General features: G+C 44.1%; 1 protein-coding gene across 1 annotated transcript; it reads left to right on the top strand.

The window, feature by feature from the left end:
• The first annotated feature begins 44,680 nt into the window (after positions 1-44,680).
• Positions 44,681-71,829, top strand: OSTM1 (osteoclastogenesis associated transmembrane protein 1). The gene is made up of 7 exons (XM_090031536.1): positions 44,681-44,750; positions 47,737-48,239; positions 56,475-56,589; positions 58,779-58,876; positions 64,399-64,560; positions 65,526-65,691; positions 65,986-71,829. The coding sequence occupies exons 1-7, from the start codon at positions 44,681-44,683 to the stop codon at positions 66,039-66,041; spliced, it is 1,170 nt and encodes a 389-aa protein (XP_089887662.1). The 3' UTR covers positions 66,042-71,829.
• The last annotated feature ends 260 nt before the right edge of the window (positions 71,830-72,089 follow it).

Genomic DNA, 72,089 nt, shown 5'->3' with positions numbered 1-72,089 from the left:
GTCCAATGTTGCCATCTGCTCTATGACTTCTGTTGACAGAGTAAATTGAGGCTGTTCCTCTGGAGAAAGACCTTAGAGGGCAGCAATTCACTATGAGCTCCATGGTTTAGATGTCTTCTGAATACTCATACTGGGCTGTCCTTCATTTTCTATTGATTACAATGTCTCTGTGAACTCTAATGCTGTTGGCTGTGATTCATAGCTTATGTGGCAGAGTGAAGTCAGGGGGTTGATCTGAAGGGTGGGCAATCAGGCCTTAATTCTTGACCCCTCCTATTTTCTTACAGCTTTGGTCATGTGTCTTGTGGTAACTGCTGAAGGCTTTGAGAGCTATGGCCACTTATCAGAAGGGATTCCTGGATGACAGGCAGCACCTGGCTTAGAGGATTTCTGTAAATCCTTACAGGTGGCGAGTCTAGGTTCATTGCTGCAATAATATTCTCTTATTATTGATGCTCACTTTGGAGGGATAGAGGCAAAATATGCATGAGGACAGAGTCAGACTGTCAGTGCTGACTTTGGCATCCCTTTGATAATTCTCATTGCAGTATCCAATGACAATTTTTATATAAACTGCAGATGGATAGCACAGTGCCAATGTAGCACTGTGCAGTTGCTCTCTGGAGGCTTCCTTGCGAGCTCCATTGTAGAAGATGTGTGAGAGGGAAGCCAAAGTGTCAAGGGAAAGAAGCCAAGCTGTGGGTGATTAGCTGGCAGTTAAAAGCCCAAGAGGAGAGAAAGCAAGCAGCTGGCTGAGGGGTTCCCAAGGAAGCAAAGCCAGTTGGTTAGACCAGTGGTCTCTAAACTTTTTTGACTGTGCACCCGTCAGTAAAAAATTTTTGAGCACGCATCCCCAATATATGTATATTTATATAAATATACATATAAATAGAAGTTCTAATATTTTCTTCCCGCACCCCACTTTGGACACCACTGTGTTAGACCACAGGATCTCAGACCCACTTATGGGTTTTTTTTGGACTGGCTGAGGGGGTCCTACGAGGACAAAGTCTGTGTGTGGGGGAGCAGGCACACTGGCCTGCTTTCAAGGGGTTTCTAGCTGTTGTAGACTGCAGAGCACTTCACTAGCAGTGTAGAAGGTGAAGTGGGTGCAGTTATTTAGGAAAACCCCTAGTTCTTCTAACTTATACCATGGGCTAGTCTGGCTCTAGGAGGATTCCCAAATAGGGAGGGCAAACAAATGGGCCACAGCTAGGCCTTCCTGTGATGTTCCTCGAGTTGCAGCCTAGAATCCCACACTTGGATGTGGAAAAGGCACATCCCCATGTCTACTTCTTGAAAACCATCCCCTCTTCCTTTTTTTTTTCCTTTCTTCTTCATTTCCCCCTGGTTTTGGTTTATTATGCCTCCAGAAGCCTTCCTCTTCCAGGAGCAAATTCGTTTTGTTTTATTAACCGTGATGTTGAAAAGTAGGTGGGGGGTTTGAGTGGGCCAGTGTGGGAAATTATACTGCTATTATATATTAGTCATATTTATCACAGCAGGGTCTAAAGACCAGCCCTCATTTTGCCAGGCCCTGGCCACACACTGAGGAACAGATGGTTACAACTCTGAGGAGTTTACGGGTTAAATAGGCAAGGCAGACCCAGGGTGGGAATGAGGCATAAGACGAATGAACAATAAGATGGCAGCAAATGCCATACCAGTCCCAGGATGTCTGGGAGGTTGGGTTTTGATAAGCTGAATGAATTTTAAAAAAAGGGAAGGGAAGGGAGAAATAGGGCATGGAGAAGAGGTAAGAATGCCTGGGTAGACTGAAACTAAGATGAAGAGACTGTGAGCAATTGGAGCAGGCAATCAGTCAACACAGGGCAGAGAAAGTTCAGTCAAAACTACAGAAAAGTCTCTGAGTGTCTAAAGGTTCTTGTTTTCATGGCCCCAGCTGGGCCCCATTTTACTTTCCCTCCTCCCAGTGAGTTAATATTTTCATGAATTGATACAGTGTAACAGGGGCCAAGGCCACTGGGGGAGAGCAGCTGGCTGCCACAGCAGGGGAGGGCAGACTGGCAGTCCCACCCAAGTAGAAATCCCTGTCTGTGGCTGGGGAGCCACATGGCAGGAAAGGGTGCAGGAAGCTTTGGTGTGCATGAGCCCAGTGCCTGAAGCCAAGTGGGCAGTGTGCCCCTGCTAACTGTTGGGAGAGGAGCTCCCAGGGGGGAAAGGCTACTGGAGACCAGCAGGCAGGCACTCAAGGGATCTGGGGCAAGAGGGCTGCAAGGAAGGTATGGCTTGCAGACAACATTAACCTTGAGGAGGAAGACTTTTGTTTTCGAAGCAGCTTGCTTGTGTTTATGTTACATTCTGAGTTTCATACAGGAGGACCAGCTTGTGACTATGGGGGCAGGTGTGGAGGCTGCAGAAGGATGCCTGGTGGGCACTCTGCAATAAGCAGCCCAACTTAGGATTATGGACCCAGGGGGCTAAGGACTGATGTAGGAGGCAGCCTGAAGGTCAAAAGCTGCATTGGGGTCAGGGGGGCCCAACAAATGAACATTAAGTAACATCTGTGAGGTATGGGCATGGCTTTGTGGGGGAAGGGGATGGGAAGGAGACCACGAATATAGCCCATAAGGCAACTGATGCCCTGAGGTGCTGATAGGGCCAGAGGGCTGTAACTTAGTGCCTCAGGGGCAAGATTGGGGACAGTCAGATGCAAGAGGTACCAGCTGGCCAAAGTACAAGGACTTACTCTGGGACAGCTTCTCCTACAATCATAATAGTACCATGAAGTCATAGCAGGTGGAAAAAAAGAGGGAGAGTCCCCTGAGGAGCTAGAGTGGGGAGGCAGGAGCCATGTGGACACCAGGGGGCATTGTGGCTGCCCCTGGCAAGTGGTCCTTCTACACCTGGAACAAAAAAGGGAGGGTGTGACAATATTTGCTCATGACACAAAAATTGGAGGCACCATCATGGGATCAAAAGAAAGCTGGGCAGGAAGGGACCTCATGAGATCCTGTAGTCCATCACCCTTCTCAAGGCAAGATTATCCCTGGCAACTGTAAATCATCCCAAGTGTCTAATGTTCTCTTGAAAATTTCCAGGGAAGGAGTTTCCACAGATTTTTTAGGTAGCTTGTTCAAATGCTACCCTGTTAAATGCCACCCTTATAGTCAGAAAATTCTTCCTAATCTCCAGCTAAATTTTCTCTGCTGCAAGTTGAGCAACACAGCAAAAGATCAAAATATCCAACGGGAAGAAAAATGGATGACATCAAAGACTGCAGTAATATAAATGAGATGAAATGTAACAGTGTAGGGTATGAAGTCATTCACTTGGACTATGGAATTTCTGCTGTAAGTTCAGATGTTGGAAATGACAGAAGAGGAAAGAGACTTGGGGCAACTATAAGATGTATCAGACAAGGTATTTTAGGAGAGATAAGGAAAATATTACACAAGACAATATTACACAAGACAATATAGCAGTCACCTTTGCTTAAGAAAGATGGATTCAAACTAGAACAGGTGCAGATAAGGTCTTTTGAGGGGAGCTGGGGGTCGATAGCTTATTTTACAAAAGGAGCTTGGTTTTAGCCAAGTGAATGAAAGGTATAATGGCCCTATATGGAAAGAAAGGAAGGTATGATTGAGGACTATAAATTCACCACAGAGTAAATATCAGCAGAAAAAAGATTTAAGCTTAGGGACAATTTTAGCAGAAAAGTAAACAAGTATAAACAGTCCATAAATAAATTTAGAAACAAGTTTCTATACATCAGACAAGTTAGGCTCTAGAACAGATTCCAGTAAATGGGGGGAAAAGCTCCTTGATCTGTTTTTAAAATAGAGCTTGATCATTTTATGGAAAGGATTATATAATGCAGCTGTCTGTGATAGCAGGGCCTGGGTTCAATGACTCAAACCAGTCCTGTTTCTTACCTCCCTGTGGAACACTGAGGACATCCCAGAGAAGCAGGGACAAAAAGTCAAGCACCCAGTTAGAACAAGAGCTGGGAACTTCACACTGCAGAAAAGTAAGGGAGCAAGTACTTGGACTAGCTGCAGACCGGAAAATGAACTGAAAGTGGGTGCAAAACTCTCCAATTTGGTGTTTGATTCTTGTTTGTTCACACAAATAGGGCTTCGTAAACAGATTTGCATCTATGGGGCACCTGATACTATCTTCCATCCACATCAGTTTCTTTCCTTAGTAAAAATAACTTGCACTCCTCAGGATTTGGGTCAAAAAGAAGGAAATGATTTTGTCAAGGATGGGATTCATTTTTCAAAGGGAGAAATTATGACCTGGCCTATCTATCAAATAGAGACTGAATAAAGGATTTTGCAGTGCACACAGAAATAAAAAAATGAGCAAAAAGAATTTTAAAAAGACACAAAAAGGAAGACAACACAAAAGATGTTGACTTTGTAAAAGCAAAAGTATCTGGAAACTTCCTACAAAAGAGGGAAAGGTGAACAGTCAGACATAGAGTATTGTTAAAACAACAGCTACAAAGTATCTGGGCAGATTTGGAAGCCCAGGTAAAAACTTCTGGTCTGGACTGGCAAGACAAATTATTGGGACAATTAGCAACCTCTCTACTGTGAACTAGACGCTCCTCTAGGAAATGGTAAAGATATAGCAGAAATGGGCTCTACTAAAAATCTTGGCTGCAGCAACCAAAGAAACTAAAGGATTTCAGTCTACAATGGAAGTCAGCTGCCTAGACATAAATTGTTCCAGTTGGAGGCCAGACAGTAACAATTACATATTCTGCTTGTAACCTACAGAGGCCCAAAAAAGGAGATGCTGAATAGTCCCAGCTCAAATAATGCAACCCCTCATCCTTGTTGGGAAAATAAGATTGGGAGACTAATTTGACAAAAATCAGCATCACAGACCAAATGAATGGCTGAGAAAATGGACAGGGCAGGAAGAAGCTACTTCTGATTTCACTGAAGACTTGAGAACCCTTGTGTTCCTGGAATAGTCAAATACAAATGGGAACTTCCCAGGTAAAGTGCTAGTGAGCCAATTTATAGATCAAGATCAGTGAGAGAAGGCAAAATATTTTTCAAAAGCCCAGGGAATTTACTACTGGACTTGAAACTGTTCTTGAGGTAGTGCACCAGAGAAGGAAGCAGCCATTAGCGAGGAAGATGAAAGTTGATCACTAGGAGCCCTTGTAAGTACAGCTCTGTGTCTAATTTGCATGAAGGAAAAGGATCCTAATCTCATGGAAATGGTTAAAAAAAATTATACTTTTGGTTTGTAAAACGAGGAAAATTGGCAATAAAGAAAAAATTGAGGGAAGCAGTTTAATTAAATGCTAGTATTATGGGGCGGGGAGTGCCACAAACAGGGAAGGTTATACATTTGACAAGAACAAAAGGAAGTAAATGCCTAGTGAAAGCCCTTCTCCATATTTGGCAAATAGGAAAATTACCCAACCTGGGGAGTCCAAGCTTGGAGGTGAAAGAATCATCCACTGAGTCTTGGTTTAGATCTCTCATGACTCAGGTTTAACTGGCCAGCTTGGATATGTGGGATGTGGAAACAGAGTGGGGCTCAAACCTACCAGTTATTAGATAAAACTTGCTGGAAAGGCAAAGTTGTTAGGAACCAGACACTGAACCTCATAACTGGTCTGAATTATGAGACATTGGCAAGGGAATGTGCATCCTTTCAAAAACTGGAGAAGCTGGGCTGGACAAATGGGTACCTGGAATCTGAGCAAAAGGTATGATACAGTATGAGGGTTCCTAATCTGTTTGGATTTCATTATGGCCAATGGGCACACGCACATGTACATTAATGTGCCGTTGTTCTGCGCATTGAATTTAGTACCTGCAATAACAGGTACTAAATGTGCAGTAGCATGGTCTTTCAGTGACACTAAGGTACAGTAGATTATTAATTCTACTGTGCCTTAGCATGGCTTTTGCCATGACATTAGAATTAGCCTACTGCTCATTATCGTTTTGTGTAGATGCACCCAATAACTGTGTAATAAATACCAACAGAAATATCTTACATATTTAATCTGTGAAAACTAAAATTAAAGATTTTTACAAATGAAGGATATGGTTCAGATGAAGCAGGTAATCAGTAGCTGATTTGTTTGCAGTGAACAAGTTGTCTTGCTTTTGTAGGGCAGAAACTATCCTAGCAGCTATGTGTTGTAATTCTTCTCCAGCAAAGGAAAGTTGGGGTATGGGAGGATGTTTTGAAAGCTAGGATCCTGGTGGAGTCTTAGGGTGCATCCCTACAAGCACACACATGTATTTGCAGCACTGCGGACCCATCTTGTGGGACTGCAAATGGCATATGCCACACATGCAGACATTTGCCGCTCTGCTAATTTGCATCCTGATGGGTTTTTTTGACACTGGGGGAGCCTGGTGTCAATAAAAACCTACACCAGAAAAAAGTGGGATTGCACACGTGGCAGCGGTGTGCACTGCCTAAAACTGGAGCCTGGCCAGCCAGAGCCATGCCTGTCGGCCAGGCCCCACACACCTGGGTTGTTGCTGCTGGAGTCCTGGGAGGCCCCCAGAACCCCAGGTGAGATGGCTGGGGCCAGCCCAGGTGCTGGCCCCTCCCCTACCCCACCCACAGCAACTTGCCATGCGCCAGAGCAAGTGTGCAGGGGTTTTCCCTGGAGACAACTAGCAGCAGCACACATTTGTACTGCTGCTAGTTGTCCCTAGGGAATGCATGTTCCCACTTGTGGGGACATGCCCTTAGAGTATAACTAGATGTTGTCAAATGAAGCAGGTCAGTTGTACTGGGATGTGTCTTAGCACAGCTGATCCACTTCACTGGGTGAAACACATTGTTCATTGTCCTGCTGGTTGCTCTTGTGTGAATATGAGTGATATGTTGCTGCCCCTTACAGAGACATGCCCTGGGGAATCTCTAGGGCTTGTCTCTACATGTGGGATAGCAGACTCCAGTGTGGTCCTAGGGCTGAGACCAGCAATCAGTTGTTTGGCAATCTTAGCTTCAGGATCACACCAGATTGAATTTGATATCCTTTGATTGGCGGCTCCAGCCCTGAGACCACACCAGAGTGTTGACAGGCAGCTGGGGAATCACAGATCGAGGGACACAGTCAACTGCTTCTGGAGGTGCAGGACTTGAGTGCTGAAGGTCCAGGACCAGCTGCTTAGGGCAGCTGGAGACTGCAGAAAGCTCTGAGCTGACCATTTGTTTCTGCCATAAATCTAATAGATGTCCACTGCACTAAAGCAGCACAAATTGATACCACCACCTATGGCATGGCCACAAATTTTGCATATTTGGGGTGCAACAAGGCATATGGATGACTGTTTGCTTGGCCTGTGTGTGACCATAAACATTTTTATGGTGGCACAAAGGGAATGTCTGTTTTCCCTCTTACTTGCTAAGAATCTAAATTTCTTACAGATCTGATCTCTTTTTATTTGCTGATTCTTTTTTTTTTAATTTCCCCCCAATAGGTTGTGAATAGTTAAAAAAAAAAAAAAAAGGTACTATGGTTGTTTGTATAGGGGAAAAAGGTGAAGAGGAGTCCTAGTGTTTTATCTGGAATTGTTGTGGCCCAATGCCGCACATCAGAAGTGTTGAACATACAGCCCATGGGGGTCCTCTAACTGGCCTGCCAGGCTACTGGAATTGTGGGGCATGGCATGAAGTAGGTGTGTCCTGCCATGGAGTACTGGGGCCCTGTGGCCCCACCAGACATGACTCTCAGCAGCAGGTGGGTGAGAGCTGTGCAACACAGCCACAACAAGCAGCTGCCTGGTCCACAGCTGCTTGCCCCACTACTACTGCTGTAGCTACTGCCTCATGCTTCAAGTCAGGATTCTGGGTGAGTTTGACACCCCTGCCCTACATGAATGAGTCTTCCTGGTTAGGAAGCAGGTGTTGTTATCCTGATGCATCAGAGAGAGAGAGAGATTGATACTGGGGCATTCTAACAACTTTAAATCATTGGCTCAGCTTTTAGAAGGAAGAGGCATGAAAGACCACTAAAGAAATGAAGCAGGAAGGCATAAGGGAGGCTTTAGCTAGCCCTGAGCCTCACTTATAACTCTGGCTAAGGACAAAGATAGCAGCACAAGATTCTGTTTGGAATAGGAAGCTAAACAAATGACTTTGCAAGATATCTATCCATATCCACAGATAGATAATAACCCGCTACACTGGACACTCCAGTAGGTTCAACCCAATTTTCCATGTTGCCTTTTAAAAATAGGTGTTGACTAGTGGAAACTGTTTCAAGGGATGGGGTAGAAACTGGCTTTCACAGCAGACCATGGCCTTTAGCAATCTGAAATATGGCTTTTGGCTCATGCATTGCACCTGCTATATCCGAACAGCTTTTGAAGAAGGTATTGCACAGCATGCTACTCTCACTTGTTTGTTATACCCAACTGATATCCTTGTTCATACTGGAACTTTTGAATAAGAACTGATACATTTCCAAATGGTTTGTGGCCCGTTTAAGTCTGCCAATCTGAAATTGAACCCAAAGAAATGTAAGGCATTCCAAAAAAGAGGTAATTTACCTTGGGCAGGCAATCAGCGAGGGGGGAATTTCTACTGACAAAAAGAAAATTGAAGCTGTGCAGAACTGGCCAACTTCCCAGACATTCACAGATGTGTAGAGTTGTGTAGGGTAGTGCTTCTTCTATAGAAAGACTTATTTGTGGGTTTGCCAATATTGCAAAACCACTACAAAAAGTCGGGTGAGAAAAGGAAACAATTTTGGTGGTCAGTGGAGTGTGAGTTAGCATTTACAGAGCTGAAAAAGACTCTTGTTCCTGTCTCAACCTACCCATGTTTCAAAAACCTTTGGACACAGATGGTTATTGTTTGGGGACAGCACTGACAAAAGAACACAAATGACTTAATAGTATGGTAACTTACTACAGCAAAAGTTTAATTGTCTAGGGGGAAGTTACTGTGCCACCTGAAGGAATCCCCATCAGGGATCACCTCTGTAAACACTTTGACCAATGTTTATCTACAAGGAAGCTTGTGATCAGGCTCTGTCATGCATCTATGCAGTTGCTTTTTTGATTTAAGAATAAAGATATGCAACTTGCCAGGTGGTTGGAAAAATTTCAGTGGTAAGAGTTCAGGTACACACAGACATAGGCAGAGAGGTGCAGATGGTGTGGTGTATCATCATATAGAACCCAAAACACATTTTTCTCCAGGTAAAAAACCTAGAAGCTTTACTAATATGCTGGGGACCTAGCACTGTATTATTCAGTTCAAGACTAAAGCAAAAACAAATATAACTTCATTGAAATGTGAATTAATTTGCTGTTATCATATATTATGTATATAACACAACAAACTAGGCAAAAAACACTCAAAAGATATGGTATTAGTCCTGTAGTCATTAGAATTAAATGTACGTTTCTTTCAGATTCATAAAACAATCTAGCCTCCTTGAGCATCTTGACAGTGTATCCAATGATTCACTGAAATTTATTTCCATGCCTAAGTTAATGCTCACCTGAGTTAACGTTTTCATACCTGAGATGATGTTTTTAGCTAGAGTTCAGAACAGTCTGCAGGGATGTGAAATAGAAACTACATTAAGAGGAATAGCTAATACACAGTAAAATGCAGATGAAAGGGTAGCTTGATTAATGGAACAGTGAGACCATTAAAAAGGAAAGAGGGTCCTTAACACCTGTGAAATGAAGAATTTAGAAGGTATTGTGGCAGGACAACCTAGGGGTGCCGTGAACTCCCCTAGCGCCCTGCTACCGTGCCAAATCAGTCTCAAATGCACCCTCTTTATCTCTCCCACCACATCTTTGATGTTGATATAGTAAAAGGGAGGCTGCCTTTCTACCCTCTTTGGCATGGTGCCTTGATGTATCTGGGCTCTGTCTAGTTGCCCACGTGTGCCCTCATGGGCGCCTCCTGGTTTCACCCACGGCTCCTGCCTGCACTGGGGCCTGTCTCCTGCGCTCACGCAGCCCGCACCGGGGCCTGTCTCCCCGCGGCTCTCATAGCCCGCGCCGGCACCTTGCCTCGCGATTCCCCCCGCCCGCACTGGGGCCTTGCCTCGTGATCCCTGCAATCGAGGCTCAGGTGGCCATAGCCGTGCCTGGCCTCCAGACCCCCTTTCTGGGTCTTGTGCCCACTGGGCTCTTCACAATCGAGGCTCAAGTGGCTGCAGCCAAGCCTGGCCTCCAGACCCCCTTTCCGGGTCTCACGCCCCACTAGGGCTTCTCACCTGCGCCCACACTGGGTTCCTCCCAATACTGCCCACACTGGGGCCGGGGTCAGGACACCCCAAAATGCAGCGCCCTCTCCGGCGCCAGGAACCCCCACACTACTGGGGAGCTCCTATGAGGCCTCCTCCAACCCCTACAGGCTCACCCGGTCCTCCGGTGCAACAGCAAACAAAACAGCAAACTCCCACTCCTGGGTTACAACATAAATTCCAAGCCAAACTGGCTAACCTTCATTCATATCCCTACTAGGGTTTCCTCCACCCAGTATCATCACCCCGCAACTGCTCAGGCCATCCGGCTTCCCTGCTCTGCTTACTCCGGCAGAGCTCTCACTTCCTCAGCTGCCAGAAAGGAACTGACTCTGGCCTCAGCCTCACTGTTTATATAGGCCAGGCCCTGCCCCCTTCTGGTCAGCTGAACAAACTGGTTATCTCGGCAACCCATACCTGTGCTGCCCTGGTGACTGGCAGCTAAGCCCATATTCCTGTTTGTCAGTAGCAGGCACCTTAGTGCCCTGCTACAGGTATCTAGTAGATTAGAATGAGCCATGAAGTCAATTGACTCTCTTAGCACTGCCTGAATAGAAATGCTGCTGCCACTGCCAGGCAGCTGGTTTTAAACTTTGGGTGGGACAGGAATAAAAGTGGATATGGCTGCATGAGTGCACACCCCCTGGTTCACCCCAGGCATAAGCATGTTGATATTGATATCTGTGTCCAGGAGGCCATGCTGGAGTTGAAGAGCAGAAGCTTATGTCACTAAGTGGCCAAATGGAACTGGATGCTTATCTTGCTGGGATCCCAGCTGCCTTCCTGCCCTTTGGGAGGGGGGCTGGACTCGATGATCTTCCGAGGTCCCTTCCAGCCCTAATGTCTATGAAATCTATGATTGGTGGATGGGCTCCACCAATCAAAACAGCAGGGTTTCAAGCCTGGGACTCAACCCAAGCTCTGAAAGGTAAGCCTGCTATATAAGATTACACAGAACAACATCCCTTTCTGATCCCGTTTGGTGGGAAGTTTTAGTTGGACTTTCAGGGTTCATTTGGCCACCTTTGTGGAACAGCACTAAAGGGACTGGGATCAGTATGTCCCATTCATTTTGTTGGCTCAGAGAACAGCAGTATTCTAGCACTCCTAGGGTTCATCTCCACGTGAAATTAATGTGAAGCAATAAACCAGGGTTTATTGTCCCCAGGTGCCACATCTTCACGTGCCAAGGACCACAGCATACTGGCAGGGGGTCCAGGTGTTCCCATGTGAGGCTAGACAGCAGGCAGCCCACACACTGAATCACCCTTGTGCCCCAGCCAGCCCCATCAGCATCTGCACATGTGGTGCTGTACACTAAAAGAATACTTATTCAGGGTAGTACTTGTATTTACAAGCACTAACCTGCAGTGGAGTTAATTAGTTTCCTGTGGCCTAATATGGCCCCATGTGTAGACGCTGAGACTTACTGAGGAGCTAATTAGGCAGTGTGTAGACGTGCTCCTAATGTCTAAGCATGTATCAAGATGCAGGCAAACTTCTTGAACAGAGGAACAAATGAATTTGGACTATGGAAGAACTGTGCGTAATCCAACCCTGAAAAGCTTACTCCTTTGTCAGGGAGACTTGAGGATAACAGGAGATAAAACTAAAAGAGTCAGTGAAGCAAAATGAGGTTACATTGAGGGAATCTTTTAAAATGGGGACCTGATCTTGTTCCCTGATCCTCAGCAAAACAAGGGTGAGACCTCTTAGCTGGACAAACCCTGTGGGGGTACCCTATACAGTAATTAGCCCAATAAAGGAAGTGGTGTACCAGATAAATTTGCAGTCCCAAATTTAACTCCAATATTGTCCATAAGGACCAGGAGAGGAGGTGGCAAAGGGATGGGATTTCTGTGTGGCTGCCTCTAAAACAGAATACAGATGTGGAAGCTGAGGCTGGCCAAACTGGAACAGAGCCCATCACAATCAAATGGGCAGGATCCATCTCAGCTAGTGGGTTCCACAGAAAGCAGAGGCATTCCTCAGAAACTCAGTGGTGGTTGCAAGGAAACTGGGCTGAGAAAGGGCAACTCCTAGCTGGTTTGTATGGGAGTGAAACTGTTCTTTGTTGGTGATTGACAGGAAAATGCTGTAAATATGTACATAGTTTACCTGGTATCAGTTGCAGTGGGTCAAATTAATTTCTTTTCTCTTTGTCAGATGGGCTATATGGAGTGTCACTTTGTTGAATTTCATTTATCTAATGGGCAAAGCTCAGAAGTAGGGAGTGTTTTGTAGACTGGCCTAAACTGTACAGAAACTGACTCCCTTCACTTATGACAGTTGTAAGCAACAGTTATTTTATGAAACCAGACAAACTCCATCTAAAATAAAGGGACATGCAAGATATATGTAGGTGAAAGCAGGGGTCACAAGGTATTGTTTTGAAGGAGTGTAGGTCTGTGACAAAAAGATGAGGGGAAGATATGGGGGAAAAGGAGAAAACACCAGAGAAGCAAGGGCAAAAAGAGCCAAGGAAAAAACTGGGACATGCACTGGGAATGTGGCCATGAAAAGAAAGCTAAAAGAAAGAGTTTTGGGGGGCAAAGTACTGACTTGAAATAAGTTTGGAAGTATGAATAAAGCTGCAGTGTCTTGGTTTTTGATTCCTGCCATGTTCAGGGAAACAGAACCTAAGTACAGTCTTTGTAAACAAACAGGATTGCATCAGGGAAACACTTGACTTCATCAGCAATTTCTCCTTCTCCTGGAAACATCCACAATGTTGCACACTTGGCCCGGAAAGGAGCAGGAAGCTTCTAAGCCCAGGCAACAAGGAAAATAAACCATCTTGCTATGCACAGCCAGATCACCAGCTGGCATAACTCAGCACAGCTCCATTTACTTCAATGGAATTCTGCCAGTTTACCCCAGTTGCATATTTGACCCTACTTGTACCTTTGCTCTGATGAAACAAGACATCCTTTCCTTGTGATTTTTTTTCCATTTTGTTTGTTTTTCGGTCCATTCTCAAAAATATCTCTGTCCTGATTCTGCTGCATATTGTGGAGAAGTGCACAAAGCAGAGGTAAAGATGCTTTGTAGAGAGGGTGGATGAGCACGATGTTTTGTTGGATATAGCCCATGTTGGCATTTCTGACAGGGGATGACTGGAGCGTATTCAGGTGGCGGGGGGAGTTCTCTCTTGAGGGGAGAAGAGTTGTCTTCTGCAGGGGGCCCAGCTGTTTGCAACACTTAATTGTAGCATATGATTTACATCAGTTTATGTTTTCAAGCCCAGATTCAAAGAAAAGGATTAGAAATGTAATGTACAGTACCTTCTTTTTAAATGAAACTCAAGATTCTCCTTCTTGAGGTGTAACGGAGCATATATCGGCCCCCATCCTCCTCACGAGTGACACAGCACAATGCATACAATTTTCTAAAAGATGTTTTTAATGCTATGTTGACCCACTGCTTTCTGACTCCCAACTGCTGCTCTCAGAGGGGCACCAGCTCTCCTGCCTGCCCTCCCTGCCTGTCGCCTGAGTGGGGAACGCTGTCTGTCAGGGGGTGCACCAGTGCTCTCAGGGAGTGCACTTGCACCTCCATGCACCCCCTACGTGTCACCACTGAGTCATGTCCCCCAGCCCCCTCATCATTTTTGTTGCCCTCTGCTGGACTCTCTCCAATTTGTCCATATCCTTTTGAGGGGGGTGGGGGGAGGGGGCAAAACTGAACATAGTACTCCAGATGTAACCTCACCAGGGCTGAATAGAGGGGAATAATTACTTCCCTTGATCTACTGTCAACACACCTACCAATGCAGCCCAGTATGCTGTTAGCCTTCTGGGCAACGAGGGCACACTGCTGGCTCATATTCAGCTTATTGTCTACTGTAACTCCCAGGTCCTTTTCTGCAGAGCTGCTGCCCAGTCAATCAGCACCCAGCTTGTACTGGTGCTTGGGACTGTTCTGTCCTAAGTGCAGGACTTTGCACTTGTCCTTGTTGAAACTCATGAGATTTCTTTTGGTCCAGTCCTCCAATTTGTCTAGGTCAGTAACATACGGCCCATGGAACCACTGGATCTGGCCTACAGAGCTGCAGGTTTTTGCCCATGCCTATGCCTGTGCTGGGGCTGAGCAGCAAGGAGCTGCCCTGTGGCTAAGGAGCTGAAAGATGTACCTGTGTCACTGGCATCTACCGCTTTCCCTACTTCCTCCCTTCCCCAGGGCTGTGGTGTGAGCATACCTTCTAGCAAGTGGGGAACTGCGCTGGGGATGGGATGCAGGTGGAGGCCAGGAGAAATGGGAGCAGTGTGGAAGCACTTTCCAGCTGCCAAACCAAGGTGCGGCTCCCCTCTGGCTGGAAGATGATCTTACACCACGGCAGGGGAGTGGGAGACAGGGAGAAGCAGTGGTGGTGTGTGCGTGCAGCTACCAGTGATGGCAGGGGCACAGGAAAAGCCCCCTGACAAATGCACACACGTTAGATGCACTGCCTATGCACCTGGCCTGCATCAAACTTAGACCCAGGTTGTTCTGGCCCATGGCTTGGAAAAAGGTTGCTGGCCCAGCTCAAGGACTATGGGAACTGTCCAAAGCCCACTGAAGTTTATGAGAATCCTTCCATTGACTCCAGGAGGCTTTGGATAGGGCCCTGTATTGCTTTTGAAATCTTTGTCACAGGTACAACAAGTTTACACTGGGTGGTATAATCAGAAAACAAAATTAAATTAAGAGGTCACATGCCAGCAGCATAAACAAAACAAGGGAAGTATTTCCTAATCAGAAACAGCTATGAAATAAGAGTTTTTACATAATAGCAAAATTAGGGTTTGGATGACTGGTATTCTTCAACCAACTTTTCAGAAATATTTCCTGGAACAAGCCCAAAGGAGAGAATCCTCATTTAGCCTATTCTTTCCCAGATGTAATTGAATTCACTTGTTTAGGTTTCTGCCTCCCCCACCTTTTCATTCAGTGGCAATGTGAATTCTGCTAATCTCTCTAACACAACAGTCAGTCTCCTCTATTCTTACAGGCGATCATTCACAGCCTTGGTAATGTAAAACTGCTTTGATCCCCCTCTCCTTGCCCTCCTTTCAATCCACAGCCTTGTGTCAAAAAATAAAAATAAAAATAAAGTAAAATTAGAAAGTGTCCTTTATAAGTCAATCACTGAAAGTGATTGGTGAGCCTAACCTTGTAGAATTTTCCTCTGCAGCAAGTTGTTTATAACATTCTGATAGTTAAGAAAACTGCACAGAGATCTCTCTTCGAGCTACGGGAGCAGATATATAATGTCACTAATATACAGTCCAAATTATTTATGCAATGTTTATGCAAACGATGGAAATCATGCAAAACATGGAAACCATGGAAAATTATAGAGATGAAGAAAGGGAAATATTGAACGTTCAGGGAGCAGATTACTTGGGCAACATTTATGGATCCTTTCTTTACAAATAAATCTATCACAGCCCCTTCACCGAAGTACAGAAAAAGTACTATTACATGGAGTAACACAGTGAAACATTCACACAGTGTTCATCCTGATATGCAAGGCCAGTGTATTTCACATCAGTTTGGTGAAGAGATGTGAAAACCATCTCCACAGGAGATTACATTACTTGCCAATCAAGTATACACTAGCCAAGTCAGGTCACTCCCACAATATTTGCTCAGGACTGCTTCTTGGCAGCTGAATGTCCTTATTGGCTACATTTCACTCTCCGCCTCCCCCAAGTTTATCTGCAATTTTTTAGTTTAGACTGCTCAGGAAAATTAAAATATGTCCTAAGAAAACATATGCACACAGAGGTCTCACTCAGATAAAACACAGAATTGAAGGAATTGTTAGAAACATTATTTTTTGTCAGAGAGCACATACATAAAAATAAATCCTTTCTTTTCCTTATGCATTTGTAATCTAAATAAATTTATTTTCTCTGCTAATTTCTCAGTACTTTCTTACTAAAAAAGATTGCATTTGCCCATTTCTCTACGTTTCATGTAATAACACACTGGTTTTATATGATACCAAGCTCCTATATTTTTGTGATTAACTCTTGCACTCAAAAAAAATGATATTTTCAGAATAATTTTACTGTACAAATTATTTTGATAATTGGATCTTGGTATCCAGTTGTACTCCAATGAAAAAAATATTTTCTAATGCCTGGAGGAAATGTTATAGTGTTTTGAACATATGTACTACTCTTCAACCAAGCATCTGAAAGCATACACCAAGTATTCACTAATAATGCCTTGCGAAACCATTGTGACATGATATTACATACAGATATGTGTAGGTGGGTGAAGATAAAGTGGGGAAAAACAGTAGTGATATTATGGTGGGAAGAGGTTACTGTAAAGCACCAAATCAGGAAGAAGATGTGAATGAGGCATTCTCCAAGCAGGTAACAAGAAGTCTAAAACATATGTGTTAGTATTAATGAAGGATTTTAACTTTCTTGATATCTGTGGGAAGAATAATACAGCAAAATATGAAATGCCCAACACATTCTTATGAGCAGAGGACAACTTTCTGTTCCAGGCAGTTAGTTGAGGATATGACTCTGTCATCTGTCTTGAATTTTATTCTGACCAATAAAGATACTTGGTGAACATGAAAGTGATAAGAACCTTGGGAGGAAATGGTTATGATATGATAGAATTCATGATTCTAAGAAAGAAAAGTCACGATAATATCAAAACAAGCACCCTAATAAAAAAAGGCAAATTGCAAATCATTCAGAGAAATAGGAGGTAAAGTCCCATGGACAAACAAATTAAAGAATAAAGAAGTCCAAGGGGATTGGCAGTTCCTAAAGGACATATGGATAATATTGAAGGATCGACACAAATCTATCCCAACATGATGGAAATATACCAGGAACTGCAGGAGTCCAACATGGCTACACAAGTTGCTTCTTAGCTGCCTCAAGGTCAAAGGAGAAAAGGCAATGGAAGGAAAGATGAATCTCTAAGGAAGTTTATCAAGCAATAGCAAAAATTTGCAGGGACAAAATCAGGAGAGCAAAGGAGAAAACTTAGATACAGCTAGAAAGAGATGATAATACAACAAGAAGAGATTTTATAAACGTATCAGACAAAAAAGAAACACCAGGGAAACTGTCAATCCACTGCTTATGATGATGGTGAGCTTTTAATGGAAGATGCAAAGAAGGCAAAACTGTTAAATGACTATTTTTCTCGGTCTTAATAAAAACAAATAATCTGTGACCAGGCAACAAACAAAATTAATATAAGTAAACAAAGAGGACTGCAGATTGTGATAAATACAGTGTGCCAGACTGCCCAGAAGACTGGAAAAAGGCTAACAGAGCGCCAACCTTTAACCAGATGGAAAAAGGAGGATTTATAGACTGGTTAGACCTGGAAGGTTATGAGAGCAAATGATTAAAAAGTTCCATTGGCAAAAGCCTGGAGGAGGAGGGCATGATCACTAGTAGCCAACATGCATAGATTAAGGATAAGTCATGCTAACCAACCTTTGATAGGGCAACTTGTTTCTTGGGTGAAGAGAATGCAGTAGGACATCATATACCTGGACTTTGTAAGGCTTTTGACACAGACCAATATGACATTCTTGCAAGTAGACTAGAGAAATATGGTCTAAATAGAATCACATTAGCTGGATACACAATTGGTTGAATAACTGCAAATAAAGAAAAACTATAAATGGATGTCAGAATGGCAGGAGTTTTCAAATGAGGTTCTGCAGGAGTCTGTTCTAGGTCCAGTGCTGTTTAATGTTTTTTTATTAACAACTTGGATGCAGATCATGCCAAGAAGGATTTGAGGGTTTTGGTGCATCACAAACTCAAAATTTGTCAGCAATAAGATGTAGCTGCAAAAAAAAAAAGAAAGAAAAAAGAGCAAATGCAGTTCTGGGCTGTATTTATGCAAGACATGGGAAGTAACTGTAGCATTCTACTCAGAACTGTTTAAGCTTCAGCTGAACCATTCTGTGCAGTTCTGGACTCTGCATTTTAGGAAGGATGTAGAGAAAATGGAAAAAAAATATAGAGGTAAGAGATAAAGATGATAAAGAGATTGAAATGCAAAGCAAACAAAGAAAGACTGGGACAACTAGGTATGCTTTGTTTAAAGAAAAGGACATTAAAGGGAGAGGGTATGATACTGATTTTCAGAGCCTGGAAAGGCTACCATAAAGAGGAAGGAGGACAACTGTCCTCCTTTGGGACCTCCTTTGGGACAGAGGAAAGGGCAGCTAGCAATGAGTTTAAACTGCAACAAAGCAGAGATAGATTAAACAGCAGGAAAAAAAAACCCTGCTTAACTGTAAGAACAGTAGGAAAATGGGACAATTGGTATAAGGAACCTGTGGAATCTCCTCTATTGGAGAGGTTGGTAGAAATCTGTCTAGGATGGTTTAGACATATCACACCATGCATTTGTGCAGGGGGTTGAATTTGCTTCCAATCTCATGATTCTATGGTAAGGTATATCTTGTAGGCAAATCATTTTACCTAGAATATACTTATATATTACTAGATACATTTAAATGTGTGTATATGTGACCTTTTGTTTTTCACAGTGATTTTTGCTATTTACCTATTATTCTTCTAGATAATTACCTGTTGCACTTTCATAAAATTTTATTGGGACTTTTTCCTGTATTCCTTCACCTATAGAAGGAATTGCCATAGTTCAGGGATCCACCTTACTTTAGCCAGGTGCAGTGCAGTGTATGTGAAGCCCCCTGATAGCTGAACACCACCAAAGCCCCTGTTTCATAGTTTGCAGACCCCTGCCTGAGTGATCACAGACTGAACCTTCCTCTTACATGGAAAAAACTGAGTTTGAGGACTGAAAGAAAGAAACTCTCCAGTGAGCTTCTGGCAAAAAGAGACCACCTTAGACTAGTAGTGGAAGCTGGGATTTATTTTCCTGAGCATGTGATGGGGCAGAAATCTAAGGCCGAGGATGCGCAGCATATAGTTTTTTACCCATAGCAGATGTAAGGTCTGCTACATTGAGGCCTGCCAGACTGAAATTACCCTTTTGTTTACAAGTTAGCACAGTGTCTTTTCATTTGCTGATATCTTTCTGCACAATGAAGTCAATGAGAGTTGAACTGTTCAGCTGCAATTCACATATTAATCTGCTACAAAAACAAGTACAGATTGTGAAGTGCATACAGTCTGGTTATTACCTGTGTAGACAACATTCTGCACCCAAAAAAGTATTGCAAGAATCAGGTTCTATTGTACTGAGCTGAAGGGGAGGGAGAAGGATTTCCTTTGCATTGCAGAGCACACCCACAAAGCTACAGTATCATTAGTACACTGTAATAATCTTGGATATTCTTTGTGGAGGTAGCCAGAAGACTTCCACAGGTGCCAAAGAGGTTCACAGTTGCACAGGCTGAATTACCAGATATCTGAAGAACTCTTTGAAATTGAAATAAAATTTCTATGGAAATAGATATGGCAGTAATTCAAAGTAACAGATACATCGATTCCCTTGGAAGTTGAAGCCCAGTGAGGAGAGAATGGGTCAGACCCTTTACTGTCATGGAGATCTCTCATTGTCCAGCTGGTGGAGTTTGTGTATTGGTAGAAGAGGCCATGGGCACAGGCCCCACACAGGGTAGCCTGTACATGGCTATTTGCCCTCTCTGCCTGGCTGTGGCTCCCTCCCTCAGTGTTGAAGACATTGTTCTCTCCCAACCCATCTCTCATGGGGCCCACTCCTGCACCTGGAAGCCCCTGCACAGGCATTCCTGTGTATGATCAGAGGGGGTTCCCAACCCAGTTTCTGCCAGGGAGAGATGGCACAGTGAAGGTGACTGAATAGTCCTCAGTCCCTCTAATGGATGAAGGAAACCCTACTTGGCATGTGAAAGTAAGTGGCTGAGAAGTGATGATGACAGAATCATTCAAGATTGTGCCACCAGGCTTCAAAACACTTCTTTACCCTTAATTTTCTGCCAGGGCCAAAATTGTCTTTCAGGGAGCAAAAGTAGCTTGGTGCTGCAAGTTGCAGCAACTTTCCCTGGGCTGCCTCAGGGCAGCTCTGCAACACAGAGGTGCCAAGGCTAGCTGTAGCAGCACTTGCTGTAGCCTCGCCCCTGGTGCCTCCTCTGTGACCTGAAGTGTTTGAATGGAGGCTACATAGATCAACCTAAGGCTGTCTGAGATGTTGCCTGCCCAGAGGCAGCTATGCCTCCACCAGTAAGGGGAGAGAGCAGGCCTGGACAGCATCAATAATACATATGTGCCAGTACTTTGTCATAGAACAGTGGTTCTCAACTTTTTTAGACTCAAGGCACCCCTTGGAAATGCTGGGTCTTGGCTATCATATGTTTTTTGACTACAGAAAAATAATTAGAGAAATTATTCTGTTGCAAAGAATTCAGAAAGATCACAACAGGTCAGAATATTTTAACACTATGGATTCCTGTGTGAATTCTCTGGGTTTATCTTGTGAATCATGTTTGCACACCTAACAGTGCTAACGTTGTGTGGCACCCTGCAGCACCCTTGAAAGGGTCTCAGCACCCTGGTTGAGATGGAACAATTATCCTAGCACAGTTCCCTCATGTAATCTCTGCACTCTGCTCTTTAGAAAACAATAGTCTTTCTACTTGCAACCTGATAGTATCCATATCAGAACCTAAATTTATTCAAAATTAATGGCAAAACTAATTTTGGGTGACATTAGTGGGAACTGTTAAGGGAACTCACTCATTTTTACAGAGAAACACAACTGTCCCTCATCTTCATGTTTTCATGTTCTGAAGTTGCCAATCTGTATCTGCTTCACAGCAGTTGACCCTGGTTAGCAAAAGTGTCTTTCTTCAGTAATAAAATTAAATTACTTTAAAATAAAAACCAAAACATGGATAAATTTCATGGATGCCTTCATCAGTCTAGGGAAGGGCATTTTCCAGCAATACAAAAGACACCCCCACTGCAATTCCTGCTCTGAAGAGGGTCTGTTTGCACAGTCAAATACTATTCCATACCAGGAGCTCAGAATCTGGACCCCAGAATTTCAAAATAGTTTTGGCTTTGCTTCTGTTGAGCTCCTTGTGAGTTTTTGCCAATAGAAGCAGGATCAGACCCAGAGGAAGGCAAATGACAACACAGCCTTTAAGGATATTTTGAGTATTTTCTGCTCCTAGCAATGCATCCAGCTTGGACCCTTGTTTGTCTCATATGAAATGAAGTTAAAAGTACCTAGACTGTTGCTGTCAGATGACTAGCCCTGAGTCTGTCCCGTGAAAAAAAAATTATCAGGGGGTATAGGCCCTGCTAGTCTTAGATGGCTATTCAATAAAGCCCTATAAACCAGTTACAGGTAAAGATGTAGAGAGGGTGACATATCTGTAAATGCACCTGGCCTTTTAGCATCATAGGGTGGCTCTGCTGTTACCTTTTTTTCCCCCTTAATGACAAGACAGGGCCATCAATGTTCCTCTGCTTCTTCTCCTCTTCCTTTCACTCTCCCAGCCAACCCCTTCTCCAGAGATGCTGGGTGTTTCTTCTTTTTAGAAAAAAAGGAGGGGGGAGGAGAGAGAGAGAAGGAGAGAGACATTTTCTTTCACACGAGCCCTCAGAATTACAGTTCATGAACTATTCAGTAAACTGACCGGCATGAACCTCCCCTTCAACGGCCTAATCTAAGGGGTGGATCTATGTGTTTTGTTGCTTGTCAAAAACAATCACTCCTCGGCCCATTACATTTACAGCACGTCGTCCTTTAATTGGTGTAACACACTGAGGGCTGAAAGGAAGAAAGTCCTACAAAAGAGCCCGAGTGAATGAACCCTGACTCACACAAAAATACTCTTCAGAAGTTCAGAGCTGGGCACTAACAAGGAGGTAGAGAGTTAGTTTGAAAAGGGGTTAAGTTCAGAAATGTGCCACCTTGAAGACCCTCCCATCAAAGCCATGATAGCATTGACAAGATGCGAGGGGGAATAAAGTTAATATTCCCGACGTTGGGGTTTTAAGAAAGAAAACATCCTTCCTTCCCGGTCCATTGTATACTTCGACTGGGTTGGTTTTTTTTTGTTTTTTTGTTTTTTTTTAAGAACTGAAAATATTAGCGACGAAGCAAAGCAACCCCAAACCCCAATAATGTGAGACTAAAGCATTAAAAAAAAATGGCCCGGATGAACAAAGCCGCCTCAGGTCGCTGGTATGTTTCGTTCCTCTGGGAATATAATCTCCCTTGCTCTTTCTCTCGTGCCCCCGGAGCCGCTTTCGCGAGTCCCTAATGATTGGACTAATGAACAAAATCGAGCTGTACACAGCCCAAGCCACGCTTCCTTCGGGGTGGGGGGAAAAGTCTGCCGCAGCCAGAATACCAGGGGCCAGAGAGGAGGACTTTCGGCTGGGACTTTCAGGAGAGAAAAGCTAAAGTTGACGTGAGCCGAGGAAGGAGGATACATAGCAGGGGTTGGGGGCGGCGAAGGAAGAGAAAAAAACAACAACAAAAAAAGTCGAGTCCTTTCTCTGACAAGTTTGATTAGTGTGATCCGCGCGGAATAATTACAAAACATCGTCTGTGTCACCAAGTGCCCGGGAAGGGCTCCTGCGTGCGAGCCCCCGCGCGGGGACCTGCCCGCCCGCTTGCGCCTCCGAGCCCCCGCGCGGGAAGAGCCGCCCGCCTGCCTCTCCAGCGGGGGCGTCCTGCAGCTTCTGGGGGGTTCAGGGACTCGCCCCCCGCCGCTGGTGGCACTTGGCTCTCAGGGCTGTGGAGCCAGAAGATCCTTAAAAAAAAATGTGTGTGTGTGTGCGTGTGTGTGTGGGGGGACTTTGGGTCCATCTCAAAGAAGGGTGCCGGCAAACATGGGGCGGATCCTCAGGCGGGCACCTCTCCCCGCAGGCCGTGGCCGAGCAGGAGCGCGGTGGGACGCAGGGGAGGGAGGGGGAGTCACTGTCTCCTTGTGAAGCTCCGTCCTTATCCGGGACAAAGTCAACTCGCCTCCCTCTCCCCCCTAATGCTCAGCTTTTAATGAACCTTCCCAGCAACTACCACGGCTTCACTCGCAGCCTCCAAATCCCTGCCCAGATGGCTAGCTTTCTTCCCCCTTAGTTTTGTTTCTTCCTTTCTTGCTCGATATCTCTACTAAGCCGTCTCTTTTCTTTCTTCTTTTCTTCCTCCCTTCCTTTCTGCCTTCCTTCTTTCCTTTCTTTCTCGCCTGCTGTCTTCCAGCTTTTTTTTACATGGAATTTTGCTGCTGCAGGATTTTTTTCTGTCTAGAGCTACAATAACTATTTTGATGTAAATGGCAAGCTTTGGGTGGGTGCCTGGGGTAGGGAGTTAATGATTCTTCTTACACTGGCCTGTTCTTTCACTTTTCCTGTGTGCACCGTGTTAATAAATTAATGCACCTTTCATTACTCGTACATGCATCAAACCTCAGCTTTGTATTTGCCGGACTGACCCTCGTTCCTCCACTTTTGTGAGGAAGGTGCCCCCATGCTAAGGCTGGGGCACTTTTAAATTCAGCTCCATGGTTCTATCAAGGTTTGTAATCCGTCAAAAAGCCGTTGATTGCTGCAAGCGTTACTTTTCATTAAGAAAACTTAGAAGCAATTTGGGAGAACCCTTCTCAATGAATACATTTACCCCCGAATGCTTTTTATTCTTCGCCTATACTTGATGAGTTTCTCTGGCACAAATCAGTTCTTACAGGCACAGAATGGGCAATCCCTTGATCCCCATCAATTGTCATCCAGAGTTTGGGCCACTTTGACCGCCAATAGTGGGGAAGTCAGAGCTAATCCTCAGAAGGAATCACGGGAAAAGAAAAGCAACAATAACCAAGTCAAGCGTAAAAAATGAAAGAGAAATCTCTATTATCACTCACTACATTTCCCAGCGATGTACTGAAAAAATCAGCTCGTTTGTCATTCGAGTCAGACACCCGGAGAAGAATATGGGGTCGTGGTGGGTTGGTAGACTCACACGACGTAAGGAGCAATATTTTAGAGCAAAAGGCCTCTTCATTTGCCAAATCCTCCTCACATCCGCCATAACCATTAAATACAGACTGACTTTATTCTGTATGGGAAGAACAAGGGGGAAAGGAGCCCTCAGCCACATATCTAGACAAAAAGTCCTAAGAGCCGGGGATGGGGAGACGAGGCAGAAGCAATGTGCAACTTTGTAGCTTCCTTATTCATTCCTCCGCATGCATGGAGCCGTGTGTGTGTGTGTGTGTGTGTGTGTGCGCGCGCGCGCGCGCACTGATGTATATTGAGGGACATGTGTGTTCTGGGGGGTGTTGTGCGTATGTGTGGTGTGTGTGTATTGGTGGATTTGGGAACAGATGTGTTCTGGGGGCGGTGTGTTATGGATTGGGGTATGTTAGAGGCATATGTGTTCTGGGATGGGTGTTGTGTATGTGTGTTGTGTATGTCGGGGTCACGTGTGCTCTGGAATACGTGGGATGTGTGTTTGTGTGTATTGGCGTATGTTGGGGCGTATGTGTTCTGGGGGGGTGTTGTGTGTGTGTATGCTGGGGCACGTGTGTTCTGGGGGTGTTACACGCGTGTATGAGTGTATGTTAGGGGCATATGTGTTTCGCGGGGGGTGTGGGCATATGTCGGAAACGTGCTTTCTGAGGAGGTTGGTGTGCACTGGCGTTTGGGCGTATCGGTTCGTGTGTGTCGGTATGTTTGTGTGTATCGGCGTGGGATGCGTTATGTGTACTGGAGAAGGTGCAGGGGATGTGTGGGTACGTGTGGTTGCTTGTGTGTTATTATTACGGTGTGTTGGGGCACGAGGGAGAGGGCGATGTTTGTTCTCTAGGAAGCACGCTTGCGTGTGAGCAGGCGTGTGCGCCGTGTGCAGGGCTGTGTGGAAGAGGGGGTGTGTGTGCGCGGAGCCCTGGGAGGACTGCGGGTCTACACCTGCTTCAGGCGCGAGAGCGGGGGTGTGCGTGTGTGTGTGTGTAAGGGAAATGTGCGCGTGTGACCAAGGGTCCGAGGAGGCGCGTGTAAAGCATGTCTGGAGAGAGACACACGGGCGTGAGGCGCTGTGTGCCGCGTGCTAAGGAGGTGTGTGTGTGCGTGGGGACACACACGTGTGTGCAAGGGAGCACGCGGGAGATGGGAGCTGCCCTGCCCTCCCAACCTGCTCCGAGCTCTCTCAGGAGAAACCTGCCCAGTGCATCTGGGAGACGAGGGGCAGGGGACAGAGAGGAGCTATGCAGGGGCAGCGAGGCAGGGGATCGTCCCTGCAGGCACTGCCGCTTCCCACGCTGACACCTAGAATGAACCCAAGTAAGGCCGGGAGCCGAGCCCAGCCCGCGGGAGCCCGCGGGAATCACTGCGGCTTTTAGACGAGCCCCCCCCTTCCTAGCCCTGAACATCAGGGCTGTGAGCCGCCTGCGGGGCTCCCCCCTAAAATGATCTCCCTGCCCGGGCTCCGGTCCGGGCTTGCACATGACCCGGGTTATTGATTTCCTTTGAACCCCCGGAATAGAGTCATAGTTTTCAGGCAAACTCCAGCAGGAAAATAATAATAACAAGAATAGTAGTGGCACTAGCAGCAATAGCAATAATAGTAGTAGTGATAGCCATGGTAATAGTAGTAGAAGTAATAGTAGTGGTAGTAATAGTACTACCAATAATGACAATAATAATAATAATACTTTTAATGATGACGATGATGAATCATTAATAGTATCATCATTGACGATGATGGGCACATTTATTTCCAGCAGTTTGTTTATTTTTTAAAATAGATGCTGGCAAGAGTTCGTTTGGTGTTAACGAAGGCCAATTAAATGGACCTAAATAATAAAAAGAAAAAAATTGCAAGTGTGTATGTTGGGGGGCACAACCGTATGGGAGCCGCAGAAGTTTTATTTTGTGAGGACTGCTGCTTTTGGATGCTTTTCCTTCTCTCTTTCACAGGATCGGCGGGGATGTCAGGAGAAGCCCTTCAGCTCGCGGTGGAAGGAAATCTTTCCGCCCCCTCCCTCCCTGCGGTCTCGGGGCCGGGGCGCGGGGCGCTGCCTGCAGCCGCATCCCTCCCGCGGGCAGAGCCGGCAGCCCCGGCGAGGCAGGCGGATCCCGCTCGCTTCCCGAGCACAATGATCGCGGGAGGGTGAATGCGAAACCTGCTCGCCTGCTTTCCCTCATCAAACCGGAACATTTCAAGCAAAAGCAACGCACCTCCCCTTCTCCCACCGCTCCCCCCCCCCGAACAAAACACACTTCAGATCCCCAAGTGAAGCACCCTTCACTGCCAATTTTTTTTTGTAGGTTTCCTGATACTGATAGTCAATATTTGTGCGTGCTGGAAGGGCTTGCAGGGCGCACAGAGGGGCAAGCGCCTCTCTGCAAAACCAGAGGGGAAACGTGGCAAGTTGTTAGCCCCGGACTTCTCCCTCCGGAGACTCCGAGTCCGCCGGACCCGCTCGCTACCGACTTCACGGGACTTTCTAGTAGCAAAATCTCCAACATATCCTACCAGCGGGCGGTGTGCTTTGCACCGGGGCCGGTCTGTTCAGGATCTAGTCGAACTATTCTGGCTAGACTCCCTGGGGGCTGATTTGCAGGAGCTGGCTGTTGGCAGCATACCAGGGGACTGGGTTAGTTGAATTTTATTTTTATTTTTCCTGGAGGTGTCTTTTTAAAACATAAAATAAAATAAAATGCCCTTGTTTTATTGCTGCTGTTCTGCTTTCATTAATTTATTTCAGCCCCTCTTTTAAAACTCAGAGACACTTTAAAAATATATGTTTTAAATGGGTCCGACTGAACTTCTTCCCCGCTGGCCTGGGATCAGGCCGGCCGGAGCAGAACTTGGCCTCAGGGCAGGGAAGGAAAGCCCCAGGGTTTAGGTCCAGGGGCTCTCGGAGCGCCTTCAGCCCGCGGGAGCTGCGGCCGCGCTCTCCGCAGCATCACGGCCGCTTGGCCCGCCTGGGACTTGACACAACCCTGGGGCGGGGGCGCGGGCGGCTCCCGCCCGGGCAGCGCAGAGCTCGATCCCTGCCCACGTGGAGCCCGAGACAAGCTCTCTCGAGCCTTTGGGCGACACGGCCCCTGCCCAGGGCTCTGCCCCTGCCCCGCAGCTGCCCCTGGGGGGGCTGTCAGTCTTCTTCAAATCATCGCTGCTCAGAAGCGACCTTTCCAGCGTGGTGTCCTGCCCCGGATTTACATAAAAGTGCGATCTTTGCATCATCCCTCATCTCCAAAGGGTGCTTGAAGAACTGGAGACACTTTGCAAGCCTAATTAGTGATTTTTGTCCTCTTGTTACCGGGCTCAGCATCTCATGCAAATGAACTCTTCAGCGCAGGCCCCATTACCCCTGCTCCAGAATTAACTGACTCTTATCTTTAATGATATGCCGCTGAACTTCTCGGAGCCCGGCTAGCTTTTTATCTTGATTACTCTAATCAATAAGAAATGATAGAGTAGAATTATAAACTCTATTGGCTTTTAAATGTTGCTGACAAGCCCTCTAGATGCGCTCCTCTTTCATTGTTATTTATTAAAATGATCTTCAGCTCAGCGCGGGTGCAAATAGGGAAATGAACCTGGGGGGAGCTGGAGGAAGGGGGAGGGGGGAGGCGGCTTACATGCAGCGCTTTTCTCGCCCTGTACAGACCCCCGCGGGTGTCTGCGCTGGGTCGGGGCTGGTGGGAGACGGCACCAAACTGCTCTTTTCCAAGGCGCCAGAAACACAAGAGCACATGAGGACGCCGGCCCTTCCCCCCTGCTCGCCCCCACCCCCCCGGGCCGCCCGCTGCGGGGAGTGTGTGATCCGGGGCGGGGAGGAGGCTGGAGGCCACCCCCGGAAAAAGGCATCGGGGTCTCCCTGTGCTGCGGGGATCTGTCCCCCAGCAACGCCTGTCTGCGGCATCCCGGTCCGGGGCCCGATCCTGGGTTGCTTTCTCAGGAGAAACTCCTGGGAGGGAGGGATGGGAGAGCCGCGGTCGAGTGCAAGTTCCTCCCCCCCATACACACACACACAAAGCCTTTGATCAACCAGTTGGTCCGGAGGTAAAGTCTCCCGAGGGCAGTGGCCTTGGAGGCTCCACGTGGTGGGGAGCCAGGGTCGCAAAGGCACGGGTCCTCCAGGCCCTATTCACCCCCTTGACTTTGGCCGCGGGGCTGGGCTGGCCGTGAAGGCAGCCTTCCCTCCGCCGCTCCCGGCCAGGTCCTGCAGAATCGGCTTTTCTTATCTGTCACCAGCAATTAGCTCTCCCTCCCGTGACAGCGCCGGGCACTCTGCTCCGGGGCAGCCGGGCCACGCACCGACTCACCCCGTCCCTCCCGCGCAGCCAGCCGCGCGCAGCAAGTCTCCCCCGCAGGTGCGGGCAGGACTGCTTCCCCTGCCACGCACCCGCTGCCCAGGGCACCTGCCATCTCTTGGGCGAACTTGGGGCCAGAGTATCATAGAAACACCGTGTCCCGGCTGTAAGGATAATTCCCCCAGATTATTTCCGCGCCCCCCCACCCTCCTTGTATCTGAGCGTTTGCATTAGGGAATGCTTGGAAATGCATCAGCAGAGTTAAGTGGTTGCTAGTAGATCTCCCACCTCAGGCAAATTCTGCCAGTCGACAAATAGAAAATGATACATGTAATTATCCGCGCACAAATGAAGCTGCTCTGAAAAGAGTGGCTGGCCCAGCAGCGCGGCTGCAGAGCGCCGTCCCGCGCCCCCGGGGCCCCGGGCGAGCCGCGGCCGCGGGCTGCCCAGGCCTGAAGTCACGGCCCCGGGGGCGCGCTCGGCCACTCCGCGCCCTGCTACCGCCAGTCGCCGTCGCCAGAGCGGGGAACCTCTTCCAATGTAGCTGATTTCGCCTAGAGACGCCTGCAGCAAGCGCTCCTTCGTGCCACTTCCATAGCATTTCATGCAGTTCTCGCCCAGCGATTTGAAATATCTTGCACGGGCAAATGACGATGATGCTAGTAACTATTATTGTTAGTGTTATTATTATTGTTGGAACAATAAGAATTATCACAGTAATAGCTGTTATTTGTTACAACAATAGTAACACTCACTAGTTGTAATAATAGTGTGATTAATAATAGTAATATGAGGAAGAAGAGGAAGAAGAGGAGGAGGAAGAAGAGAAGGAAGAGGAGAAGGAAGAAGGGGAGGAAGAAGAAGAGGAGGAGGAGGAGGAAGAAGAGGAAGTCCTAGAAAGAGACACAAGGCTGGCAATGAGTTGGATCGACAAATACCATCAGAAATCCAAGCCTCATTGCAGCGTTTGTCCACTATTGTGTCAGATGTTCGCCTATAATGCACACAACTATAATGCACACACCCTATATATACACCTAGAGAACATACAGCAGGCCACCTGCCCGGGCTCTGTACGTCCCCCAGGCACACATTGCAACCGGCAGCCTAATGAACAAAGTAGCCCTGCGCGTGCAAAAGAGAAGTTGTGTAGCACAAGAGCAGGCTCTTTTATGGGGGAAGGGCTGAGTGCAGCAAAAATCATGTAAAACCTCCGTCGCTCGCGCCACGCTCGTTATTAGGAGTGATGACTAAACCTCCAGGATTATTCTGGACTGTAAGTTATCAAGAGCCCACTAATTTCACATTAAAACCCATTGACTGCAACAGCGTGATTGAAGGGTTTTTAACAATTAACATAATCAGAAAATGAGCGGAGATAATTTTTATTCAACTCATTACTTTTTAATCATGTATTTCTTTTAATTAATATCTGCTCGGCGAACATAACACAAAGCCGAGTCCCCGCGCTGGTCCGGGCTCGGCAGACTGACATGTAAACAGCGCGCGGCTCCGGGGCTCGGCGGGGGGGCGACACTCACACTTGTCCCCAAGTCGCAGCCTGGCTTCCCGGCGGCACCAGCCGCAGACAGCGGCGGTGTGAGCCCCAGCGCCCCGCGCTGCAGAGGAGAGCAGGGAGGGGCTTGGCTGGGGGCCCCGGCCGCCGCTCCTGCACGTCTGTCACCTCCGCCCGGGCCCTCCCGCCTTCCCCCTGCTCCTGGCCGGGCCGTGCGTGGCTGGGGGGCACAGCCGTGCCGCCGCAGCCTTGGCACGGAGGGTTCAGGGGCAGCCCCACCCTGCCTCGGTGTCCTCGCAGCAGAGCCAGGGGTGGCCTTGCGGGAAGGCACCGGGGGCCACTGGGGTGGGAGGCCGGTGGGCAGCGCATGCAGAGCCCCTGCCCCTGCCCCTGCCCCTGTCCCTGTCCCAGCCGCACGTGCAGCCGCCGCGGCCCTGGGCTCAGACACTCCGGGACGGGCCGAGAGACACCGGGCCCCTCCTCTGCTGTGCCGGCACCTGCTGCTGCCTCCGCCTACACGGACACATCGCCTTTCCCCCGCGCTACCCCGCTCCCTAGGATGCACTCCCGCTCCCCCGGCCCGGCCCGGCCCGGCCCCTCGCTCCAGGCTGGGAGCGAGGCAGGGCTCCGGCGGGCGAATGGCAGGCAGCTCCCGACTTGCAGCTCACAATGGTGGAAGGGCTTGTTGTTCTTCCAGGAGAAGCTGGCTGCAGCTGCTTCTTCCATCTGTTTGAGGAAATAAACCATAAACCTGGGTATCTTTTTTTAAAATTTTATTTTCAGGCAAGCGTTCCAGCCAAGATGCCTAAGGACAGCAAACCCCTTCAGCAAAGACAGTCTGGGTTTTGTGGCAGGGCAAGATCAAATGCACAGCATGGGCAAAAGGACTGGACATTTTATGAACTCCACAAATTTGGCTGGGAATCAGATAAATGGGCGATAGGGAGGAGGGGGGGTTGGTATTGATAATGGGCCTGACTGCCAGTCAAAACACTTCTTTGAACTCAATAGAAGTATTAGGGCAGCACTCCCAATCCGTGGTACGGATACCACCAGTGGTATTTAGCAGATTTATTATAATTACTTTATATGACAAAAATTTGCTGGTGGTACTTAGGGTTGGACTGAAAAAAGTTGCTGGTGGTACTCAAGGCAGTATCATTTTAAATTGGTGGTGCGCAATCTTGCAAGAGTTTGAGAACTGCTGTATTAGGGAATCTGGGGTTGGGACAGGTAGCAGCTGGGATTGGTAGAAATTCAATCTGGAAATGAAGCAGGGCAGTTAGGAAGATCCTAACCAGACATTTGCACATGTCAAACTTCTGTGCACCAAGGAGAAGTGTTGCAAAACACAGGAAACAGTCATTTAATCAAATGTAAATCATTTGGTTAAATGGAAGCCTGATCCTGTGTGTTAAGTGCTTTCCACTTCCATGGACTTTAATGAGTGGTGAATGAGCTCAAAACACAATGTGAAATTCTCAGCATCTCCAAGGATTACTGGATCCCTCAGTTCTATTATTTTTAGGGAGGTTTATACAGCACATTCACAGTCTCAGGCATGTAACTCTAATATGATATGAAAACAAGAATAGAACCCAATAATTTCAAATCAAATATATTTTATTTTGTGGCTTGCTATGATAAAAAACTTCATAACTAGTTTTAATGAACACTCTTTAACAGTTAAATACTGTATGAATCAGTGAACATCTTGTAAATCAGAAGATACGACCTTTTAAGTAGAGTAATGTCCTCACAATCGATGTGATTTTCCATTAGAATGGCACAACTGACTCCCATTTGGTTAGATCCTGAATCACCCTACTGGCTAGCAAGAATAGGCACATGGAACTAGTCAATGGGATTTTTAATGTAAGTAAGGATTATTTCAATGGAGTAAAAGTTTTCAGGACTGGGCCCGTTAACTTTAATGGAACTTAAAGTAATTTGGGTCATCTGAATCATTTGATCATCTTTTTATAATTCATCCCTGCACAGAAAAGGTTAAACAAAGATTTGCAATTAAGGATTTACTGGTGGGTATGATTTGCTTTTTCAGGATGTGGCATAACACTTTCTTGTTGAAAAAAGAATCTCTAAGGTAAAGGAAATGAGAATTACCAACCCCCACTGAAACCCCCCCCAAACCCCCACAAAACAAAAAAACCCAAAGTGCTCACAGTTCTGTCCCTGTAGGAAACACAACTTTGCTTTATTAGTTGTGTTGCCTAATGACTTTTTTGTGAACTTTACCGGGATATGGCGAGCTTAAGATTTTGACAAACAGCAGATCAGGGGCTTAGTCAAACATGCTGGTACAACAATTGTTTTTAACTTTTCACCAGGAACTGTAACCATTTATCATTTGTAGGAAACAACCTAGGGCTCAGACAGACATAAAGTCATCTGATAGACAATATCATATTTATGTCCCACTGGTCCGTTCACTTTTAACTCCTGAAAGCAATCCCACTGGACTCAACAGAATGACTTACATGAACAAAATAAACAGATTTGGATCGTTGGGGTGAACAACAGAACAATGTTAGTAAAGTATGTCCTAATGTCTGTAGTACTACTTTCCGCTAAGTATCTAAATGCATAGAATAAACATTACTCAACCAAGCTGCAATACTCTGATGAATTAGAAGAATTAATGACTCAAGTTTATAGGTAATGATATAAATGGTCTACAGTGAGGTGAAATGACTCATTCAAGTTTACACCATGAAAATGTGGAAATACAATGCTACCACAAAATCCTCTCTTCCCACTCCCTCATGTAATCCCCGCTTGGTTCCGTAATTCTTTTGATAGTTCTTAGATCCTTTTGGAAGCAGCTATTTTAATAGTTTGAGACTGTATTGGAGGCCTGAAGTTTTATTCTGTGAGGAAGAGTGGAGTTCTTTCCTACAGCGTCAACCTCCAAAACCAATTGATCCTTAGGCTTTGAGTAGGTCATTATTAAATGACCAACCTTGCTTTAGGGATGCTGTCTTCTGTCAGTGTTTACCTTGTTAGGGAAGTACTTCTGTTAGCCACAGAGAGGTAGGAAACTTTTTCAGTAGGGAGCCATGTTAGCAAACAAACCACTTTGTGTTCTTGAAATAGCATTAATAAATCCTCAGAGAGAATGAAAGCAAAGAGGTTGAAGCTTCTATGTTAGAGGACTGAGAAGAAGAGGCACCTCTAAAGAAATAATTAGCAAACTGGAAACATAGGCCAAATTCTTCTCTTTTATTCATGGACAGACCATTTGACTCTGTTGTGTAGAGGGTCAGATTAAGGGATAGGCAAACTAGGCACATGGCTAAGGCCCTAAGTGAAGAAGGGGTCCAGTGGTGCTTATTTTACACATCATAACTATTGAGGAAAAAGTAATATAAATATACAGTATTAAGTAGGGGCCCATGAGTTTGTTTGCCTGGGGCCCACTAAAGGGTTAATCTGGCCCTGGCTGTATATGTAAGCTATTCTAATTACAGCAGTGTAAATGGAATTGGGAGAGAGATAAGAGCCCAATTTGCTTCAGTGCAACAACTTATATGAAGATTGTGATCTGGATTTGTACAAGTCAGTAGCTTAAAGATAGGAAGAAATTATTTATTTTTTTGTCCTCCAGTGGTCTCATCCTTTAATATCCATCCTATGTCATCAATGGGATGATAGTAAAGGGAAAGTCTTCTGTGTTTCTGAAGACTATCCAGTCCTTGAGTATTAAAGAAAAAAGAAAAGAAAAAGAAAAAGAAAAAAATAAATGAGGATTGTATATTCTGTAAAATGCCAGTAGCATAACTACTGATAAGTGTGTCTGACCAGGGCACTAACCCCAGGCACAGATTTTGAGGGGGCATGCCACAGCTGCTGTTGGTCCTACTGGCACTGCTTGCTCTACTGCCTTGGGAGTGGAATCTACTTGTTACATCTCTGAAAGATGCAATACATTCATTTTTATTCAAGTTACATGGGGAAAAATATCAAATAGGGAATGAAATTCTCCACTCACTGGAAACCTGTTTCAAAGTCTATTGACATCAACGGGAGTCCTTCCATTTACTTAAATGGCCTTTTTGATCAGGCCTGTATAGCTAAACAACCCCAGTGAAGTTCAATGGGTTTCTATGGATATGAGAAAAGAATCTTAATTGAATTAATTATGAAAGAAGAAAAAGATAACCATTTATTTTGGTTGGCTAAATATGTATGGTAGTTATATATGGACAAAAATGAAGTTAGCCTGCATTGACACCTGTATAATGTGAGAGCAGAATTTGGCCTATTATAGATTTCTGAGTATGGATAACCATCCATGCCAAGTCTATAGTTTTCTATTTATAATAACTATGTATCTTTAAAATCACATACATTGATCAAGAAGTTACTCCTGGTAATTTTACTATTATGCAATTTTTAATGTTTGTGCTGTATTTTAATCCTGCTTACTTTTAAGAGTCTTTTTGCATACAGTTCTTCTTTTTCTATACATTAGTCATTTCACAGGGATCACCTTGCATTCCTGCCATAAAAGGTATCAAGTCTAACAGCTTTTCTTTCATTTCAGAAGGAATGGCACAATTAAGAATATAATTAGAAGCATATGAGTAAAGAAATTGAGAGCTACCCAGGACCCTTAACCAAAATGTTGCACCATTAAATTGCTCATACATAGCATTCCCTTCCCCCTTTAAAATGTAAAGTTATTTCAAGATGGATCTTTTCAAACTAACATGATTGCTTATTAACAATGAATTGTTTCCTAGTCATGCTTCAAAAAAGAAAAAAAAAAGAAAAAAAGAAAATCCATAAACAAACCCTTTTTTCCCCTAAAGAAAAATGCTGACAGGTGCATTAAAATGCCATTTTCTCTGCATTTGATTCGCAAAGAATATTATGTACTAACATTTAAGGGCTGAGAGAAGATCATATGGTTCTATCCATGTCTTTTCAGCTACAGCAATTCTTTATAGTCTGGCAAAAAAGAAAAGAAAAAAAAAAGGAAAGTTCCTTAACATTTTTTTTTTTTGCAATTGTGGGTGTGAAAAATAGGGAGAGAATTTTGCTGGTAAATCTTCTGGCTTTTCGTATGTTCCTTGTAATATGGTCCTGGGTGCAAAGCCTTGTTGTGGAACTGAATGTTACCTTTCCTGACTACCTGTATTGTATGTCACACCACATTTTAGCATCGGTGAGTCTGAGATAGGAATGCACTGGGGAATAGAGAATCCCTCTGTTTTCCTTGTAGAAGGGTGACTTACATATGGGCAAGGACCTGAGTTTTGGAACATAAGGTGGCAGACTGGGAAGGTTTAGTACCTTGCAGGGGTATCAAATGAGTAGTGTTTAGAAGAGTTTTGGGATGTTATGATTAAAAGCTTCAGCTGTGAATATGTTGCTTCCAATGTCTTTGTAGCCAGCTCGGAAATCCTTGTCCAACGCTCAGATGCTACATTTTTGGCTCTTTGATGGCCCATTTGAGAGAAAAAAGTGCATTAGGGACTTAGTGACTTGGCAGTAATATGATCACTGGTGAAGGTTTGGATTTTTCATTTTTCATTCGTTTGGGCAGCAGGGGAAAAAATGTGAGTGGCAAGAATCTCTTGAGACTCCTGAGCTGTTCCTCAGCTCTGGACATCTTTCCCCCTTGAAGCCCATCAGAGCACAAGCCTGTACATCTTCTGGAAATGCTGCAAGACATTCCTATTTTGGCAGAAATTTAGCAAGCAAGGTTAAGTTTGTATATTGTTTAGAGGGTTTTTAAAATCTAATACTCTACTTGCTTTTCTAAGTTATTTTGTTCTCTTATTTATTCTCCTCTTTTATAAGTTATTTTGTTCTCTTATTGTAAGCCACCTGAGAATCTATGTTGGGAAAGGCATAATAGAAATCTAATAAATTAGATTTATAAATAAATTAACTAATTAACTAACTAAACAAATAAATAAACTGGAATAGAGACATTTACTCTTGGTGTGAAAAAAGCTGGCAATATTTGTTAGCAGATATTGATTACCCTGGAAAAGGGCATACTAGTTTCTGATGACACAGAGGCAGTTGACTTGTAAATTACATGGATGTAAAGGAGTTGCCACTATGTTTCTGAGGAGGAAGGATACAAGGTACAGGCTAAGGATGCCTCAGAGAAGAGACCCAGGATCAGAGCAGCCAACCCGAATAATAAGGCTTATGCAAGATGCTACATTAACCTATAAAAATAAAGCCAAACTACAGAGTGGGGCAAGTTATGATTCACCATAGAAGGTGTTTTAGACTAAGTAGGAAAACCACCCACCCTCCAACTGAAACTGATCAAGCCAAATTAGATTTAGATCAGGATAAGTTGGCCACAGAGGCATGATCCCTGGAAGGCCAAATGTTTACTCATTGTACTTTGTTTAATATGGTAATATAAATGACTAACCCTTTTTTTCAACCTGGCTGATTTTATTCTTCATTGCATTGCTGTGTACAGCTGTTTCACTTCAAGGTGTAATTTATCAGATCTCCTAAATTAAACAGGGTCAGGCTACCTCAGAATTTGGACAGGAAATCATTAACCCTTCCAGAAATCAAACAAACAACAAAACCCAAGGTGCTGAAGAAAGTGATTCTGGTGATAGTAGGGGGCACTTTCCTCTAAGCGGTACTAAAGTACTACACCAATATGGAACAAAGGTTGGACCTCCCAGAGGAGGTAATCTTAGGATAAGGCAAAAATCTTAAGCCCCAAACAGTTGTGGATGTTAAAGTGCCCATGGCATCTTTCTCAAAACCAGGAATTTTACATATAGTATCCTAGATAAATTTCAATTTGGGCACTTTTCTACCAACCTGAAATTACTCTGCATTTTTCAGGTGAGGATGGTATTTTACGTTTTGGGCTCTACACTGATGAATAGTTTGGTGTGTTGGTAGACAATTGCTGTGTTTCACTGGTCAGGTTTTTGTACTTCTGTGAAAACCAAATCCTTCTCTGTCACTCCAGATCAACAACGGTGTATCCAAGAACAGGTCTGGCTTATGGCTAGCAAATACAAGCAAAGTTTGCCTGGGATATGTTTAGATGAATTTTAAGCTCATTAACCTTTATGCCATGGACCTGATTTTCTAACCTGGAGTTTTTGTTTATATTTTGGATTAGATATACCTTCATTTTCAAGTATGTAGTATCTCTCAATTTAGAGGTCAGAATAAAATTTTCCATCTCACATATACAGAAAAAAACAACACCACATGACTCTGGGAGGATTTATATCAACAGACTTCATGAATGAGGTTGGGCAGAAATGTTAGCTTAATGACAGTGGTTTTGGTTGAAAATTGCTAGGTTTTGTATAGGTACACATAGCCACAAGAGGGAGCCAACATTGGCCCTATGAAATGCAATAGAGACATCTAGGATTACAGTAATTAGAAAAAGGAAAGACACACTAGTTTAAATCAGTGTTTTACAGCTGCAGAATATAAACCTCCAAAACAGGATGTATAGCACGTTGAAGTGATAGGATTCTGGACCTTCACTTTCATACTAGCCTTTTAAATTTTCCCTTCCCATTTTCTCCATTACAGTAGGCAATTCCACGGTCCTTCCCACTATCTGTGCCCTTAACACCAGTATCACCCATGATGTGCTCTTGTTTCCTTTTTCTCTTTTATACCTTACTCCAGGCAACTGCTAGATCTTTTTGCATCATCTTGTGCAAAATATCTAAAAAAAAATTCTTCTCTTTCAGTCCTACTGGTAAATCCTTTTGCCCAAGCCTTGATAAGCCTCTTTTGAGTTATAGGAAATCATAACAAAAAGGAAGCCATAAAATTATAGGGCCTGATTCTTAACTAGTTTACATTGGTGTAAATCAGGAGAGGGAAGACTACTAATGTCAATAAGGTTGCATGGTCCAAGAAGCGTGAAGTGGGAATCAGATTTCCAGGGTTCAAACAAATTCTCATACTTAGTCCAGACTGCATGGATTCTGCTAATCTCATGAGAAATCAGAATTAATTTTCTGTATTTTGTCTCTTGGATGTAAAATGTAGAAGGAAAAAAAGACTCTTATTCCTGTTTGGTTGTAGGTTTTTTCTGTAATCAGGGCAGGTATTCAACTGATTTTTTTATGTGTTGTCAGAATAATTAAGTCTGGATAAAAGAAAGAGGGTTCCAATGTTTGGTATTCTCAGCACAATACCCCAGATTCTCTAATATGGGTAAAATCCTTCTTGCATGACTCATATGAGCTGTCACATTGGTGAAACTATAATAGGTAGTCAATAAAAACACTCTTATTAGTAGGATACAAGGTTCAAAAGTTTAGTCCCTGATAAATGGGATCAGTGTCCCTGATAAGTAAGTCAGGATCAGAGTTGTTTAAATACTGATTTTGTGCCAGCTGTGAATTTGGCCATCATCCTCTTTCAAACTTGTCTTCTAGTCATTGCTTTGAATCAGCTAGAAAAGCAAAATCATTTCTAATATTGCTCTATAATTTAGTTCATGTTTATTACTAAGAGAAATAAGAAAAGAGTGGTTTAGCTTCTGGATATATTTCTTACTGCTCTGTAGCAAATACACTGTCAACCCCAGAAACCTGGAATACAGACCTGGGAAAAGGAGTGCACAGTGAAATTGTAAAATTTGCAGAAAAGACTAAATTATTTTGGATAAGCAAATCCCAAGCTGATGGTTAAGAGTTGCAGAAATATCTCAGAAAGCTAGGTGAGTAAGCAAAAGAGTGGCAGAAGAACTTCAAGTACAAACTAATGCATGTGAAGAAAAACAATCTCAGCTCAACTGTATGTATACAATACAAGGCTCTGAACTAGTCACTACAAGTCAGGAAAGAGATCTTGTAGTCACTGTAGATAGTTCTCTAAAAACATCAGCTCACTGTGCTGTGGCAACCAAAATACTGAATACTACATGCAGTTCTGGTCTCCACACACCAGAAAGAATGTGGTGCAATTAGAAAAGGTACAGGGAAGACTAACAAAGATGATTGGGTGTATAGAGAAGCTGCTGTACCAGGAGAGATTGGAAAGGTTAGGACTCCAGTTGAGAAAGAAGAAGGCTGAGTGGGACACGGTAGCAGTCTATAAAAGCATGAAAGTTGTGGTTAAAGTGAATAGGGAACTCTTATTCACCAGTCCCCAGAATACAAGAGCTAAGAAGCACCTATTGAAATTAGCAGGAGGCAGGTTTAAAGCAAAGAAGAGGAGGTACCTTTATTTTACACAGTGGGTACATCTATCTGAGACATTTACTGTGCATTTAACTAATTAGGGGCACGGTAAATGTTGTGCATCTGCACATGTGCCTTTATTAGGCTGGATTCAACTAATTTGCTCCACAGCAGGATAGTACTTGTAAATAGTAAACACAACAAGATAGTAACTACAAGTACTACCCTGCTGCAGAGTAAAATACTCCACAGCAGCACACATGTAGATGCTGCCCTGTCTGGCTGGGGCATAAGGGTGTTTCAGAGCAAGGGCTGCCTGCTGGCTAGCCCTGTGCTGAAGCACCCTCATGCCGCAGCTAGCCCCTCTGCAGCATATTGTGCTTAGGGGAGCAATCCTGGGCTGTCAGGCTGACTCCCTGGCCCCCTGCCAGCAGGGGCTGCTCCGACCTGGCTTAACAAGCTGTGTATGAATAAACTCCAGGGCTTATTGCTACGGAGTTTATTCATGTACATTAATTGCACATGTAGACACACCCAGTGTGTTGTTAACTTGTCGAATTTGTTGTCGTAGAAGGTTGTAGAGGCAGATAGTATAGACAGGTTTAAAAAGAATTTAAGCAAATACATGGAAGACAGGTCCAATGGGAGCTATTAAATAAAATAGCTAGAGATGCATCTTTGAATTCCTAAACCAATGATGGTTGATTCCAGGGGAAGTATGATGGGAGGTGGACTAATCTAGGCATGCCCTGTTCACATACTCTCCCTCTAAAGCAGTGTTTCCCAAGCTTTTCCTCAGTTTGACTCCATTTATGGCTCCATTTCCTCAGCATGGCCCCTCACTCCCAACCCACAGCCCTCCACCCCCATGACCCCATCCACTGGTGTTGTGACCCCATTTGGGGTTGTGACCCATAGTTTGGGAACTGTTGCTCTGAAGCATCTTCTGCTTGCCTCTGTTGGAGATTGTTGGGCTAGATGGACCGTTGGCTGACCTAGTCTGGCATTTCTTACATTCTTAAAGACTCAGGAATACTGTCTTGATTTTTTCCCTGTGTTTTTCACAGTCTAATGTTTACATTTCATAAAAGTACCAATTACCTTTGAGTTGGCTTTGGTAGAAATGGGTAAGCCTGTCTGTTTGGCCTATGGCATATAATTTAGAAAAATGTATACATATAATAAAAATTCAGCAGTTCCTTCCAAGTAAGCATGTAATTTCTAAGGTAAGCATTAGTGAAAAGGTACAGTAAGGGGTTATGCTATGTCCCCTCGTGTGGGTGAAATGGCTTGTTAGATTCTTCCAGCTGATTATTAGGTTTATGAGTAGGTTAATCAATAGGAAGTTTCTTAATCTTGGTTTAATGACCTAAGAGTGGTGTGCTCTTTAGAAGTATAAACTAGAAAAATTGGAAAGGGTCAGGACTATATACATCCAACGTTTTTCAAGCAAATTTCTGATTTGGGGCAATATGCCATTTCAGCTGTGATGATACTTGTTTATGCAACAAGGTTTGTGGGTATGCATGCTGCTGCCCTCTTCTGGTTGGAATATGCCAGGCATGTGTTTACGTCAATACAATTCTGTTATCTGAGTTGTGCTGCTCCCTAATCAATATTATTGCCATTATTGTAATACATAGAGGCTCCAATCAAGACTGAAGCCCCAGTGTGATGGGCGCTGTACAAATAATGAGCAAGGCAGACCATTCCCTAAGTAGGCAATACAGAGGGGTAAAGGAGACATGACTTGTTTACACTACACAGCAGGCAGATTAGAATCAGGAACCAAACCAAGTTCCCATGTCTCAAAGTCCTATCCAGCACACCATATTGCTATTATAGTCTAATTTATGTAATGAGTCTCTAAGGCACCTGTTATCACAGCAGCTGAGTGCCAACAGAATGATGTAAGCTAGAGGTTCCCAAACTTTTTCTTATTGCATACCCCCTTCTAGATTTACATGCTGCCTGCTTACCCCTACTAGCATATATTTTATAGTTCAACTTCTTAAATGCCAATTATTATTATAATGAAAATTAAACCTGCCATTACACAATTTCTCTCACTTACCTACCAAAGTTGCCTTACGTACCTTGAGAGGTACATGTACTACAGTCTGGGACCCTTGATGTAAGCAAATTTGGTTAAAGCTCTAGGTGTTGTTTCTATTTGATTTTGCTCATTGCCTAAAACCTGAAGGAGCAGAATGACTGAATACTATCAGAACTGCACAATGACATGCTACCTCTGGTGTTGCCTCCTCCTATCCAGATGTATTTTACAATCTTCAGTGCAGATGCACTATTATCTCTGTCCAATAACTCCTTCCTTGTTGGCACTTAGTCAAATACACATTGTAATGATTTGATTCTAATGATGATGCTTCAAGATTGGTTATAATAAGACAGGTCCAGATGCCTCAGATCTAATTGAGCCTTGTTAGACTGGATTCAGCACAGGAACAAGTTTAGTGACATTGGCAGATCATCTCCTCCTGACAAAAACTGGTCTGATGTTCATGCTTGTATTAGTAGGTCTACTGGCTGCCTTTGATACTATTGTTTCTGAGTACAGTACTGCTCATCTGATGATAGCAGAAGTGGATGGGGCTGCTTTGGCTCTACTCCCTCTGCTGAGGGAGGTGCTTGGCCAAATGGAGTTTAATGGCATTCAATCCTGGCCCTCCTATTTAGCATGTATATTACTAAGACATCAAGAGGATAGGGATTGATCAAAAGCCTACTGATATCAATATAAAGTCCCATTGACTTGAGTGGGCTTTGGACCAGGCCTTAACTGATGAGGAATTCTACTTTGCGTGAGACAGGGAGAAGAAGCTGAAGGAAGCAGTCAAGTGAATAACTGGGCATTAGATGCTCAGGAGGAGAAAATCTCAATTTATTTTAATCCCAAATGTATGTCTATAAAGGGCAAAGCTTTATTTTGGATGACTACAGTATATATTTTCTTGATACAAGAGCCAGGGGATGGGAAAATACAGGAAAAGTGAGGCTTGTAGGTGGGCATCACAGAGCCCAACATGAGACAGGCATGACAACAGGTGGCATTTATGGCAAGAAGGGATTTATCAGGGTTAACTCTGGTTATTTTCCTATCTCTGGTGAGGGAAAAGCTGTTGCACTTACTTTTCACTAATTGTAATTTTAGCTTCTACTGAAGTCACTTAGAAAAAGTTAACTATTAACTGATTGAAGTGTTATGTGACTGAGCAACTGGAATTAATGGTGACAAATTTCTTACATTATAGATATAGCCCACTGACAATACATTTTCTTGCTTACCTATCTGTAGTTCAATATTGCTTGCTTACAATCATCTTGTCTAAGAGGCAGAGTTGAATTCATGGATGGATCTAGCAGTTTGAAAAATTGGGGTGCAGGTGGTATAGTGCATCAATGAACATATATTTTACCTCCAGTAGAAGCAGAAGATTTGCTAAAATGCTAGAGGGCCAAAGCTATATTATTTAGTTTAAGATCAAAGGAAATAAAATAAAACTTTATTAGAATGTGCACAATTGGTGGATTACATATAAAATTTAAAAAACAGAACTGGGCAAAACAGTCAAAATATACTGTTTTATTACTCCTGTAGCCATTATACTTATGTGTACATCTCATTCAGAGGTATTAATACAAAATATAGATGTCTTGAGCATCTTGATGGTACAACCAACATTTAATTGCTACTCATTTTCACACCCGAGTTAAGGTTTTTAGCTAAAGCTCAAAACATTCTGCTGGGCTGTGAAATAGAAGAGTGACTAGTACCAGGAATGGCTAATAGCAGAACTGTAGAAGAAAGGATAGCTTGATTAATAGAATATCAATACCATTAGAAAAGACTGTGAAGGTCATTCACATCTATGGAATAGATGGAGATTAGCAGGAATCAAGGAGATTATAATGAGCCATGAAGTTAATTGACACCTCTCCACCATCTATTGCTTGAGTAGAAATGCTGCTGCTCTTCCCAGGCAGTTGGTCTATGTGGAGCAGGAATCAAAGCGAAGACATGGGGTGGGGCAGGGCATGCAACTGCATCACTGCACCCCATCCACTCTCTATTGTCTATTGTACACCAGCTCCTAGAGTTATCTGATAACAACATAATTCCAATTTTCATTAAACAAAAAGTAAGCTCCTAGTCTTCATAGGTATAAAGAAAATCTTGAGAATGTGAGTGTAATTGCTATCTAGCTGTGTCTACATAGTAGTTCTGAGGGACAGTAGCTCGGGCATAGCAGCTCTGAGGGACATGCATAAGTATTTCACTGAATAGGGTAATATATGTATGACGCAGTGATCTGTAGACTCCCCTGCAAGTATCCAGTATGTCATGGTAGGAACAGAGTGCAGTAGGCCTGTACAGCCACCTGCTATAGTATATGAAGGAATAAATCCTGGTGGTCGTCCTGCTGTCATCCCTGGTTCAGCATAGATGTTAGTTCTGTGAAAAACCAAAGATCATCTAGTTCAGGGGCCGGCAACCCCTGGTACACGTGCCGAGCATGGCATGTGAGGCCATTTTCTTCAGTACACATTGGGGCTGGGGAGGCAGCAGCTGTTTGCAGCCTCCTGGCTGCAGCTGGCCTCAGCTCTGGGTAGCTGCTGCCAGCTAAGAGCCCTGGCTGCTCCTGTAAGCCCTACTGCAAGCAGCCCAGGCTCCGTGGCTATCAGCAACTACCCAGAACCTGAGCCAGCTGCAAACATCTGCTGCCTCTCTGCCTGGGCCCTGGCTCCAGCTGCCTCCCAGACCCACTGGGCTCCGGGGAGGCAACACATACCGGCAATGCTCCCCGCTGTGCTTCCCTTGCCTCTTCTGCAAAGCAGTGTTGAAACCCAGCATGGCAGGGCACAGCACGGGGTGCAGAAAGCTGCCTGCTCCCAGCTCCCCATTGCCCTGCCATGCTTCCCCTGCAGGCAGGGGCGGCAGTGAGGGGCACAACCTTGCACTGCTGCCCACGCTGCTCCTATGTACATGGGAGGTGTGGCAGGACAGCAGGGTGCCAGGAACAGGCAGCTTTCTGCACCCCCTACTGTACTCTGCCACGCCGGGTTCCAACGCTGCTTTGCAGAAGCGGCGAGGGCAGCACAGTGGGGAACATTGCCAGTAGGTGTTGCCTCCCTGGATCCTGGGGCCAGGTCTGGGAGGTAGCTGGGGCCAGGGTGAAGAGGCAACAGATGTTTGCAGTTGGCCTAGGTTCTGGGTAGCTGCTGATAGCCACGGAGTCTGGGCTAGGGGGCAGGGGCTTTGGGTGGGGGCAAGGGGCATCAGGGGTGGGGGGCAAGGGTCATGAGCAGGGCTGGGGGGCAGGGACTTTGGGTAGGGGGCAAGAGGCACAAGCAGGGCATCCTGCCATGTATCCCCTGCCCTCATTTTGTTTTTCTGGCATGCCAGTACTCCAGCACCTTGCAAGGTAGGCATTGTGGGTTTTTCAGCCCTCCGGCCAAAAAATGTTGCCTGCTCTGGTCTAGTCCCTGGGGAGCTACAGTAGGCTTGACAACAATGGTTTCCATCTCTTCTGTTGACACACCCATGCTTGAGATGGACTGGCAGCTGGCTTCTCTTGTCAGAGGTTAGTATACATGATGCCATCTCTCCTGTTTGTTTTCTCTTTTCTGTCCTCTTTTCTTCCTTGCCTCTTGCTATCTTTTCCTTCCTATTTTTAGTTCTCATTTGGCCCTGTTCTTTAGTTGTAGCTTACATTCCCCAGTCATGTTGCCTCAGAAAAGAGAAAGAGTGGATCTTGTTGCTGTTGGAGGCTAAGCTACTTCTTGCAAGAGAAGGAAAAAGTTCGACATTAGTGAAGGAGGACAAAAGTTTCTACATGAGCCTGCAATGTCACCTAGCTGAGAGCTGCTCCTGTGGTCAGCTATAGGCAGGGCTTTCAGATAGCCAGCAGGGCTCCATTAAAAAATTTCCACCTAACACCATATTAGCTACCATATCTCTGTACATGTCTCTGTACACCAACATCCCCCATGAGGAAGGATTATAAGCCACAAGGAACATTATTCTCGATGAGGACACTGCTTCTTTTTGCATTACACTCTTCTGCTTTGTCTTCACAACTGTTTTTTTATACCTACAAACAGTTGGCACTGCCATAGGCACACAATATGGCAACCTATTTATAATTGATCATGAAGTCCATTTCTTCCATGGCTGTCCTTTCTTACCCCCAATCTACCTAAGGTATATTGATGACACCTTCATTGTATGGACACATGGGAAGGAATCTCTAGAGAAATGTCACTAGGTCTTTAACAACTTTCGCTCCTCCATCAAACTAACTCTGGAATCCTTTGCCTAGCAAATTCATATCCTAGACACTACAGTGAGGTTTGCAATGACCACATTGCCATGACATTGGATTGAAAACCAACCAACTGCTACAACTACCTTCAGGTCACCAGCATTCATCCTAAGCACACTTCTTGTCTACAACCAAGCTCTATGTTACAACTGTATCTGCTCTGATCCCACTCGCTGGGATGAACACCTGAAGTACCTGGAGCAGGGATTTCTAGAATTATAATACAATCCAAAAACTATAGCCACTCAAATCAACAAAGCCAGACTTGGACCTTGTGCTGACCTGCTGCAATACCAACCCTGGGATAAGAACAACAGAGTCCATCTGGTTGTTACCTGCAGCCCCCAGCTTGAACACCTTAGACACATCATTAATGACTTTCCAGCTCTCCTGCAAAAGGACATCTCAAGGTAGTCATGGAGGACAAACTTGTCTGAGATTACATGCAGCCCTCAACCTCAAACAGCATCTCTCAACAGGCTACTTAACTTCCATTCTCAGTGAGGCATCAGGCCTTGCAATGGACCCCAATGCCAGCTGTGTCCCAACATCAATACAGACTACATCAGCACTGGACTAAATAACATGGATTATAATAAGCAAGGTTCATTTACCTGAACCTCTACCAATATCATGTATGCCATCACCAGTTTCAAGTCATGGCCCGCCCCACCCCTGCTGCCTATATTGGACAGATGGGGCAAGCTCTGAAAGAACGTATAGCAGTCTGATATCAACTCCAGAAAGACACAAAGGTCTCCTTGGACACTCCATTGCTGACCTGAGGTCAGCTGTTCTTAGCCAACAAACTGTTTTGAAAACTGATTTGAATGGGAAATTGCAGAACAAGAAATCACCCATGGCCTGGATTGTGTTAAGTATGGTATAAACAAGGACTATGGATTCTTATCCCATTGCCTGGATTATCTTTTATCTTTGCTTCTATGGGTACATTGTTTGCTTCTCTCAGCACTGCCTCTTCCCCTCCCCCTTTCTTTTTACCGTCGTATTCATAGAATCATAGAAAAATAGGGCTGGGGGCACATCTAGATGTTATCTAGTCCAACCCTCTCACCTAGGCAGCATCATCCCTACCCAAAACTATCCCAAGTATAGAACACATGTTTGTGGCATGAACTAAATCACTTTCTCCATTTTATACACTGGTCTGTGCCTGTTCTTTCACAGCATCTGGTGAAGTCAGCTGCAGCTCACAAAGCTTGTGTTCACTCTCTCTCTCTCTAATTTAGTATATAAGGTACAAATCCTGCCTTCAGCAAGCAAAGAAGGCAATCATGTCAAGGAGCTACGACTTTATTTAGATGGAAGAATTGACCTTGTACCCAGCAACTGATGGCCAACCATTGGCGCACCAAACCTGAAGTATAGGCAAGGAAAACTCCAGTTTACATTGGTGGAGTTTACTCTGGCTTGTAAGGATAGGGCTTTCTTGATAAAAATGCTGATTGCTGGAACTAGAGTTAAGTTCCTATGCTAGGCAAGGCCTCAATAGTTATCTGAGACCTAGTAGCATTGCTTATGCCTCCCAAGTATTTGTTAATTAAAAGAGAAACAACAGCAAGTTCCTTCCCACCCTGGTTTATAGATTGTGCCTACATATGTGACATGCGTATGGGTGGAAAGCTATGTCGAAACAATGAATTCTGCAGTAGTTCTAGGAATGGTGGCAGAATGGAGATTGTGTTTCTTCTCTGCTCAGGCCAGTCCTATAGTCCCAGTCAAAACTCCCTGAGAATGACATGATAACTTTATTAAATCAACTAAGAAATCACACAAAAAAAATCTTTTCCTGCAAAAAACACTTTTAATTTTTTCCCAGTTTCTTAGTTGATCTACTACAGTGGTTCCCAACCTTTTTCTCCCAGCCTCGCTGCGGGGAGTGGAGTGTGGTGGTGGGAGTAGAGAAGCGCCATGCAGCTCATCTTTTCGGTGTGGTGCCACTGGCAGTGCCCCCCATGACCCTCATTTGGGTCACGACCCAGGGTTGGGAACCGCTGAGCTAATAAAAGGCATTATCTCTGAACGAGAGTTCTAGTTTTGCATTTCTTTGTCTCGGACCAACACGGCTACCAAATACATCGGAGAATGACTTGCTTTTGCATATGCTGCATCAATGAACTGCCTCAAAAATGACCCTACAATCTGAGCCCTTTTTTTTACTATTATTGATCGTACATCGTACAAGCAGTGAAATGATCGCGCAAATACGGTAATTACCGTACAGGCGGCAACACTGCCGCTTCCCGGCTCCCCGCCCCTACCCGCGGCCCCGCCCCCGCATTCCGAGACGAACCCTCGGCGGCCAATGAGGCGCCGCGCTGGGCCCGGCTCCGAACGTTGACATGTCCCGGCGTTGCACGTGATGCGCTTTCGCTCCGGCGCCAGGAAGAGGCCGCCTCCCTCCCTCCCTGCCGCGCGGCCGCCGCAATGGGTCCGCTCGGCGCCCTGCTGGGCCTGCTGCTGGGCCTGGCCGCTGGCGGGGGCCCGCCGCCCGGCGCGGGGACCTGGGCGCTGCTGGAGGACGCGTCGCTGGCGCTGCTGGGCGCGGCGCTGCCCGGGGACTTGGAGCCCGAGTGCCGGGAGCTCCTGGCGGGCTTCGCCAGCAGCTGCGCGGCGCTGAGCGGCTGTCTGGTGCGCAGCGCCCGGCCCGTGCGGCTCTGCCAGAGCTGCTACCACACCTTCCGCGCGGTCACGGAGCAGCTGGACAACATCACCCGCGCCGTGGGGGTGCGTGCGGAGCGAGGGGCCGCCTGGTCCTCCCTGGCTGAGCGGGCCCCCGGGGTGCCACTCCCTGCCAGGCGCCCTGTGTGTGTTGCCACGATCTCAGGGAGCCTCCCTGTTCCTGGCAGGCCTCTGCCTGGCTTTGTGGGTGGCTGGGGAGGGGATCTGTGGGTGTCAAGTAGAGCACGCTCCAGGCTAGTGCCCTGCCGGGGGAGCTAGCACTGCCTGGGTACCCCTTACTGGACGTGCCCTGCTCGGCTGTGCAAGAAGGTGAGGGCTTTGTGAGTACCCGGCGCAGTGGCTGAGGGTAGCTGGACTGTGCTGCTGTGTCTGTGCCACTTGCCTGCCTGCGCTGTGCCCAGGTGAATTGCTTCCTCTGAGAGGCAGTCACTTGGGTGCTGATAGCACTGCATCAGTGGTGCTCTGCTCCCTTGGGGGTCAGGAGGCGAGGGTGCAGAGGAGCGCGCTGCTTCTCAGCATTGTGCTATCTGGCTTTGTATGGGAGCAATAGGGGTATGCTCTGTTTGGGTGGCGCCTCTGTAACCTAGGAGTTCTCTTCCAGTTGCCAGTTTATTGTGCGCACATGACACACAAGACGGACAGCTCTTCTCTTTGTAACCTATGAAATATTAGGGTACTCTAGAGCTCAGAGACTCATAAGTGGCAAGGGACTAGGACCCCGTTGACTTCTTAAAAGGTTTTTGCTTGGTGCTTTGTTCCCCTAAGCCCATGATTCTCTCAGTTCTTGCATCTGGAAGGAGGAGTTTTTCTCTTTTCAGTGCATCATATTGTGCTTGTGTTTGGTCCTAAAATGACTTTGGAGTGAGATTTTTTTTTTCTTCTTCTCATTATTTAACTCTTTTTTATTATATCTACTTACTTAGGTCCTTCTACTTACTTGTATAAAAATGTGTCTCAAAAGTGTGTGCTCTCCTTATGTTTTAGATTTATGATCAGATCCAGCCCCTGAACTTAACTCCTTGGCAGTAAATAATTTCATTGAATGCTCTTCCTGGACATTAATCTTCCAGACATTGTGCAGAGCTGGGCTTAGTAGATGATGCTCATGTCCACCTGGCACAGTTGGCAATGTCATGGTGTCTCAGGTCACCTGGACTTGAGCTGTTTTAGTTCTGAAGATGCCAAGAGTTTTGATTCTACCTGAAAACATGTATGCAGTAGCACAGCTGGTGGAACACTGCAACATTTCCCCTAGCAAGCAGGTTGCCACAGGGTGGTAGACAAGCTTCAGCTTTTAAGTCTTGTGGTATAACTCAGGTAAACACTAATAATCTGATTATCAAGGTGATTAAGGCATGCTTAAGCGCAGTATGGTTTGCATCTGAAACGAAAGGTCTCACCAACTTTAGTAGAAAAATATCCAGCAGTGTCTTTGAGGCCAACAAGGCCCCATATCTGCAAATTAGACTTGTAAATACTGCCTGCAGCCTACTGATTACTATTGCTGCTATGCTTTGTCATTTCTTCCATTTGCTTCTCCCAGTAAACTAAGATTCACTGGCAGGTATCTGTAACCAAAAGATGTTGGTAACACCTGCATCCTGCAGAGAGTTTTTTGGCTTATCTAGTACGGCTTATTTTTATAAGATGTTACTTGATGACAAAGCGTAGTGTAGAAATGGGAAGCCCAGCAGATAATGCTGCCATTATGTGGCACCTCTCATCTTGACAGGCTTTACTAATAAAAGATTTACAGTTCCCTGACACTCAATTATAATGAGTAGGGAGCAGTCAATGATTACACGCTAATTTTGGTGAAGGGTGGAAGGTGGGGTTAAGGCCCAAATCTTTACCTGGCTGGAGAGCAATTAGAATCATGGTTTTTGTACATGTGTAACTATCTTGTCTGAAAGATCCACATGTAATGAATGTAGGGGACTTGGTGCATCTTTGGAAGAAGGGAAAAAAGGGAGTGAGGAGACCCTGCTGTGAGGTAAACCAAAATTGCATGGAATCTGAATATTTTAAACTGGCTGACTAGACATTTAAGTCATCCTTCCAATAGTACACTGTAAGCAAACTATGAGAATTGGGGATAAAAGGCAGCCTGGTTTAATATTGTGACTTTTAGATAACTAATTTCTGTTAGCCTGTATTATTTGAATGTTTTCTGTCAGGCTTATGAGGCTGGTGAGGAAGTTCAGGAAGCCAGCAGACCACTGCTGTGTGAACATCTTCTATATTTCCTAAGTCTGTCTTTCATCTGTGCATGCATGCATGAAACTTACTCAAAGTGAAAGTAAATGTATGTACTCTTTGAATGAAAGTTGCTGGAAGTGGCAATAATATGAAATCTTTTAGTTAGGTGTATAAAATGGAAATTCTCGAAGGCCTTAGGAAGTAAAACAAAACCTGACAGAATAAAAATAGTTGCATTTTAGCAAGAATAAAAATAGTTGCATTTTAGCAAGAAAAAGTGGGAATTGGTTTCTTCTAGAGTAGACCCTTCTAGGGAGCACCTCTTCTAATGCAGTGTGACTTGATTGGACTTCCCATCTTGTTTTCATATAAGAAGGCTCTGGGAACTATGAGAGTTCCAGTTGGTTTATCAGCTGGAAACTAGATATCAGAGCTTTGTGTCCAGTGAGTTTATCTAAGATCACAGTTCTGGAGCAAGTGGTTGAAGGAGAAGTTTTGAAAGAAAAACACACTTGGGTCTGATTAGAGTCATGGAGACTCTAGGTTAATTCTATGCTTCCTCCTTTTCCACTTTTTTGGCTCAGTCCCAATCTGCAAGTTCAGAGAAGCTTGATCACTGCCTCTTTCTGCTTAAACCACTGAATGCATTGGGTGCTTGGCTTCCATTTGATGCCCTGGTAGAGAAATAACATAAGTGTGCTATAAATGCAATTTAAAATATTTGTTTTTTATGGTCATAGAAATATCTGACCTTGATAATAAGCCTTGGAGGTATATGGGTCCATTATTGCTTTAAATGTTTTGTTTGTACCTTTTCAGGGCCAACAATTCGTATGTTAGAACTAAAAGGAGGGAAGCAAAAAGAGGAACTGTATAGTGTGTGGTTTTCAGAAGAAAAATTCCCTCTGCCAAAGGGAAAAATCAGAATTACTCATTAAACAAAATTGCTTATTAGTCCTTGGCTAAGGTCATGCTCATGAAATATTGCCCAGTGACTGGTAGTATGTCCAGTCCCATGGGATTATCCAATGGATGCTTCCCCCTATACTGCTCTTTTCTTTTCCTTCTCACCAGTAGGACTCGCAGGGCTGTGTCCATGTATTTTTTTTTTTTTTTTTGCCTGCATAGCTACAGTGATCCCTGACTGACCTAGTGATGCTAGAAGCATCCCCTAGTGTAGATGGAGATAGACCAGCAAAATAGTGCTTTGTTTTGCTGGGGATGAAGGGGATTGTTCCCACGCTAAGTGGTCTGCTGGCATAGCATATAGGCAAAGCACTTCTGAGACTCCCCTCTACATGTTACAGGTATTCTGCAATTAAGTGGTTAATTGCGCAGTTACTCTAAGACCAGCCACACATGTAAAGTACTTGCCTTCACATGTCAGGGTGGCAAGGATCTGGAACCAACTTCCAAGGGAAGTGTTGGCTCCTACCTTGGGGGTCTTTAAGAGGAGGCTGGATGTTTACCTGGCTGGGGTCATTTGAGCCCAGTTTTCTCTCCTGCCCAGGGCAGGGGGTTGGACTAGAAGAACTACAAGGTACCTTCTGACCCTACATCTGTGAATCTGAAAAAAAAAACTCCAACCAGCTCTAAAGTTAGGCGTAAAAATGTGTGCTAACTTTATAGCTGGTTTCTATTGAGGTTTAATTTGTAGGTGTAGAAGTGTTCCCTGCTGCAGGGGAGACCCTTCAGCTGATAGGGCTGGCAGGGATGCACCCAGCCCAGTGTAAAACCTCTGGGCCCTGGGGACCAACTGCGGCAATCCCTAGGGCTCAGGGGTGCATGAGACCCAGTGCTCTTTCCACCCAGTGAGAACACAGTCATCTTTATGGTTCAGAAATGACTCCTGGTCCAGCTAATTAGAAAATGTATATAAGCTCTTCAGCAGGCATGGTCTTTATTCACATCTTCTATGAATCTGAACATATGATGGGTCTTAAATAATAGGGTTTGTATGCCTCAGAGATGATGAGGCATAGACCTCATCTTGTTACCTTCCTGCTTCACTTGCCTTATTCATGTATGTTTGTGGGGAGTTGAGGGGACATTTGATGTGAGGCACTCTTGGTCATGACTCCTATCCAGTTGGGATTTGCTGGATTTGAAAACAGTTGCCGTCCAATGTGTCTCTGGCTCAAAAGCAGGTAGCTGGTGTGAGATGTTCCATGTCCCGTTAACAGCAAAGGAAGAAATCTGTCTGCCCAGCAGGTAGCTTATCCAGGTCAGGACTGAGACGCACTAGCTGTGACAGCCGTGCAGCCTATGGTGCACCTTTTAAAGCTGAGATAAATAGTTGCATTGAACCTCCAACCTCCCTAAATCATACTCTTGGTTTGATATTTCAGAACTTTTGTGGCCAGACATTGATTGCAAAGTCTCTCCTTAGGCATCTCGTGGTAGGGATGGGGATGTGAGTCCTCTGTTTTCTGAAAGGCTTTCTACCACAAAACAGAGCAGCAGATGTGTTATCTGAGCTGCCTCTGCTTTCTAGCTGGATCAAACTGGGGTTGAAATAAGTCCTTTAAATCTTAATTGGAGTTGGAAGGCAGCTCAGAATATTTTTCTCATGTTGAGATGAGTAATTGGCCTTTTATAGGTAGAGCGTATGCTATGTTTGCTTTTCCCCATGCTATCCTTGTTCTTGTGAGGAGCTCTGGGTGAATGTCTGCAGAACCATTTCATTGCTGTCCTTCAAATCTCTTTATGTATTCCTTGTTATGGGGTACTTACATGAAACTCAGCAGTGGTTAGGCTGCTCCCAGTGCCAGTCATGCTTCCTGCTGTGGTCTCGTTGTTCCTTTTTACTTCCTACCTTATTTCCCTATCTCCATCTGTTGGTTTGTTTGTTTTTTTTAAACTTAATGTAAATTCTTTGGGCAGGTTGATGGTTTTTTTATTTTGTAGTTTGCTGGGGACTGATCCATGAACTTATGATAATTCAGGTGATGATGATGATGGAGTGAAACTGTTTCCCAGAATGAAAGAGGGTGTTTCACGTGCCAAATATGGATCTATCATTGTCTGTTTTAATTGGCTTCTGTACTTAGCAAGCTGTTCTGTTAAGTGTGTGTACGTTAACTTATGTTTTTACTATTAACAATCTTCCCTTTCATCAGAATGATGTAGACTGTAGAAGTTTTTGCCTGAATTAGGATGGGGCATGGTGCTTTTTCTAAGACAGTAGTTCTCAACCTTTTTTAAAGTTAAGGCACCCCTCATTAAACTCAAGGCATCCCTTGGAAGATGCCAACTTTTAGCTTTTACTTATTTTTTGACTGGAAAAATAATGGAATAATACTTCTGTCACAAAGAACTCGGAAAGACCACAACAAGTTGGAATATTTTTCCAATGGTATAGATTTCTATCTGAAACATCACGGGTTATCTTGCAAATCATGTTTGCACACCTAACAGTGTTAACATCATGTAGTGCTCCATAGCACCCTTGAAAGAATCTCAGGTTTCTGTGGTTGAGAATTGCTGTCCTTGGGTCTTTTGAGCATGTATTAACCAGCTACTTCCTTGTCACCATAAGCGGTGGATGAAAATACTATTGGGGGGGCTGAGCCCTGCCCGACCCGTGCCCCTCCCCTCCATAGGGCCGTAGCTAAGCCCCATTAACCCTGGCCTTCTGCCTATGCCTGTCACTGCAGGACATAGGCAGTGCCTTTGCTTCCCCTGCATTTATCTGTGGCGTGTTAGAATGCTGCCAGTGTTTTGGGTATTGTGCCTTTAGTTGCATTTTGAAGTAGTTTTTTGGGGGGTTCCATAAGTAAATGATGGCCTTAGAATGCAGGGGACTGAGCCTGATGGCCAAACAAGGCCCTTCTGATCCTTATTTATGTACAGTCCATGGTGCTGGAAGAGTACATAAATACAGGTTTCCCTCGCTTTATGCAATATATGCGTTCTTGGAAAGTGGCACATAACTCAAATTCCCATAAAGGGAATCCACTTTGCAATGTAACAAATAGGGATATGTTCCAAGATCTTGACTGCACTGATCCCCAGACCCATTTCTACCACTTTTACAAGCCAATTTTGGTACTCACCAACAGCAGACAGTATGCACAAGCACAGGACACTATCACAATGGGGATGGCAACTACAGAAACATGTGTTGCAGATGAGAGAGGAGCACAGAGCCGCATAGGAGACTGTATTTTGATGTACCACACAAAGCAGCTGACTGGGCTTCCACCACACTGATGGCATAAGAGTGAATTTACCTTGCATATAATGAATTGGTATAAAAAGGATCATCACATAAGAGCAAATTTGCACCTACAGAATGTACGTAAAGTGAGGGAAACCTGTAATGGAGCTCAACAACAGCAAACCTCCCTATATTGCATGGATTACAAATCTGTCTTGCATTGCTCTGTTCTTCATGCAAAAATTATTGGTAGCCCTGTTAATCTTAACCAGTGCTTGTTCCAAAGAGGACTGAGTAGTTTTTGTGCTAAATATGGTTCTGGTCATATGGAACTAAGGACTAGATCTGTTGCTGCTGGAAAATCAGCATGGGCTTGCCTGGCTGATTCTGTCAATCTGTGGTTAGAGGAGGAAAGGCAAGAAGTGCATGTTCCCAGTCACTGCTTTGAGAATCTCTTCTCAGACAGAATAGAGACGTGCACATACACTTCAAAATATTCTTTTAATAATAATGATAATCCTCTGCATTTCCAGTCTGCAGTCTGTGTGCTGGAAGGCTTAGCCTGAATTCTAGGGGGGATTGACTTGAAGACTGGCTGATTTGTGGTGGCACATGGCTGAAGGAGAGCAGCTTTCAGTTGTGAGGTTCTGCTGGAGCTCTTTTTGCCAGTAAATTAAGGCGAAGTCGGTGGCGACATGTAGTGGGTGCATGGGGGTGCATGTGCACCCCGTGATTGGCCAAGCTTGCCACTTAGGCAATGAGGGGGAGGGGGGACCAGGCAGGAGCGCCACTGACCCTCCTGCAAGTGCCAGCCAATCGCTGCAGCCACTCTGGGAAGTGGCTGCAGTGAGATCGGCCATGGGGGATGACAACCCCCCTCTCCCCCCGGGCAGCGAGATTGGCATCAGTTGCTCACGGGAGATGTGGTATTTCTTATCGGATGGAGTTAAATAATTGAATGCTGGGTTGTTTTGGTTTCTACTGGCATAACCAAGGATGGAATCTAGCTTTCTCTTTGGACAGGGGCAGAATAACACAAGCTCCTGTGTAGCCTACATTGTGTTTACATATTAGTGTAAATTGTGCCAGGATCAGGGATGGGCAGAGATGCAGCTATTCAGAAAGGCAGCAAGTGCCTTTCTGATTTTCCAGCAGCAACAGATCTGCCCCTTAGCTCCGTATGACCAGCTAAGCACTTAGAGTATGATTTTGTCTTGCCGGTAGGTGTCAGGTTATATATAGCCTGTTTGACTTTAGCAAATAGCTACACTGAAATGTGTACAGACAGATGAAGCATAAATTGGTGTAGCTTACCGTGGTAGCTTTCTGCCCTGAATCTTTCAGGGGTAACGTTCTACTAGACTGAATTAAGTTACCATGGTTTAGGTGTTTTTGTTGTATATGAATAATGGACACACCAATTGTGCTAATATAATCACTTAATCATTTAGTATGGTTGAACCTGTGTGATTTCAGTTCAGGGCCCTGTTTTGGTAGTCACTGAGTATGTGCAGAATCAAGTTTCCTTCTCCAGGAAACTTATCATGTATTGCTGTTAATGCACACATGTGACAAATGTAATTTGTAAAGAGCTTATCACACCTAGTAAGTATTAGAAGATGCTTCATTTACGTTCAGCATATTTGTGGCTGACATTCCTGTGTGGTCCTTCTTTTAAACCTTCTAAGAATTTGCCTACTGAACATGAGAGAAATACAGTTGTACAGTTCACATTATTTAATGTTTTCTCTTCTTGTGTTTTCTGGCAAGACAGATTTTGCTGTAGTCTGTTTGCTGAGTTGTTATAAGTAGTCTAAAACAGACCAAACTATTATTGGCAAGTTTATGTAACACGTAAGTCCAGAGTTTCAAAGTTGCTGCCCTATGAATTCATAATACTTTTCTTTTTGTTGTTGTTCCAGAATTCTTCGAAGAGCTACAACTGCGCGAAAAGCCTCTTGATGTCTGATAGGTTACAGATAATCGTGGTGCTTTCAGAGTTCTTTAACAAAACTTGGGAGGAGGCCAATTGTGCAAGTATGTGATTTATTCTTTCACCTCCATGCTACTCTTATGATAGGGATGATGTGTTTACCTTTTCCTCTGAAATTTCTCAGCTGATAAGAACCTGATGGCATTGATAAGGCTTATTGTCATATTATTTACTGCGATAAAAACAGAATTCTTTTTTGTAGGAAGGCAACTGTTAAAAGCTCACAGATTAAAAGATGAGTTTCTTCCTCATCTCCCCTGGCCTGTCTAAAAAGACACCTTGACTTCACTGTCAGAATGAGATTTTGTGGACATGAAAAGCAGTTTCTGTGGTAACTTGGCCAAACTGTGCTGGAGATTGTCAGATCTATTGTATTGCCTTATCCTTTATTTTTTTTCATCTTCCCACTTCCCTTCCTAGGTTAGGGCAGAAGTAGCCAACCTGTGGCACAAATAACATGGACAACCTCTACGTGTAGCTCATGGCAGGTCAGGGAGGGGACAGGTAGCACAGCAGTAGGTAGGACTGGAGGCAGAAAGCAGAGCAGCAGATTGGGTAGGGAACAGAAAGCAGAATGGCAGATTGGTAAGGGGCAGGGAATTAGGGTGGCATTTGTGAAGGGTGTGGGGCTAATATGCGGCAAGCCTGCTAAAAAGTTGGTCTCTACTGGGTTAGAATACCTTGAACAGTGATAAATCCATTTCTGGTCCCCTTATTTGTGTTAAATAGTATCTTGCTCCACAAGAAGTCCCATTGACTTCATTTAGTATGAGGAGGGGTTTCTAAATTTGGCTTTGAATCTTTTGGGTACTGAATCTGACTCCAGAACAGGCTACTTGATTTTCTTTAATTGCCACTGATGAACATGTACTAAGGTGAAAATTTCCTTGGCAAAGGAGATGTGTCCCCTACGCTAAGAGCATCTTTACAGTGTTCTGGGTTGCAGTGTGGGAGCACTTTAATTAGAGCAGCTCCGAGAACTGCTCTGATTAAATTGCCTGCAGCGTCATATGTATTCAATGTCCCACACTTCAAAATGGCAGCAGGGTGTTTTAACTGAAGCTTATTCAATGAGGTTTAGTTAAAGCACCTCTGTCGCCATTTCAAAGCACAGGGACAGTGAATACATGTGATGTGGAGGCTGCTGGAGCATGCTAATTCAATTAATTAAGTTTGCTAATTAGCCCACATCAGAGCAAGTGTACTGTGCCCTAAGTGTGTAACAGAAGTGCAGAGTAGTAATAGTGTTGTAATAGCGGGTGTAAAAGTCTAGACCCAAATACTGCAAAGCCTTTGGGACTGCCATCAAGCCCCCTGGCAGCCTTAGGAAGGTTGCTATCAATTAGTAATTTAATACAGGGATGGGACTGGTCCTAGTAGAAATCCAAATTCACATTTGCAAAGTGAAGCATATACTGCCTTCTGCCTTTTGTCCTTGAGCACCTAGCACTAGATCTGTTCCTGTATGCTGCTGTATTCCCTTCCTTCCATCTTTTATGAAGTGTCCTGTTTGGGGTCTGCCAACCTGGATTGTGCCTTTTTTTTTTTTTTTTAACTGAAATCCTAAATCAAACCAACAGCTCTCATTTCCAAGTGTCTAGTGGGTCAGAGTATCAAGAGTAATATGATGCAGGGAGGGGAAAAGCAATACTTAAAGAGAATGAAGTAGAATAGGACTAAGAAGGAGTGTTTCACAAGCTCTTTGCCACTTCCTCAAAAACAAGTGTGTATGTTATGCCCCTGCTTCATGTGGCTCTGCTGAGCCTGTCTTTTCTGTAAGCCTAAATATTCCCAATGTTCCCCAGGTGTTTGCTGTTTCATTTACCCTCTTAAGACTTGTACTTATCTAGACAGTGCTTGCTGCTAGGCAAAGCCAGATTGGCAGGGTGAAAAATAAAAGTAGTCTTGTGTTGTCTCAGAGCCCAAAGATAGCTCGAATGCTCTCTTCAGAGTGTACTTGATGATAGTCTTCATCTTTCACTTAATCAAGGCCAATTAATTCTGAAACATATCCTCAATGAAGAGGGGAGTGCGAATGAGTTAGGACAGCAAGTCTGAGACATCAGCATAATGGTAACCAAGTAAGGAGAACACAAAGCTGACTGGCTCTATCTTTTATAGTTGAGAGCTCTTATTGTTAAGGTGTAGAACCCAAGGGCTTGTTGGCAGTAGAAATTAGGATATCTTGATGTATGTCGTGTTTTTTTCTTTTCTTTTTTTTCTTTTTTGACAGATTGTTTGGAGAACAGCAGTGAAGGGCTATCAAATACTACAATAGAGTTCCTGGACTTATTCAATAAAACACTGATGTGTTTTGAACATAACCTCCAGGTATTTATAGAATGTATTGAAGGTCAGAACTAAGTCCTCTTGTTGTATAGTAAAATCTTATATATACAGCACAAACGGCAGGGGATGCATACAGGAGAATACAATTCGCAAATGCTTAAGCAGTTTAAGCAAGTAGAGTAATTATCTATAAAACGCAGATGTTTACAATTGAGAACATAAAATGCATTCTAATTGATGTTCACCTTGACTTCATTTTATGTGTAATTACAGTGCTATTGCATATTAGAATTTCTAGATTCACAATAGATGATAATTACATAGCAAGTCACATCATCTCTGCATACAGTAAGTCAACTTTACCTACCCATTGCTTTATTGGAATTGTTGTCTTGTGACTTCACAATTTGGGTTTTCAATTATTTGGTTGCAGTGCCTATTAGCCTGAAAGGGTCAACTACCTGGAACCAATTTCAAGAAGATTTTTTTTTTTTTTTAACTAGAAGGTTAGAAACAATTAGAATCTTTAAGTATACCTTTTTGTAAAATAAACTTGGGAATGCCCTTGGAAAATGGCCCATAAGCTCATATTAAGTGCATCAAAGTTAGAGAAATTATGGCAATTTAATCCTAAAATTAAATGAAAATGTTAGACGTTTTCTCTGTAGTTTTATTAAGGAACCATTTGAAAGGAATGGCTCAAAATGTTTCAGATACTTAATATTAAGCATAAATTTCCTGTCGCAGAATAAACATGTACATGTAACATTGCAGTTGAATAACTCGTGTTACTGGATGCACCTCGTGTGAGTCACACACAGCATGTTTTACCAAACTTGTTATGCTGTCTTCTGTGGAATATTGGCGGTAGTAAAGCCTTCTTCCCAAGCTGTCATTTCTTTGCAAGTAAAATAACGCAGAATTATGGGAAACAGTTTTTTTGCTTTAAAAGTTCTTAAAGTACATTAGAAAAACAATTGGGTAATTGTGAACATTGAAACCTCTGGTTGTGATGGGTGTTACGATACCAGACTAAACTATTTATGTCCAATAGTTCCTGTAGATTCATAGATGTTAGAGTCGGAAGGGACCTCAGTAGGTCATCAAGTCTGACCCCCTGCCCTAGGCAGGAAAGAGTGCTGGGGTCAGACGAAAGAGTGCTGGGGTCAGACGATCCTAGCTAGGTGCTTGTCCAGTCTCCTCTTGAAGACCCCCCCCCACCAGGGTAAGGGAGAGCACCACCGCCCTTGGATTCCAGATTCTGGCATCCCTTACTGTTCTTTCTTAGAAGACGTTCTTTCTAATGTCCAACCTAAATCTGCTCTCTGTCAGTGTTCCTCGTTACTCCAGGGGGTGTCCTAGTAAATAGAGCATCTCCTATTCCCTGCTGCCCTCCCCTGATGAATTTATAGGTAGCCACAAGGTCACCTCTCAGCCTTCTCTTGTGAAGGCTGGAGAGATGTAGGGTCTTGCCTGCAGGCCTCTGACCATATGGCGTTGCCCTCCTCTGAATCCTCCCAAGATTCTCCACATCCCTCTTGAAGTGCAGCGCCCAAAACCCACAGCAAGGCAATAGGCTCAACAGTGCTACGCTTGCTAGCACCAGTGCGGAAAGGTACTTGGGGGTCATGATTGACCACAAGATGAACATGAGCCACCAATGCGATGTCGCTGCTGGTAAAGCAAACAAAACGCTGGCTTGCATCTATAGATGCTTCTCAGGTAAATCTCAGGATGTCACCTTCCTGCTGTACTCTGCCTTGCTGAGGCCACAGCTGGAGTACTGTGTCCAATTCTGGGCTCTGCAATTCAAAAAGGATGTTGAGAAGCTTGAGGGAGTCCAGAGGAGAGCCACGCGCATGATCAGAGGGCAAGAGAATAGACCCTATGAAGAGAGGCTGAGAGCCATGGGACTCTTCAGTCTGGAAAAACACAGGCTAAGGGGGGGGACCTTGTGGCCATCTATAAGTACATAAGGGGTGTTCATCAGGATCTGGGAGAACGTCTGGTCACCAGCGTGCCCCGAGGAAAAACAAGTACCAACCGTCATAAACTCCTACAAGACCGTTTTAGGCTGGACATAAGAAAAAATTTCTTTACTGTCTAAGCCTCCAAGACCTGGAATTGGCTCCCTTCAGATGTGATGCAGGCACCTTCTCTGGACTTATTCAAGAAACGCTTGGATGCTTATCTTGCTGGGGTCCTTTGAACCTAGCTGACTTCCTGCCCCTCGGGCAGGGGGCTGGACTTGATAATCTTCAAGGTTTCTTCCAGCCCTAATGTCTACGAATCCTATTTTGTTCTGCCCATTTTTCCAACCTGTCCAGATCTGCCTGGATCTGTTCCCTACCCTCTGTGTGTTAACTTTGCCCCATAATTTGGTATCATCTACAAACTTGGACAGGGTGCTCTCCATGCCCTTGTCCAAGTCACTGATGAAGACGTTGAACAACATCGGTCCAAGGACCGAGGCTTGTGGGACTCCACTGCCAACATCTTTCCAGGTCAATCTCGACCCATTCATCACCACACTCTGGGTGCAACCCCTAAGCCAATTTGCAGCCCACCTGACTGTGCAATTATCTGCATCACAGCCTGTCAGTTTATTTATGAGAAGAGAATGACATGCTGTATCAAGGGCCTTCTTACAGTCTAGGGAGAGGACATCTACCTTGACTCCTATGTCAAGGTAGATGTCGTAGGAACGGGATGACTGAATTCTGCCATAATTGACCTTTATCACTGTTGCTGTTCTGTCACTTCCAAAAGGAATATGTCTGATACAACTTGGGTAGCAAGCTTTTAATACTTACACCAGAAGATGGTGATTCATAGGTAAGAAAGAAGAAAGGAGCAAAGTAAACCATTTGTATTCAGCCATTGTAGACTCAAATTTAGTACCTGACTGAATTTCATATGTACCCAAAATTCACTTAACAAAGGCCATGATGCCCTCTAGGACTTGTGACACAAAGGTTAGGATATATTGAGAAGTGTAAGGCATGAAAGGTAATTCTTTGCTGTCCTTTGCATTGATGAGACCTGGGTTGGAGTGCTGTGTTCACCACTCTTCAAGAAAGTTGTGGCCAAATTGTTGAAAGTCCAGAGGGGAGTAATGTGAATAAGAAGGTTAGAAAACGTGGAAAGGCAGGCACAGCCAGGCATCTGCAGGTTCTCCTGTGACTCCTCCGGCTGTGCTTGCCTCTCTCCAGACAGGGGGAGCAGCGGGAGAAGTCCCCACAGCTGCCCTGCCCAGCCTCAGCCTAGTCCTGGCACTTAAAAAGTCCTGCACTCACTGGCTATAGTAGCAGCGATTGGGGCCTCTGGGAGCTTGTGGCAGAGCCCCCTTGTGCAGTGGGGATCGTCCCCCTTGTGTGGCATCTGCACAGCAGCTGTCACATCATGTGGCTGCAACACAGTTCAGCAGGGTGCTATGCACTGTCTGGGAGCTGGGGCCACTGGGGTTGAGTGGCGCTAGGCTCTGGCTGACAGGTGGAGGTGCCCCAGCTCCCAGACAGCGCACAGCGCCTTGCAAGCTGCGCTGCATCTGTGCCATGGGGCAGCTGCTGTGCAGGTGCCGAGCAGGGGCGGATGATCTGTGCTGCCTCCCACTGCTCCATGCTGTGCCGGGGGGCTCTGCCACGAGCCCTCAGAGGCCCTGATTGCTGCTGCCAGAGCTAGTAAGTACAGGGCTTTTTAAGTGCCAGGACTAGGCTGGGACAAGGCGAGGGCTGGGGTTGGGCAGGGCAGCCATGGGGGCTTCTCCTGCGGCTCCTCTGGCTATGCCTGCTTCTGCTCTGGTGGGGGGAGCCGCAGGGGCTATGCCCTGCTGCCACTTGCCCAGCCATTGCGGGGAGGGGTGGTGCAATGCAGGTGTGGCTTGCTCCAGATGGCAACAGCATAGCCCCAACTTCCAGCTGGCATGGTGGGGCGCAGGATGTGTGCTTGCCCTCTTCTGCCTGGAGTGAGCTGCACTTGTGTCCTGCTCCCCCAACACCGCCCTGGGAAAATGGCAGCATGCCCACATGCCACCCCCCTCCCTGAGCAGCTCCAACCCCAATCTCTTCCTTGCCTCCCCCCTCCCCCAACCCCAGCAGACTGTCTATGGCTGAATCTCCAAAGTGGCCAAATCTTTTCTGAAGCTTTTCCAAATCTATTCGGAGCTTTTAACTTGAATCAATTCGGCTACCGAAGCTTTGCACAGCCCTAGTCTCTACCAGCTCTGCACATCTGTGCTTAGATTTAAATGCTTTGGAGAATGTGTGCACTGAGCTGAAAATGTGTAGATTCTGGGCCCTGTAAAATGATGCCAAATGGGTCTTTTAGTCCTCCTTAAAGAGGAATTTTTACTGTCTTTAACAGAGGGACCCTCTGTTCCCTAAGACTGAGGATCTGTTATGCCTGTGCTAGAGCATTTTACACATGACTGGAGTTCTTGGACTGTGTTGCCTGGAACTGGTCAGAAAACTTATTTGCACCCCCCCCCCCCCCCCCAGGTAAAAGTATTTGTTTTTTTGACCAGTCCTAACGTTGTCATTTTAGATCCGTTATTCTCCATTCTTCCAGGCTGGGTAGTGCTGAGTAGTACCATGTTTAACGGTCAGGTGTTAGCAGAGATGGCCTTTCCAAAGCTTCCTGGTCCTTTTTTTCCTAAGCAAGGTAGTTTGAAGGGGATCATATCACAAGCTTTTTGAGAGTTAACTTAAGTTGAAAAGTGAGGTTTTAAAGGTGTTGGAGAGGTGGGCTCAACCTTTGGCTATAAACTCATGCAATTATTTCTCAGTGATTGATAATACTTAAACAGTAGAATATGAAGATCTTATTTGCCCCTTCTTCCTTTACAGCCTACCTATGTGATAAGAATTTTCAAAGAAGTCATCTTCCTCCTACAGCTAAACTACTTGATAATCTTATGTTTTTATCCTAAAACCACAGAGGACAATATCTATGATTTAAGAAGCAAACTTTGAATGCATGCTTATAGGAGAAGGGGCAGTCCTGTATCCTGTCAACGTAGATTATCTGGAATAGATCGTTCCATGTATCTGGGTGCCTAACCCCTTTAGTTATCTTTTGGATATTTCTCCACTACACTTCCCTGCATTTTCAAGGGACTCGAGTTGAAACATCATCTTGGATTCCTGGGGAAGAGACCATAGCAGTAGTTATTAAAGCTCAAAATAATTAGAGTATGACCTTTCAGTGTTTGCTTTTTACTTATGAAGAGGTCAGTGGAGGGCCAGGGGAAAGCTGAGCTATAGTTCTAGGATAAACTTTGCTGTTAATTATCTTTGTTTTGATATTAGAAGTCAGCAGTTTAAATACCTATTTGCAAATATTAAATATTTGGATAACATCTGGTTTTGCAACAGGCAATTCATATACATGAAATTGTGCAAAAATAGGGTAACACTTTTAATTCACTGAGGGGTTTTGTTTAGAAGTTGGGAACAAACCAAAAAACCCTTCACTGTAGACTCCACATTTTTGGCATGCTAATATTTTGGACTTGAGGGATTTTTAAAGTTATTTTTATTTTATGTTCATGTTACTACTTGTTTCAGGGGCAAGCAATTGGTCTGGTAGCAAGTAACTACACAGAAGTATGCAGAAACTGTAATGTAACTTATAAAAAGCTGAATACTCTGTATACTGAAATGCAAAGAGCGTCAGAGCATGGAGAATCAGAACACAGCAAGCACTTGTGTATTGATGTGGAAGATGCAGTGAGTATTTTCCTCTCAATCTATTATCTATCTGATGCCCAAAGGAGAAATTTCACTTAACTCTCTTTAGCCATCTCTTACCTGCTTTAATTCATTCTTGTTTGGCATCTCCCTTTACTTTTCAGCATTGGAAATGATCATTAGCATGGCAAAGAAACTACTTATGTCACACTATATAGTGGTCTCAGGTTGGGTGCTCTGAGGGATGGTAATGTCTTGTGAATTGATAAATAAAACATTTAAATGCTTCAAGAAATGTTATGGGTTGCTCACTCTTCTGAGTTATTAGCTGAACCAGGTCCCCAGGATACTTGGTTATACTGCTGTTCATTTGGAAGGTGTGTAAAACAGAGGTCCGGACCTCCAGTGCTTATTAAAGTTTCTTACTTCTGACAAGTGAATTATTAGTTTAGAATCCCTGTTGCAGTCCATTTTGGGCAGCAGGGCTTTTAATTCCATCTGAGCGGGCTGTGAAGGGAACATTGTACCTTTATCAAAGTTGGAGAGATCTGGTAATCTTTAGTTTTTATATGAAGTTCTTTAGCTACAGGTCCAGTTAACTGTTGTAATTATTTCCTAACTACAATAGCTGCTTATAGGGCTCATACATACTAAGAAACCTCTTCATGTATATTTGGTTGTCTTTTAATGTGGTTTTTAGCTGTGTGTGATCAGCCAATGTGATCGTCACTAACCCTCAACAAATGTTGTGACAGCCACAGTCTGGGAATTGCTGCTCTGAAATATTGGGTGTAATCCATTCTCCTGTACAGTCAGCAGGAGCTTTGCCATTTCCTTCAGTCACTTAGCCCATTATTTCTATTTTTTTTAAAGTTAAGCACTTGAAATGGCTCTTGTAAGTTGCTACTTTAAAAAATTTTGAACTGTGCAGTATTGTTTAAAACAGCAATACAGTCCAGAATGCATCAGTTTCTCACCATGAGTTGCTCTGTTTTTTCTAATAGATGAACATTACTCGAAGGCTTTGGAGTAGGACTTTTAACTGTTCTGTCCCCTGCAGTGATACAGTTCCAGTGATTGCAGTTTCTTCATTTATCCTTTTCTTGCCAGTTGTGTTTTATCTTAGTAGCTTCCTTCACTCAAAGCAGAAGAAGCGTATACTGTTTCTGCGTAAGTAGTGCTGTCAGAACATTCTTTTTAAAATTGGGAGGGCACCATGGAAAATTTGAGTCTCCTAAATATGGGGGTCTGCAGTACTGAGGAGGTGATGGTAACTTCTAACCATCTTGGAACCTGAAGACTTGTAAAAGATGGGAGAAATGGATTCTGAGCCATATGTGTTTGTTGAAATGGGCAAGCCTTAGCATTGTTCAGTATTATATGCCAGATAAATTGAGGGTGTGGGGAAACTGCCTTTTTGTGTATTTTTTTTTTTTTTTTAATTTTGAACATTTTTCTTTCTAGCCAAGCGTATCCAGTCAAATGCCAGTCTTGTGAACATCCAGGAAAAATACAGCTGAGCTGTAAAGACAAAACTTGAAAACTGCAACTGCGGGTATATTGGATACAATTGTGATGGATTAAGGATGGCACAAAAGAGGAGTTTAATTATGGTTCAGTGTAATGATATAGAGCTACACAAGTTAAACAGAATGCTGTCTGACTCCTAAACGGGTATATTAACAATCATGAGAAGGCAGGCCTTTGAGACACTGTATAAGCTTTGGTTTTGAAGAATAATTTTGATCTCTTCAGATGTGCTGAAGCTTTTCTGACTTCATGCAGGTTTTTGTACCTTTCTTTTGTACTTCTCTCATTTCTTTATTTCCTTTACTTTTTCATTCACTATATTCACTGTATAAAAATCTACTTTGTCAGTTCTTTTCATTTCCCTGTATATTAGTACAGTCTGTATCTTTTCTTTTTGATGTGGTTCTTATGACTTGGCAAAGTTTAATTAATAACTCATTGAAGGTTTTGGTTTAAGTCAGTATTGAAGTTAGAACGTTTCAAAATAAAAATTCCATCTGGTCAAATCTGGGTTCTGTAGGGCTACTCTGCAGATCTCTAAAACCACCCCCCTAGTAATACCTCTTAGTAGCCATGCTGCTCTGTTTTATTTTAAATGGTCTCTTTAAATGTCTGAAAGTTGAATATGTAATTCCAGTGCCAGCTACAAACAGAGCAGAACTGCCAGTGATGCACATTATTGGTGATCACAGATAATAGCAGCATTCAGCTCTCTTGGATATGTACTACATATTTAAATGGTTAGACACACAAGCCACTAAAATCCTATTTTTTTCAAATGTGTGTGAAGAGTCTTATTTCTGGTATAACACATCTTCATGGATATAGTTGGGTATGTGTTAGTGTCAGTCTTTTACTTTATCAACGTTGTTTTCCTTTTTATTTGTATATTTTGATTTATCCTTTTAAAAAAGTTAAGGTAAGTCACTGGAGATGCTGAATTGCTTGGGTTAGAGCCTGTGGTGGTTTAAGTTAGAAGGTGCTTATGCATATTTTGTCGAAAAATATATTCTAATTAAAACAAAGTAATGTTTACTAGCAGAAAAACACAGCTATTGTAGAACTTCAGAACAGTCTTATGGTAAATATATTGTGCTCAAACCTTTGATTTTTTCTGTATTGAATTTTGTTGCCCTTGGTTAACTTTCTAGAATCTGTTAAAATTAGGTTTGTTTTTACAAGGTTAATATTAACAAATGTAAAACCTATAGTACTCTGTAGATCAGACACAAAAACTTGTACCTTAATCACTAAAGTTGGTAGGTCTACTGACATCTTAAGTGCACAGTTTTTTAGTTGTGTGCTAATATAGGAAATCGTCTGTTAGAGTAGTCCTCAACTTTTCTCAACACTTTGCTGAAATTAAAAAAACAAAACAAAACCCTCAAGGGTGGTTGAAATGAGGATGGTTGTAATAAAGGTTCCATACTGCATCCCATGTTACAACTATAAGATTAAAGGGCACATAAAATACATTTGTTTCTGAAAACTACTCATGTGAAAAGCTTCTAACTAAAAAGTTAGCATTTTTTTTCTTTAACTTTCTGTAGTTTGATGACATTTTTGATTGCTTGGTTTCTTAGTTCTGTCTGTATAGCTAATCAGTCATTTTTTTCCCCCATGCTAAAAAGACCTGAATAAACATCAACATAAGAAAAAAGATCCTAACATGTTTTTTGAAATAGACTTGGAACATACTGTCAGTTTTAAAAATCAAGTTGAAGGTCCCTTAATACTAAGTAACAAAATGTGTTAGCTTTTGGCTGCTATTAATACCACTGCTTTCTTTGCTTTTTGTGAGTAGGGAGTATTATATCCCTCTGCTAATCATATGAATTACTTGGAGTGGTTGATTTGTGTTTAAAGCCTAAATAGGGTTGGATTTCTTGTCTCTAGGGAACATGCTGACACTTCAGCTTGTTGTAGGTAAGCTGTCACAATAGTAGAAAAATGTTTTATGTTCCTTACTGTGTGCAGTTATCTTCCTAGGACTGAGGGAAATTGCCTTTATTTGTTTTAAAGATGCCTATTTTTATATTGATTGTACTCAAATTTCAGCCTGCTGGGATTTATTCAACTGCTGCCCCTAATAGCATTACTTTGATTTGAGACATCATATGATTGAGGACTGTTCAAAGCAATCTTTCATTCATGCAGATAAAGCCAGTTTGTATGTGCAGAGTTACAGAATGACAGCTTTTATACCCTAAGCATTGGCTTTTTGAGCACATTCATATTAAGTAGGTCTGAAAGTCATTACTCCTGGATATAGGGGTTAAGCACTTTAAAAAAAGAAAAAAAAAGCAGCTTTCATTATTTTCCTGCTGCTAAGCCAAACAAAAGTACTCATGTGATATTTTGTTTGCTGTGGTTGTGTTTTGTTTTGGTTTGTTTTTAACCAGCAGCAATGTTTACAGTCAAGAAATACCTGCAACCTATATCTTCTGTTATTCCTTTTTGTTACCTTGTAATACTAGCTTTCTTTACATAATTCTATCACCTTAGTAATATATCTTCCATAGGAAAATGTAAAGAGTTTTCTTTATTTCCTGGAATGTCCTGTTCCAGAAAGAGATGTACAGAAAATAATCAGAAAAAAACCCCTAAATTTCTTTCGGCTGCTAATCTTTTAACCTAAGTTTGTTTCTGGTGAGTGTGATGATATAATGTCTACTTTTGAAGTATTAGCTGTTTGTATTTTTGGTGCAAATAAAGAATGTTTTTATTCTTGTGTAGCTTATTGGACTTGCTTTTGGGGCTAGAAAACCTGAAAAAAACTACAGGTCAACTCTGATAAAGATTTTATTGAATAAATGTGACTAGCACTGGGTGCTTTATTGCCACATTTTACATTGCTGAGATGCTTAGTATATGTTTGCAGAGGGACCAACTGAAGGGTAAAAAATCTACTTAGCACACTTTGCCATTATAAACCTATGCTGGAAGCACCTGGTTATTAAAGAAATGATCTGGCAGGGAGACAGAGATGGCAAATCCATTTCTGAATACTGCTGTTGTTTAATGTTTTGTTTTAGACCTGTGCTTGGTTGTGGTGCTTTTACTTGCACCATGTATTACCGTTATTGCTTCTATTCAGACTGAGAGAGTGGATTTAGGTCTAATCGGAGCTTGCCGAAGTGCATGGAAAGACTCATACTGGCTGCAAAGGGCATTAACTACATTTATAAAGATGTTTAAAAGCAGGAGGTGGTGTAAAATGAGGATCTCCTGATTTCTTTGCTACTGCAGTGCATTTTGGATGACTCCAGTGTCCATTGGGAGCTTAGCATTTCAATAGGTAGGCTTCTGAATTTCTATTATGAGAGGAAGGGAGACTGCATGGTGGGTGGCTCATCAGTTGGAAATGATAGAGGAGGAAAAAGACCTGTCTATATTAATCATCTTGTGAGTACAGAGGCCAGTGATGTGACACAGGTGTCATACAAATTTGTGTAAATGATGTTATAGAAGGCACTGATGAGACTCAGTGGTGTAACTGTTCAGGGGTGACTGGGGTAGCAATGCTGGCTAGAGACAGATATCACCAAATGAAGTGGATAGGCTGTGCCGCAGTGTGTTGAGGCACAGCTGATCACTTCATTGGGTGAAGCTTATGTTGCCTGTTGCCCTGTCCTTGATGGTGTGGGACTAGGGGTGATGTGATCTCCCTGTTTTCCCCTCTTAGCCAGACCCATCCTTGGTGATCACCAGGGACAAGTCTGACCGAGTGGGGAAAGAAGGGCTTTTCTCTACACAGCTAGACTCAAGACCTGGATCTGGCTGGGCAAGAAAAAGCACACTTATGGGGAGAGATTCCCCAGGGTGCCTGTCCATCAATGAGGAAAGTGGGCAACTGCCAAGGGTGATGGGAGAGCACAGTCAGCTAAGGCTGCTTGTACTTTTCTACCACAGCGGTAATAGATGTACTTTGCAATAACGCGGCAGAGTCCATTACCACATTTTGGTGTGCCACTGATTTCCCCCCCCCCCCCCCCGCTCATTATTTGTGCCTCCATAAAAACTTTTATAGTGGTACAAACGAGATTACCGATGGTGTCCGTTTCCACTCCATGGGTGCTGCATGGCAGTGGGAGTGTGAAAATAGCTGCTGCTGCAGCCTGTGCACAAGGTAGGCCCAGGGCACAAAGCTGGCCGGTTGTGCCTCTGGTGAGAATAATCATCTGGATTATTCTGTACAATTCTAGTCATCCATGCCACAAAAGTCAAATTCAAACTGGAGCAGGTACTGAAAAGGGCAGTCAGGAGGAAGTGGGGGAATAGTGAATTTGTCTTTACAGAAGGAGACCAAAAGAGCCTGTTTAACCTAGCAAAATATACCTGATACTGGCTAGGATTGCTTTATATAAACACATGGTAGGCAGATACCAGAGGAGAGAAAACTATGAGCTGAAGGACAGTCTTGGTATGAGAACATAAGCATACAACCTGGTCATGGGTAAACTTTGGCTTGACGTTTTTCTGACCGTCAGAAGAATGAGGTTCTTGGAGAATCCTTCCAATAGGAGTAGGGCGAGCAAAGCAATCTAACTGGTTTTTAAGACAGACCTTCATCAGTTCGTGAATGGGATCATATGATGAAGTTACCTAAACTCTCCCCCCACCCCCATAAAAGCCAGCATACTGCACTCTGATACAGCAGGTCTCTTCACATCCTGTGAAAATGTACTAGAGGGAGGTTTATTTCCACACTTAGTTAGATAAATGTAAATACAAGTAACCCCCACCCCCTTTCACCATCTCCATAAAGAAAGTAGTTTTATATCTTTCTTTGCAGGTCCCTATTTATGAACTGAATTAGTGCACGCTGAACAACATAGATTTTTGATGGCTGTGTGATTGAGCAAGAGTTAATAGTGATATAATTGCTCATAATTTTGCTTCTGAATTTTTTAAAAATTAATTGTTTCTTTTTGTGAGTTGCTCATCTTCATGTGATATGGACCAGGAATGCAGCAGTCCTGTTTAACAGGGTATAATTGGTATTCTTGCTTGGCACAGAGTGTCCCCAGACTTCCAGCACAACAGAGAGTGACCGCTTTGTGTTAAGATTTAGAGTTTTTCCTTTAAAAAACAGACAAGCCTCACCTTGGGGAAGTAATTGTCACCTATTCTGTGGACAGAACTCCTAGGCTATATTTCTGCAGCATGTATGTTCCAGGCAGTGGTAGTCTCCCCCATCCCTTCGTGCAGGTCAGTGGCTGGGCAAAGTGAAATGGATACCCAGCAGTACTAATATCTCTCCCCCAGCTCCGCACAAATGTCTTTAAACTTCTCTTGGTTCAGAAGCTAGCCTGTGCAGTATGTTGTGGATGAGGGCATCTCTGCTTGCCACAGTAAGCTTGTGAATATAGGCCTGCTCCTTTCCATCAGTCATGTTAGACACATTACTATAATTCAGCTTAAGAACACAAGTGTGTTTATATCTGGAGCTTCATTGTCCAATTAAACAAGTATTGTCAGTGCTTTTGCCAAGTTGTACATTGTGTTAGTCACAGAAAGGGATGATGCTTCTCATCAGAATCTGTAACACAAAAATCCCCTCATCTGCTTATTGTGACTTTTTCCTTCCATGTGCGGATAACTCATACGGCTTTAGCCTGTTTACTTCAAAGTCTGTGACTATTTGTGCAATATCTTTTGCAATGTGTAGCTCTTCTGCATTTTGTCCCATGTAAAAGATTCAAATATGAGCAGGGCCAGGGAAGGCTTGTAACTTCCTGGAAAAACAATAAACAACCACCTTTCACCAACACCACATTAACTGTTTCTGTTGTATCTTCTTTCTTACCCAAAAGTATCAGAGGTATCCTGTAGCACCCAATCAGGATAGATTCATACAGCAGAACAGCGTCCTTATTAAAAGGCAGTCTGTACTTTGGAAAACTGTGTTACTCGAGAGTAAAGCAAATAAAACAGTATATGGGACATGGGAAGGTTTGATGACATTTTATAAACCACATGAGAACTTTTAGTTGATGGATCAGAGACAGTATACTTTTTCAAAGGCCTTGCTGACA

This window comes from Crocodylus siamensis, chromosome 1, assembly GCF_052110815.1.
Source record: "Crocodylus siamensis isolate JL-2025a chromosome 1, ASM5211081v1, whole genome shotgun sequence".
NCBI classification, from domain to species: domain Eukaryota; kingdom Metazoa; phylum Chordata; order Crocodylia; family Crocodylidae; genus Crocodylus; species Crocodylus siamensis.
Note: the sequence above shows the minus strand (reverse complement) of the source record. Positions and strands in the feature narration are given on the sequence as shown.

Excerpts from the sequence above, each read along its gene's own strand:
- OSTM1 (XM_090031536.1), top strand. The coding sequence starts at position 44,681 with ATGGTTTCCATCTCTTCTGTTGACACACCCATGCTTGAGATGGACTGG. Across the intron at positions 44,751-47,736 it reads GCTGGCTTCTCTTGTCAGAG|GCGGCAACACTGCCGCTTCC; the intron begins GTTAGTATACAT and ends ATTACCGTACAG. Across the intron at positions 48,240-56,474 it reads ACATCACCCGCGCCGTGGGG|AATTCTTCGAAGAGCTACAA; the intron begins GTGCGTGCGGAG and ends TTGTTGTTCCAG.